This window comes from Physella acuta, unplaced genomic scaffold (assembly GCF_028476545.2).
Source record: "Physella acuta isolate Inbredline_101_S28 unplaced genomic scaffold, ASM2847654v3 ptg000693l, whole genome shotgun sequence".
In the NCBI taxonomy this organism is placed as follows: Eukaryota; Metazoa; Mollusca; class Gastropoda; family Physidae; genus Physella; species Physella acuta.
Window position 1 is genome coordinate 109,259 of NW_026732212.1, and position 72,089 is coordinate 181,347.

The 72,089-nt window shown below is 38.8% G+C and overlaps 4 protein-coding genes and 3 long non-coding RNA genes across 12 annotated transcripts in view; 3 read left to right on the forward strand and 4 right to left on the reverse strand.

Moving 5' to 3' along the window:
* Nucleotides 1-17,582: 17,582 nt before the first annotated feature.
* Nucleotides 17,583-27,013, reverse strand: LOC131949400 (putative serine carboxypeptidase CPVL). Its single transcript, XM_059311280.1, has 3 exons — nucleotides 26,951-27,013; nucleotides 22,281-23,650; nucleotides 17,583-17,808 (listed from the first exon to the last, which is right to left on the reverse strand). The coding sequence occupies exons 2-3, from the start codon at nucleotides 23,636-23,638 to the stop codon at nucleotides 17,733-17,735; spliced, it is 1,434 nt and encodes a 477-aa protein (XP_059167263.1). The 5' UTR covers nucleotides 23,639-23,650; nucleotides 26,951-27,013; the 3' UTR covers nucleotides 17,583-17,732.
* Nucleotides 27,014-33,078: 6,065 nt separating this feature from the next.
* LOC131949386 (uncharacterized) lies at nucleotides 33,079-38,004 on the reverse strand. Of its 3 annotated transcripts, none has more exons than XM_059311252.1 (8): nucleotides 37,810-38,004; nucleotides 36,405-36,686; nucleotides 35,903-36,072; nucleotides 35,684-35,804; nucleotides 34,382-34,510; nucleotides 34,111-34,304; nucleotides 33,907-34,032; nucleotides 33,079-33,749 (listed from the first exon to the last, which is right to left on the reverse strand). In XM_059311252.1, the coding sequence occupies exons 1-6, from the start codon at nucleotides 37,883-37,885 to the stop codon at nucleotides 34,120-34,122; spliced, it is 963 nt and encodes a 320-aa protein (XP_059167235.1). In that variant the 5' UTR covers nucleotides 37,886-38,004; the 3' UTR covers nucleotides 33,079-33,749; nucleotides 33,907-34,032; nucleotides 34,111-34,119. The 3 variants fall into 3 exon arrangements, with proteins under 3 accessions (XP_059167235.1, XP_059167236.1, XP_059167237.1); XM_059311253.1 differs by having other exon boundaries at nucleotides 36,381-36,686; XM_059311254.1 differs by lacking the exons at nucleotides 36,405-36,686; nucleotides 37,810-38,004 and adding an exon at nucleotides 36,334-36,357.
* On the forward strand, nucleotides 37,249-45,217 carry LOC131949390 (uncharacterized). Of its 2 annotated transcripts, none has more exons than XR_009388156.1 (3): nucleotides 37,249-37,388; nucleotides 42,925-43,036; nucleotides 44,836-45,217. It is a non-coding gene; the product is annotated as an uncharacterized LOC131949390 (long non-coding RNA). The 2 variants fall into 2 exon arrangements; XR_009388157.1 differs by lacking the exon at nucleotides 37,249-37,388 and adding an exon at nucleotides 39,376-39,613.
* Nucleotides 45,218-45,385: 168 nt separating this feature from the next.
* LOC131949387 (uncharacterized) lies at nucleotides 45,386-52,782 on the forward strand. 2 transcript variants are annotated; one of them, XM_059311256.1, is made up of 7 exons: nucleotides 45,386-45,579; nucleotides 45,678-45,798; nucleotides 47,393-47,521; nucleotides 50,496-50,690; nucleotides 50,769-50,894; nucleotides 51,130-51,200; nucleotides 51,491-52,782. In XM_059311256.1, the coding sequence occupies exons 1-7, from the start codon at nucleotides 45,400-45,402 to the stop codon at nucleotides 51,605-51,607; spliced, it is 939 nt and encodes a 312-aa protein (XP_059167239.1). In that variant the 5' UTR covers nucleotides 45,386-45,399; the 3' UTR covers nucleotides 51,608-52,782. The 2 variants fall into 2 exon arrangements, with proteins under 2 accessions (XP_059167239.1, XP_059167240.1); XM_059311257.1 differs by having other exon boundaries at nucleotides 51,130-51,189.
* Nucleotides 50,558-51,396, reverse strand: LOC131949391 (uncharacterized). The gene is made up of 3 exons (XR_009388158.1): nucleotides 51,138-51,396; nucleotides 50,767-50,852; nucleotides 50,558-50,677 (listed from the first exon to the last, which is right to left on the reverse strand). It is a non-coding gene; the product is annotated as an uncharacterized LOC131949391 (long non-coding RNA).
* Nucleotides 52,783-61,553: 8,771 nt separating the features above from the next.
* LOC131949392 (uncharacterized) lies at nucleotides 61,554-62,654 on the forward strand. Its single transcript, XM_059311262.1, has one exon. The coding sequence runs from the start codon at nucleotides 61,554-61,556 to the stop codon at nucleotides 62,652-62,654; it is 1,101 nt and encodes a 366-aa protein (XP_059167245.1).
* Nucleotides 62,655-69,609: 6,955 nt separating this feature from the next.
* LOC131949389 (uncharacterized) overlaps nucleotides 69,610-72,089 on the reverse strand; it is a 3,301-nt gene continuing 821 nt past the window's right edge. For both annotated transcript variants that reach the window (XR_009388155.1, XR_009388154.1), the window contains 4 exons: nucleotides 71,980-72,089; nucleotides 71,288-71,400; nucleotides 70,950-71,007; nucleotides 69,610-70,711 (listed from right to left, as the gene is read on the reverse strand). The exon at nucleotides 71,980-72,089 is cut by the window's right edge. This is a non-coding gene — a long non-coding RNA (uncharacterized LOC131949389). The remainder of the gene's footprint in view (nucleotides 70,712-70,949; nucleotides 71,008-71,287; nucleotides 71,401-71,979) is intronic.

Genomic DNA, 72,089 nt, shown 5'->3' on the forward strand with positions numbered 1-72,089 from the left:
TGGTTGGTGGATTGGTGTGGTTGGTGGATTAGTGTGGTTTGTGGATTGGTGTGGTTGGTTGATTGGTGTGATTGGTGGATTGGTGTGGTTGGTGGATTAGTGTGGTTGGTGGATTGGTGTGGTTGGTGGATTGTTGTGGATGGTGGATTGGTGTGGTTGGTGGATTGGTGTGGTTTGTGGATTGGTGTGGTAAGTGGATTGGTGTGGTTGGTGGATTGGTGTGGTTGGTGGATTGGTGTGGTTGGTGGATTGGTGTTGGTTGTGGATTAGTGTGGTTGGTGGATTGGTGTGGTTGGTGGATAGGTGTGTGGTTGGTGGATTGGTGTGGTTGGTGTGGTTGGTGTGGTTGGTAAATTGGTGTGGTTGGTGGATTGGTGTTGGTTCGTGGATTAGTGTGGTTGGTGGATTGGTGTGGTCGGTGGATTGGTGTGTTTGGTGGATTGGTGCGGTTGGTGGATTGGTGTGGTTGGTGGATTGGCGTGGTTGGTTAATTGGTGTGGTTGGGGGATAGGTGTGGTTGGTGGATTGGTGTGGTTGGTGGATTGGTGTGGTTGGTGGATTAGTGTGGTTGGTGGATTGTTGTGGTTGGTGGATTGGTGTGGTTGGTGGATTGGTGTGGTTGGTGGATTGGTGTGGTTGGTGTTGTTGGTGGATTATTGCGGTTGGTGGATTGGTGTGGTTGGTGGATTGTTGTGGATGGTGGATTGGTGTGGTTGGTGGATTGGTGTGGTTTGTGGATTGGTGTGGTAAGTGGATTGGTGTGGATGGTGGATTGGTGTAGTTGGTGGATTGGTGTGGTTGGTGGATTGGTGTTGGTTGTGGATTAGTGTGGTTGGTGGATTGGTGTGGTTGGTGGATCGGTTTGGTTGGTGTGGTTGGTGTGGTTGGTGGATTGGTGTGGTTGGTGGATTGGTGTTGGTTGTGGATTCGTGTGGTTGGTGGATTGCTGTTGTTGGTGGATTGGTGTGGTTGGTGTCGTTGGTGTGGTTGGTGTGGTTGGTGTGATTGGTGGATTGGTGTGGTTGGTGGATTGGTGTGTACGGTGGATTGGTGTGGTTGGTGTGGTTGATGGATTAGTGTGGTTGGTGGATTGGTGTGGTTGGTGGATTGGTGTGGTTGGTGGATTGGTGTGATTGGTAGATTGGTGTGGATGGTGGATTGGTGTGGGTTGTGGATTAGTGTGGTTGGTAGATTGGAGTGGTTGGTGTGATTGGTGGATTAGTGTGGTTGGTGGATTGGTGTGGATGGTGGATTGGTGTGGTTGGTGGATTGGTGTGGTTGGTGAATTGGTGTGGTGGGTGGATTGATGTGATTGGTGCATTGGTGTGGTTGGTGGATTGGTGTGGTTGGTGGATTGGTGTGGTTGGTGGATTGGTGTAGTTGGTGTGGTTGGTGGATTGGTGTGGTTGGTGGATTGGTGTGATTGGTGGATTGGTGTGGTTGGTGGATTAGTGTGGTTGGTGGATTGGTGTGGTTGGTGGATTGTTGTGATTGGTGGATTGGTGTGGTTGGTGGATTGGTGTGATTGGTAGATTGTTGTGGTTGGTGGATTTGCGTGGTTGGTGGATTGGTGTGGTTGGTGGATTGGTATGGTTGGTGGATTGGTGTGGTTGGTGGATTGGCGTGGTTGGTGGATTGGTGTGGTTGGTGGATTGGTGTTGGTTGTGGATTAGTGTGGTTGGTGGATTGCTGTTGTTGGTGGATTGGTGTGGTTGGTGTGGTTGGTGTGATTGGTGGATTGGTGTGATTGGTGGATTGGTGTTGGTTGTGGATTAGTGTGGTTGGTGGATTGGTGTGGTCGGTGGATTGGTGTGGTTGGTGTGGTTGGTGGATTAGTGTGGTTGGTGGATTAGTGTGGTTGGTGGATTGGTATGGTTAGTGGATTGGTGTGATTGGTGGATTGGTAAGGTTGGTGGATGGGTGTGGTTGGTGGATTGGTGTGGTTGGTGGATTGGTGTTGGTTGTGGATTAGTGTGGTTGGTGGATTGGTGTGGTCGGTGGATTGGTGTGGTTGGTGTGATTGGTGGATTAGTGTGGTTGGTGGATTATTGTGGATGGTGGATTGGTGTGGTTGGTTGATTGGTGTGTTGGTGGATTGGTGTGGTGGGTTGATTGATGTGTTTGGTGGATTGGCGTGGTTGGTGGATTGGTGTGGTTGGTGGATTGGTATGGTTGGTGGATTGGTGTGGTTGGTGGATTGGCGTGGTTTGTGGATTGGTGTGGTTGGTGGATTGGTGTTGGTTGTGGATTAGTGTGGTTGGTGGATTGCTGTTGTTGGTGGATTGGTGTGGTTGGTGTGGTTGGTGTGATTGGTGGATTGGTGTGATTGGTGGATTGGTGTTGGTTGTGGATTAGTGTGGTTGGTGGATTGGTGTGGTCGGTGGATTGGTGTGGTTGGTGTGGTTGGTGGATTAGTGTGGTTGGTGGATTAGTGTGGTTGGTGGATTGGTATGGTTAGTGGATTGGTGTGATTGGTGGATTGGTAAGGTTGGTCGATGGGTGTGGTTGGTGGATTGGTGTGGTTGGTGGATTGGTGTTGGTTGTGGATTAGTGTGGTTGGTGGATTGGTGTGGTCGGTGGATTGGTGTGGTTGGTGTGATTGGTGGATTAGTGTGGTTTGTGGATTATTGTAGATGGTGGATTGGTGTGGTTGGTTGATTGGTGTGGTTGGTGGATTGGTGTGGTGGGTTGATTGATGTGTTTGGTGGATTGGTGTGGTTGGTGGATTGGTGTGGTTGGTGGATTGGTGTAGTTGGTGTGGTTGGTGGATTGGTGTGGTTGGTGGATTGGTGTGGTTGGTGGATTAGTGTGGTTTGTGGATTGGTGTGGTTGGTTGATTGGTGTGATTGGTGGATTGGTGTGGTTGGTGGATTAGTGTGGTTGGTGGATGGTGTGGTTGGTGGATTGTTGTGGATGGTGGATTGGTGTGGTTGGTGGATTGGTGTGGTTTGTGGATTGGTGTGGTAAGTGGATTGGTGTGGTTGGTGGATTGGTGTGGTTGGTGGATTGTTGTGGTTGGTGGATTGGTGTTGGTTGTGGATAGGTGTGGTTGGTGGATTGGTGTGGTTGGTGTGGTTGGTAAATTGGTGTGGTTGGTGGATTGGTGTTGGTTCGTGGATTAGTGTGGTTGGTTGATTGGTGTGGTCGGTGGATTGGTGTGGTTGGTGTGGTTGGTGCATTAGTGTGGCTGGTGGATTGGTGTGGTTGGTGGATTGGTGTGGTTGGTGGATTAGTGTGGTTGGTGTGGTTGGTGTGGTTGGTGGATTGGTGTGGTTGGTGGATTGGTGTTGGTTGTGGATTAGTGTGGTTGGTGGATTGGTGTGGTCGGTGGATTGGTGTGGTTGGTGGATTAGTGTGGCTGGTGGATTGGTGTGGTTGGTGGATTGGTGTGGTTGGTGGATTGGTGAGGTTGGTGCATTGGTGAGATTGGTGGATTGGTGTGGTTGGTGGATAATTGTTGTTTGTGGATTGGTGTGGTTGGTAGATTGTTGTGGTTGGTGGATTGCCGTGGTTGGTGGATTGGTGTGGTTGGTGGATTGGTGTGGTTGGTGGATTGGTGTGGTTGGTGGATTGGCGTGGTTGGTTAATTGGTGTGGTTGGGGGATAGGTGTGGTTGGTGGATTGGTGTGGTTGGTGGATTGGTGTGGTTGGTGGATTGGTGTGGTTGGTGTTGTTGGTGGATTATTGCGGTTGGTGGATTGGTGTGGTTGGTGGATTGTTGTGGATGGTGGATTGGTGTGGTTGGTGGATTGGTGTGATTTGTGGATTGGTGTGGTAAGTGGATTGGTGTGGATGGTGGATTGGTGTAGTTGGTGGATTGGTGTAGTTGGTGGATTGGTGTGGTTGGTGGATTGGTGTTGGTTGTGGATTAGTGTGGTTGGTGGATTGGTGTGGTTGGTGGATCGGTTTGGTTGGTGTGGTTGGTGTGGTTGGTGGATTGGTGTGGTTGGTGGATTGGTGTTGGTTGTGGATTCGTGTGGTTGGTGGATTGCTGTTGTTGGTGGATTGGTGTGGTTGGTGTCGTTGGTGTGGTTGGTGTGGTTGGTGTGATTGGTGGATTGGTGTGGTTGGTGGATTGGTGTTGGTTGTGGATTAGTGTGGTTGGTGGATTGGTGTGTACGGTGGATTGGTGTGGTTGGTGTGGTTGATGGATTAGTGTGGTTGGTGGATTGGTGTGGTTGGTGGATTGGTGTGGTTGGTGGATTGGTGTGATTGGTAGATTGGTGTGGATGGTGGATTGGTGTGGGTTGTGGATTAGTGTGGTTGGTAGATTGGAGTGGTTGGTGTGATTGGTGGATTGGTGTGGTAAGTGGATTGGTGTGGATGGTGGATTGGTGTAGTTGGTGGATTGGTGTGGTTGGTGGATTGGTGTTGGTTGTGGATTAGTGTGGTTGGTGGATTGGTGTGGTTGGTGGATCGGTTTGGTTGGTGTGTTTGGTGTGGTTGGTGGATTGGTGTGGTTGGTGGATTGGTGTTGGTTGTAGATTCGTGTGGTTGGTGGATTGCTGTTGTTGGTGGATTGGTGTGGTTGGTGTCGTTGGTGTGGTTGGTGTGGTTGGTGTGATTGGTGGATTGGTGTGGTTGGTGGATTGGTGTTGGTTGTGGATTAGTGTGGTTGGTGGATGGGTGTGTACGGTGGATTGGTGTGGTTGGTGTGGTTGATGGATTAGTGTGGTTGGTGGATTGGTGTGGTTGGTGGATTGGTGTGGTTGGTGGATTGGTGTGATTGGTAGATTGGTGTGGATGGTGGATTGGTGTGGGTTGTGGATTAGTGTGGTTGGTAGATTGGAGTGGTTGGTGTGATTGGTGGATTAGTGTGGTTGGTGGATTGGTGTGGATGGTGGATTGGTGTGGTTGGTGGATTGGTGTGGTTGGTGAATTGGTGTGGTGGGTGGATTGATGTGATTGGTGCATTGGTGTCGTTGGTGGATTGGTGTGGTTGGTGGATTGGTGTGGTTGGTGGATTGGTGTAGTTGGTGTGGTTGGTGGATTGGTGTGGTTGGTGGATTGGTGTGATTGGTGGATTGGTGTGGTTGGTGGATTAGTGTGGTTGGTGGATTGGTGTGGTTGGTGGATTGTTGTGATTGGTGGATTGGTGTGGTTGGTGGATTGGTGTGATTGGTGGATTGGTGTGGTTGGTGGATAAGTGTGGTTGGTGGATTGGTGTGGTTGGTAGATTGTTGTGGTTGGTGGATTGGCGTGGTTGGTGGATTGGTGTGGTTGGTGGATTGGTATGGTTGGTGGATTGGTGTGGTTGGTGGATTGGCGTGGTTGGTGGATTGGTGTGTTTGGTGGATTGGTGTTGGTTGTGGATTAGTGTGGTTGGTGGATTGCTGTTGTTGGTGGATTGGTGTGGTTGGTGTGGTTGGTGTGATTGGTGGATTGGTGTGATTGGTGGATTGGTGTTGGTTGTGGATTAGTGTGGTTGGTGGATTGGTGTGGTTGGTGGATTAGTGTGGTTTGTGGATTGGTGTGGTTGGTTGATTGGTGTGATTGGTGGATTGGTGTGGTTGGTGGATTAGTGTGGTTGGTGGATTGGTGTGGTTGGTGGATTGTTGTGGATGGTGGATTGGTGTGGTTGGTGGATTGGTGTGGTTTGTGGATTGGTGTGGTAAGTGGATTGGTGTGGTTGGTGGATTGGTGTGGTTGGTGGATTGGTGTGGTTGGTAGATTGGTGTTGGTTGTGGATTAGTGTGGTTGGTGGATTGGTGTGGTTGGTGGATAGGTGTGGTTGGTGGATTGGTGTGGTTGGTGTGGTTGGTGTGGTTGGTAAATTGGTGTGGTTGGTGGATTGGTGTTGGTTCGTGGATTAGTGTGGTTGGTGGATTGGTGTGGTCGGTGGATTGGTGTGGTTGGTGTGGTTGGTGGATTAGTGTGGCTGGTGGATTGGTGTGGTTGGTGGATTGGTGTGGTTGGTGGATTAGTGTGGTTGGTGTGGTTGGTGTGGTTGGTGTGGTTGGTGTGGTTGGTGTGGTTGGTGGATTGTTGTGGTTGGTGGATTGGTGTTGGTTGTGGATTAGTGTGGTTGGTGGATTGGTGTGGTCGGTGGATTGGTGTGGTTGGTGGATTAGTGTGGCTGGTGGATTGGTGTGGTTGGTGGATTTGTGTGGTTGGTGGATTGGTGTGGTTGGTGCATTGGTGAGATTGGTGGATTGGTGTGGTTGGTGGATTATTGTTGTTTGTGGATTGGTGTGGTTGGTAGATTGTTGTGGTTGGTGGATTGCCGTGGTTGGTGGATTGGTGTGGTTGGTGGATTGGTGTGGTTGGTGGATTGGTGTGGTTGGTGGATTGGCGTGGTTGGTTAATTGGTGTGGTTGGGGGATAGGTGTGGTTGGTGGATTGGTGTGGTTGGTGGATTGGTGTGGTTGGTGGATTGGTGTGGTTGGTGGATTAGTGTGGTTGGTGGATTGGTGTGGTTGGTGGATTGTTGTGGTTGGTGGATTGCCGTGGTTGGTAGATTGGTGTGTTTGGTGGATTGGTGCGGTTGGTGGATTGGTGTGGTTGGTGGATTGGCGTGGTTGGTTAATTGGTGTGGTTGGGGGATAGGTGTGGTTGGTGGATTGGTGTGGTTGGTGGATTGGTGTGGTTGGTGGATTGGTGTGGTTGGTGGATTGGTGTGGTTGGTGGATAAGTGTGGTTGGTGGATTGGTGTGGTTGGTGGATTGTTGTGGTTGGTGGATTGGTGTGGTTGGTGGATTGGTGTGGTTGGTGGATTGGTGTGGTTGGTGTTGTTGGTGGATTATTGCGGTTGGTGGATTGGTGTGGTTGGTGGATTGTTGTGGATGGTGGATTGGTGTGGTTGGTGGATTGGTGTGGTTTGTGGAATGGTGTGGTAAGTGGATTGGTGTGGATGGTGGATTGGTGTGGTTGGTGGATTGGTGTGGTTGGTGGATTGGTGTTGGTTTTGGATTAGTGTGGTTGGTGGATTGGTGTGGTTGGTGGATCGGTGTGGTTGGTGTGGTTGGTGGATTGGTGTGATTGGTGGATTAGTGTGGTTGGTGGATTGGTGTGGATGGTGGATTGGTGTGGTTTGTGGATTGGTGTGGTTGGTGTGGTTGGTGAATTGGTGTGGTGGGTGGATTGATGTGATTGGTGCATTGGTGTGGTTGGTGGATTGGTGTGGTTGGTGGATTGGTGTGGTTGGTGGATTGGTGTAGTTGGTGTGGTTGGTGGATTGGTGTGGTTGGTGGATTGGTGTGATTGGTGGATTGGTGTGGTTGATGGATTAGTGTGGTTGGTGGATTGGTGTGGTTGGTGGATTGTTGTGATTGGTGGATTGGTGTGGTTGGTGGATTGGTGTGATTGGTGGATTGGTGTGGTTGGTGGATAAGTGTGGTTGGTGGATTGGTGTGGTTGGTAGATTGTTGTGGTTGGTGGATTGGCGTGGTTGGTGGATTGGTGTGGTTGGTGGATTGGTATGGTTGGTGGATTGGTGTGGTTGGTGGATTGGCGTGGTTGGTGGATTGGTGTGGTTGGTAGATTGGTGTTGGTTGTGGATTAGTGTGGTTGGTGGATTGCTGTTATTGGTGGATTGGTGTGGTTGGTGTGGTTGGTGTGATTGGTGGATTAGTGTGATTGGTGGATTGGTGTTGGTTGTGGATTAGTGTGGTTGGTGGATTGGTGTGGTCGGTGGATTGGTGTGGTTGGTGTGGTTGGTGGATTAGTGTGGTTGGTGGATAAGTGTGGTTGGTGGATTGGTATGGTTAGTGGATTGGTGTGATTGGTGGATTGGTAAGGTTGGTGGATGGGTGTGGTTGGTGGATTGGTGTGGTTGGTGGATTGGTGTTGGTTGTGGATTAGTGTGGTTGGTGGATTGGTGTGGTCGGTGGATTGGTGTGGTTGGTGTGATTGGTGGATTAGTGTGGTTTGTGGATTATTGTGGATGGTGGATTGGTGTGGTTGGTTGATTGGTGTGGTTGGTGGATTGGTGTGGTGGGTTGATTGATGTGATTGGTGGATTGGTGTGGTTGGTGGATTGGTGTGGTTGGTGGATTGGTGTAGTTGGTGTGGTTGGTGGATTGGTGTGGTTGGTGGATTGGTGTGGTTGGTGGATTGGTGTGGTTTGTGGATTGGTGTGGTTGGTTGATTGGTGTGATTGGTGGATTGGTGTGGTTGGTGGATTAGTGTGGTTGGTGGATTGGTGTGGTTGGTGGATTGTTGTGGATGGTGGATTGGTGTGGTTGGTGGATTGGTGTGGTTTGTGGATTGGTGTGGTAAGTGGATTGGTGTGGTTGGTGGATTGGTGTGGTTGGTGGATTGGTGTGGTTGGTGGATTGGTGTTGGTTGTGGATTAGTGTGGTTGGTGGATTGGTGTGGTTGGTGGATAGGTGTGGTTGGTGGATTGGTGTGGTTGGTGTGGTTGGTGTGGTTGGTAAATTGGTGTGGTTGGTGGATTGGTGTTGGTTCGTGGATTAGTGTGGTTGGTGGATTGGTGTGGTCGGTGGATTGGTGTGGTTGGTGTGGTTGGTGGATTAGTGTGGCTGGTGGATTGGTGTGGTTGGTGGATTTGTGTGGTTGGTGGATTGGTGTGGTTGGTGCATTGGTGAGATTGGTGGATTGGTGTGGTTGGTGGATTATTGTTGTTTGTGGATTGGTGTGGTTGGTAGATTGTTGTGGTTGGTGGATTGCCGTGGTTGGTGGATTGGTGTGGTTGGTGGATTGGTGTGGTTGGTGGATTGGTGTGGTTGGTGGATTGGCGTGGTTGGTTAATTGGTGTGGTTGGGGGATAGGTGTGGTTGGTGGATTGGTGTGGTTGGTGGATTGGTGTGGTTGGTGGATTGGTGTGGTTGGTGGATTAGTGTGGTTGGTGGATTGGTGTGGTTGGTGGATTGTTGTGGTTGGTGGATTGCCGTGGTTGGTAGATTGGTGTGTTTGGTGGATTGGTGCGGTTGGTGGATTGGTGTGGTTGGTGGATTGGCGTGGTTGGTTAATTGGTGTGGTTGGGGGATAGGTGTGGTTGGTGGATTGGTGTGGTTGGTGGATTGGTGTGGTTGGTGGATTGGTGTGGTTGGTGGATTGGTGTGGTTGGTGGATAAGTGTGGTTGGTGGATTGGTGTGGTTGGTGGATTGTTGTGGTTGGTGGATTGGTGTGGTTGGTGGATTGGTGTGGTTGGTGGATTGGTGTGGTTGGTGTTGTTGGTGGATTATTGCGGTTGGTGGATTGGTGTGGTTGGTGGATTGTTGTGGATGGTGGATTGGTGTGGTTGGTGGATTGGTGTGGTTTGTGGAATGGTGTGGTAAGTGGATTGGTGTGGATGGTGGATTGGTGTGGTTGGTGGATTGGTGTGGTTGGTGGATTGGTGTTGGTTTTGGATTAGTGTGGTTGGTGGATTGGTGTGGTTGGTGGATCGGTGTGGTTGGTGTGGTTGGTGGATTGGTGTGATTGGTGGATTAGTGTGGATGGTGGATTGGTGTGGTTTGTGGATTGGTGTGGTTGGTGTGGTTGGTGAATTGGTGTGGTGGGTGGATTGATGTGATTGGTGCATTGGTGTGGTTGGTGGATTGGTGTGGTTGGTGGATTGGTGTGGTTGGTGGATTGGTGTAGTTGGTGTGGTTGGTGGATTGGTGTGGTTGGTGGATTGGTGTGATTGGTGGATTGGTGTGGTTGATGGATTAGTGTGGTTGGTGGATTGGTGTGGTTGGTGGATTGTTGTGATTGGTGGATTGGTGTGGTTGGTGGATTGGTGTGATTGGTGGATTGGTGTGGTTGGTGGATAAGTGTGGTTGGTGGATTGGTGTGGTTGGTAGATTGTTGTGGTTGGTGGATTGGCGTGGTTGGTGGATTGGTGTGGTTGGTGGATTGGTATGGTTGGTGGATTGGTGTGGTTGGTGGATTGGCGTGGTTGGTGGATTGGTGTGGTTGGTAGATTGGTGTTGGTTGTGGATTAGTGTGGTTGGTGGATTGCTGTTATTGGTGGATTGGTGTGGTTGGTGTGGTTGGTGTGATTGGTGGATTAGTGTGATTGGTGGATTGGTGTTGGTTGTGGATTAGTGTGGTTGGTGGATTGGTGTGGTCGGTGGATTGGTGTGGTTGGTGTGGTTGGTGGATTAGTGTGGTTGGTGGATAAGTGTGGTTGGTGGATTGGTATGGTTAGTGGATTGGTGTGATTGGTGGATTGGTAAGGTTGGTGGATGGGTGTGGTTGGTGGATTGGTGTGGTTGGTGGATTGGTGTTGGTTGTGGATTAGTGTGGTTGGTGGATTGGTGTGGTCGGTGGATTGGTGTGGTTGGTGTGATTGGTGGATTAGTGTGGTTTGTGGATTATTGTGGATGGTGGATTGGTGTGGTTGGTTGATTGGTGTGGTTGGTGGATTGGTGTGGTGGGTTGATTGATGTGATTGGTGGATTGGTGTGGTTGGTGGATTGGTGTGGTTGGTGGATTGGTGTAGTTGGTGTGGTTGGTGGATTGGTGTGGTTGGTGGATTGGTGTGGTTGGTGGATTGGTGTGGTTTGTGGATTGGTGTGGTTGGTTGATTGGTGTGATTGGTGGATTGGTGTGGTTGGTGGATTAGTGTGGTTGGTGGATTGGTGTGGTTGGTGGATTGTTGTGGATGGTGGATTGGTGTGGTTGGTGGATTGGTGTGGTTTGTGGATTGGTGTGGTAAGTGGATTGGTGTGGTTGGTGGATTGGTGTGGTTGGTGGATTGGTGTGGTTGGTGGATTGGTGTTGGTTGTGGATTAGTGTGGTTGGTGGATTGGTGTGGTTGGTGGATAGGTGTGGTTGGTGGATTGGTGTGGTTGGTGTGGTTGGTGTGGTTGGTAAATTGGTGTGGTTGGTGGATTGGTGTTGGTTCGTGGATTAGTGTGGTTGGTGGATTGGTGTGGTCGGTGGATTGGTGTGGTTGGTGTGGTTGGTGGATTAGTGTGGCTGGTGGATTGGTGTGGTTGGTGGATTGGTGTGGTTGGTGGATTGGTGTGGTTGGTGTGGTTGGTGTGGTTGGTGTGGTTGGTGGATTGGTGTGGTTGGTGGATTGGTGTTGGTTGTGGATTAGTGTGGTTGGTGGATTGGTGTGGTCGGTGGATTGGTGTGGTTGGTGGATTAGTGTGGCTGGTGGATTGGTGTGGTTGGTGGATTGGTGTGGTTGGTGGATTGGTGTGGTTGGTGCATTGGTGAGATTGGTGGATTGGTGTGGTTGGTGGATAATTGTTGTTTGTGGATTGGTGTTGTTGGTAGATTGTTGTGGTTGGTGGATTGCCGTGGTTGGTGGATTGGTGTGGTTGGTGGATTGGTGTGGTTGGTGGATTGGTGTGGTTGGTGGATTGGCGTGGTTGGTTAATTGGTGTGGTTGGGGGATAGGTGTGGTTGGTGGATTGGTGTGGTTGGTGGATTGGTGTGGTTGGTGGATTGGTGTGGTTGGTGGATTGGTGTGGTTGGTGGATTGGTGTGGTTGGTGGATTGGTGTGGTTGGTGGATTGGTGTGGTTGGTGTTGTTTGTGGATTGGTGCGGTTGGTGGATTTGTGTGGTTGGTGTGGTTGGTGGATTAGAGTGGTTGGTGGATTGGTGTGGTTGGTGGATTAGTGTGGTTGGTGGATTGGTGTGGTTGGTAGATTAGTGTGGTTGGTGGATTGGTGTGGTTGGTGGATTAGTGTTGTTGGTGGATTGGTGTGGTTGGTGGATAAGTGTGGTTGGTGGATTGGTGTGGTTGGTGGATTGGTGTGGTTGGTGGATTGGTGTGATTGGTGGATTGGTGTGGTTGGTGGATTGGTGTGGTTGGTGTGGTTGGTGTGGTTGGTGGATTGGTGTGGTTGGTGGATTGGTGTGGATTGGTGTGGTTGGTGGATTGGTGTGGTTGGTGGATTGTTGTGGTTGGTGGATTGGTGTGGTTGGTGGATTGGTGTGGTTGGTTGATCGGTGTGGTTGGTTGATTGGTGTGGTTGGTTGATTGGTGTGGTTGGTGTGGTTGGTGTGGTTGGTGTGGTTGGTGGATTGGTGTGGTTGGTGGAATGGTGTGGTTGGTGGATTGGTGTTTTTGGTGTGGTTGGTGGATTAGTGTGGTTGGTGGATTGGTGTGGTTGGTGGATTAGTGTGGTTGGTGGAATGGTGTGGTAAGTGGATTCTTGTGGTTGGTGGATTGGTGTGTTTGGTGGATTGGTGTGGTTGGTGGATTGGTGTGGTTGGTGGATTAGTGTGGTTGGTGGATTGGTGTGGTAAGTGGATTGGTGTGGTTGGTGGATTGGTGTGGTTGGTGGATTGGTGTGGTTGGTGGATTGGTGTTGGTTGTGGATTAGTGTGGTTGGTGGATTGGTGTGGTTGGTGGATTGGTGTGGTTGGTGTGGTTGGTGGATTTGTGTGGTTGGTGGATTGGTGTGGTTGGTGTGGTTGGTGTGGTTGGTGGATTGGTGTGGTTGGTGGATTGGTGGATTGTAGGGTTTGTGGGTATGGTGGGTTAAGTAAATTGGTTGTCTAATTCAAAAGTAGTCATACGTTTTCCTTTTTGTCGTGAGCTAATATTTCGGATCTAATCTGTTTGTCAAAATGAAGTATTGATTTTTGGGTGGGAGTACTAGAAGTTTCTCAAGTTGAGGTCAGTGACCTATGTATATACTCGAAGTTTTTCAAGTTTAGGTTAGTGACCTATGTATATAGTTTTCTCTGGAGAGGGAACGTCTGTGAGAAAACGCACATCACACATTAACACACACTTATCTCCCAATCATTATATATATATATATATATATATATATATATATATATATATATATATATATATATATATATATATATATATATATATATATATATATATATGTAAAAGAAAGAAAGAGAGAGAGAGAGAGAGAGAGAGAGAAGACGAATAAAGTATCAAGTAATGTAAGCGAAAAAATGGCGTAGGGGTTGGGATAAAGTGGAATTAAAAAAAAATGGCTTTATGAGATAAAAGTTAAGATTAGCCGACGTTAAATTAGTTCACCATGACTTTTGCTACAAATAGGAGAAGATGAATGATCGCCATCTGTCCCAGGTTCATCCAATTTTATTTGGACCATGACGAAATACACACAACCTTAAAACCACCATTCTGTCTAGACAACAGCCACACCATTCTGTCTAGACAACAGACACACCATTCTGTCTAGACAACAGCCACACCATTCTGTCTAGACAACAGCCATACCATTCTGTCTAGACAACAGCCACACCATTCTGTCTAGACAACAGCCACACCATTCTGTCTAGACAACAGCCACACCATTCTGTCTAGACAACAGCCACACCATTATATCTAGACAAAAGCCATACCATTATTTCTAGACAACAGCCACACCATTCTGTCTAGACAACAGCCACACCATTCTGTCTAGACAACAGCCACACCATTATATCTAGACAAAAGCCATACCATTATTTCTAGACAACAGCCACACCATTCTGTCTAGACAACAGACACACCATTCTGTCTAGACAACAGCCACACCATTCTGTCTAGACAACAGACACACCATTCTGTCTAGACAACAGCCACACCATTCTGTCTAGACAACAGCCACACCATTCTGTCTAGACAACAGCCACACCATTCTGTCTAGACAACAGCCACACCATAATATCTAGACAAAAGCCATACCATTATATCTAGACAAAAGCCATACCATTCCGACAACAGAAAAGATAGCGAGTAACACAACAACAATCCGCCTAGGCCTAAAAAAAGACCAGCTATAGCACGAAGAAAACAACTCGCCTGAGTATGTTACCTTCCATGTTGCAGACACAGATAGGTGCTGCAAATGGTTCATGAAACTTTTACCAATCCATTCACATTGTAGCTGACACCTTTATTCCGTGGACACCATAGAAGGGAAGTAAACAAAGTCTTAACTTGAAATCACGTGATGTAACAAGTACAAACACTCGATAACAAAATAAGAACAAGAAAAAAAAACAGCAGTGATTTGAAATGGTTATTTTTAAAAATCGTATATTAAACTGATTCGTTTACACATACAAAGTAATTATATGTTCAAAAATAGTTCAACAGTGATAAAAAGCATTTGATTGTAAAATTAAAAAAAAATGAAAAAAAAAACCCCTGTTATTTGAAAGCATCTAAAACAACGTAAAAACGACTCGAATTATTCAAATGGTTAGGTTATTATTTAACATAAAAACAATTATAAATTAGATGAATGAGCAAGGATAATTAAAGCATCTTATACTTATATTTTGGCAAATCAGATTAATAAGATAATTGAAGAACCTCCATGAATTATATCCTTCACAACTTATCACCCGCACGATTTATAACCCGCACAATTTATAACCCGCACAATTTATAACCCACACAATCTATAAGCTGTGCACCTATCAGGATTGTAGGAAAAAAGTCACAGAAAAAAAGTCACAAATAAGTATTTGTATGGAATGTAATATTTTTATGTATTAAAGATTTAGAAAGTGCAAATCAAATTACGATTCGAATGTAATGTAAAGATTTTAGATATATGTACTTATGTTTTATATGTATGTATGACACACGTACATATATTTAGTAAAAAGTATGTAGGTTTTAATTCCGTTACACTTATTATTATTTAATAGAATGTTCCAACCTTTTCGGTTTTCATCGTGTTTTTTAAATACTGAATGAGCGTGCAATGGCGTAGAGCGTAGTTAATGTGACTTGCTGACCTCAACTCATAGCAACAATAGCTCTATCACCTTTCTTTATCATGCTCATTACATACATACCATGGGATCAAAACAGAAAGCCGACAACCCGACAAGGTTCAAAAGCTGTCATTGACGCGAAACTTCAACAAAACACAATATGGACGGTCAATGCCGACTGACAAGAAGCCAAACAAGGAAAGGCCTAAGGCATAAAAATGCAAAACACAACGATGTGCCGACATTTTTCTACCGCGTATTCAACTAAATAAGTAACAAAAGTGGAGATTGCTGTGCAAAATATTTTATAGTATTTTTACTTATTGTTATAAACCATAATGCTTTTAAAGTTTATGATTATGCTACCAAAAAAAAAAACCACCCACGGTAATAAGTAGCAAAAATTTTACAATCCTCTACAATTAAATCAAAATATTTCTTATAAGATTTTTGTGACTTTATTTTGGTGACTTTTTTTTCCGATAAAATTTTTCCTTTGTGACTTTTTTCTCATAAAAGTTGTTTAGCTTCGGCTTTAATTTTTAAATTAAATTTTTTATTTAATCTCGTGTCGTCATGTTCGCCCGTTTTTTTTTGTCATCAAAAAGTTGTTTGTGGTTACATATCAAATATTGTCAGTCTGACAAAAAATTATCTGATGGATCTGACACAATGCCTCACATCTATTTACCAATTCCCTACCAATTCGCTACCGATTCGCTACATATCTATTTATATAATTCTCTTCTTGGAGACGTTAGAAAACAAGTTGTAAGCGCGCCTAGCAGTCTTCTCTCTTCCTCTGTAGGCATATCACATGGTCTGGTGAGCTGTGGTCCACGCTAAATGTTTACAATCATAGTGCCGGGATTAGTGACAGCTATGAGGGGCAGATAATTTGGTTTGAAACGATTTTAAACTTAGGGGAGGTAACTAAGAGGAGGCTAAATACGTAACAAAAGTTGAGATTGTTGTGTAAATTATGTTAGAGTATTTTTACTTACCATTGTTATAAACCATAATGCTTTTAACGTCTCTAAATAATTTATGCTATCAAAAAATACAACCCACAACACTAAACATACAAAATTTTACAATTTTTAACAAATAAATCAAAATTTTCTAAAAAGATTTTTGTGACTTTTTTTCTGTGACTTTATTTGTGACTTTTTTCGGATAAAATGTTTCCATTGTGACTTTTTTTCTGTGACTTTTTTCCTAGCAAAAACTGTGGCTTTTTTTCTGTTTTTTTTTCCTGTGACTTTTTTCCGCTCACCGGTAGGGGTTGGTGGAAAGGAGGGTGTGGGTGGGAGGGGGGGGGGGGGGTTATTGTCCTTAACGAGCTACTGATAGTTTTTTAAAGCAAATATTTTCAGTAACAGCAGTGGTACCGTCGAATTCACAAATTATGAATTACTGAAAAGTAGAAAATAAAACAACTAAATAGCGGCGTATGATATGCCGCGGGTCGGCTCGTATATTTTAATCTTTTAAAATTTAATTTTTGTGTATTTTTGCCTTGATGTTTCTTTTGTAAAAAAATTACTACAATTAATGTTGGATTATCTTTATTCTACAGTCACTATACCATGCTCTTCTCAAATACTAAAAACACTACACAAATACTAAAAACACTACACAAATACAAAAAACACTACACAAACTGTAGTGTAAGAGATAGATAAAATCTGACGTCATTTATGGATGACCCCCTAAGTTTCCCGACCTGTCAGCTAGCCACGTACAGTTGCACATGTGAAAAACATGTCTGTTATTTTCTGCACTTCTATCCCATTCATCCGATCGCCATGAAAATTTGGGACGTTTTTGATCACATTTCCGCCAACCTTTCTGACATAGGCCTTATATTTATTTAGATATTATAATGGTGGCGCCCCACAGAGATGTGTGGTTTAGCGCCCCGAGATCTCTAGTTGTACCTGAAGTCTGCTTGTGTCTTTCAGATGGGGGGGGGGGGGGGGGTCGGTTTTTATTTGAATTATTAGACAAGCTGTCATTTAGGCTTCCACCAGTGGTCGTGTTATCCGGAGCGACGTGGGCACTATGGCCCCTTTATTAGATTTAAAGATGACGCTACAATAGGACTACATCGAATTACTACATTTGATGGCTAAATGTAGCCAGGGGTTGTGCCCGTCACCCGTGCTGTGATGTAACCGGTGCCCCCCCCCCCAAGACCCCCAAGACCCCCAAGACACCCACGACTCCACTGACACCTATACCAACGCCGAGGGTCGATCAGCGTAAACTGAAGGTTTGCTTAGAGCCCACCATGAGATGTGTGGACAAACTAAACCCCTGGGAGGTAGTGCCGATATTGTTTACATTTAATTAACTTTGTTCTGGAAAACAAGGTCACAAGATTGGTGTGATGGACTAGATTGAAAGGGTCAGTGCTTCTGGTAAACTTATACAACGTTTGGTGTGATGGACTAGATTTAAAGGGTCAGTGCTTCTCACACGGACAACTGTATAGTGCCGGCGTCAGTTGGAAAATCTCTGAGTTTTTTTTTACCATGAATCCACAAGTACTCAAATAAATAATTAAAGTAGAGCGACACTTAGACATGTTTTCTATATCACAACTTTCATTCTTCCATAATTGTAGCGACGGATACGCTATATATATATATATATATATATATATATATATATATATATATATATATATATATATATATATATATATATTTATATACATATATACATATATATATATATATATATATATATATATATATATATATATATATATATATATATATATATATATATTTATATACATATATACATATATATATATATACATATATATATATATATATATATATATATATATATATATATATATATATATATATATATATATATATATATATATATATATATATATATATATATATATATATATATATATATATATATATATATATATATGTATATATACAGGTAGGGGCCGACATATTTGTTCAGGGAGGCCCTTTATTACTAGTTCCGCCAATGCTATATACAGTGCCATTCATCTTTACACAATGACCTACATCTATACAATGGCCTTCAGTTGTTACAGAATTCCCGCAGCATGTATGTGATGGCACCCAGCTACACGCTGCTGTGCCCGATGTTGTTCAATATCCAGCTGCCTGGCCGTGCACTCTTGAAGACAGACTTTGTTAGCCTGCACGGACATAAGACAATAATGTAACATCCGTCATCAGACATAAGACAATAATGTTACATCCGTCATCAGACATACGACAATAATGTTACATCCGTCATCAGACATACGACAATAATGTTACATCCGTCATCAGACATAAGACAATAATGTTACATCCGTCATCAGACAAAAGACAATAATGTTACATCCGTCATCAGACATAAGACAATAATGTTACATCCGTCATCAGTCAAAAGACAATAATGTTACATCCGATGCAACTTTTGGGTTACTCACTGAAAACGTCAGTCGTAAATTCAAAACGTCAGTCAAACATTAGACTTGCTGCAAGCAGGGACAACCAGATGACAGGACAACCAAATGACAGGAAAACAAGATGACAGGACAAGATGACAGGACAACAAGATGAGAGGGCAACAAGATGACAGGACAACAAGATGACAGGACAACCAGATGACAGGACAACCAGATGACAGGACAACCAGATGACAGGACAACCAAATGACAGGAAAACCAGACGACAGGACAACCAGAGGACAGGACAACAAGATGAGAGGGCAACAAGATGACAGGACAACAAGATGACAGGACAACCAAATGACAGGAAAACCAGATGACAGGACAACCAGAGGACAGGACAACAAGATGACAGGACAACCAGATGACAGGACAAGATGACAGGACAACCAAATGACAGGACAAGATGACAGGACAACGAGATGACAGGACAACCAGATGACAGGACAACCAGATGACAGGACAAGATGACAGGACAACCAAATGACAGGACAACCAGATGACAGGACAACCAGATGACAGGAAAACCAGATGACAGGACAACCAAATGACAGGACAACAAGATGACAGGACAACCAGATGACAGGACAAGATGACAGGACAAGATGACAGGACAACCAGATGACAGGACAACCAGATGACAGGACAACCAGATGACATGACAACCAAATGACAGGAAAAGATGACAGGACAACCAGATGACAGGACAACCAAATGACAGGAAAAGATGACAGGACAAGATGACAGGAAAACCAGATGACAGGACAACCAGATGACAGGACAACCAGATGACAGGAAAACCAGATGACAGGACAACCAGATGATAGGAAAAGATGACAGGACAACCAAATGACAGGACAACCAGATGACAGGACAACCAGATGACAGGACAACCAAATGACAGGACAAGTTGACAGGACAACCAAATGACAGGACAACCGGATGACAGGACAACCAGATGACAGGACAACCAGATGACAGGACAACCAGATGACAGGACAACCAGATGACAGGACAACCAGATGACAGGACAACCAGATGACAGAACAACCAGATGACAGGAAAAGATGACAGAAAAGATGACAGGAAAAGATGACAGGACAACCAGATGACAGGACAACCAAATGACAGGAAAAGATGACAGGAAAAGATGACAGGACGACAAGATGACAGGACAACAAGATGACAGGACAAGATGACAGGACAATCAGATAACAGGACAACAAGATGACAGGGAAACCAGATGACAGGACAAGATGACAGGACAACCAGATGACAGGACAAGATGACAGGACAACCAAATGACAGGACAAGATGAAAGGACAACCAGATGACAGGACAACCAAATGACAGGACAAGATGACAGGACAACAAGATGACAGGACAACTAGATGACAGGACAACCAGATGACAGGACAACCAGATGACAGGAAAAGATGACAGGACAACAAGATGACAGGACAACAAGATGACCAGTAATCAGATGACAGGACAACAAGATGACAGGACAACAAGATGACAGGACAACCAGATGACAGGAAAACCAGATGACAGGACAACAAGATGACAGGACAACCAGATGACAGGACAACAAGATGACAGGACAAGATGACAGGACAACCAGATGACAGGACAACCAGATGACAGGACAAGATGTCAGGACAACCAGATGACAGGACAACCAGATGACAGGACAACTAGATGACAGGACAACCAAATGACAGGAAAAGATGACAGGACAACCAGATGACAGGACAAGATGACAGGACAACAAGATGACAGGAAAACCAGATGACAGGAAAACCAGATGTCAGGACAACAAGATGACAGGACAACAACATGACAGGACAACAAGATGACAGGACAACCAGATGACAGGACAACATTATGACAGGAAAAGATGACAGGACAACAAGATGACAGGACAACCAGTTGACAGGACAACCAGATGACAGGACAACCAGATGACAGGACAACCAGATGACAGGACAACAAGATGACAGGACAAGATGACAGGACAACCAGATGACAGGACAACCAGATGACAGGACAAGATGACAGGACAACCAGATGACAGGACAACCAGATGACAGGACAACTAGATGACAGGACAACCAAATAACAGGACAACCAAATGACAGGAAAAGATGACAGGACAACAAAATGACAGGACATGATGACAGGACAACAAGATGACAGGAAAACCAGATGACAGGAAAACCAGATGTCAGGACAACAAGATGACAGGACAACAACATGACAGGACAACAAGATGACAGGACAACCAGATGACAGGACAAAATTATCACAGGAAAAGATGACAGGACAACAAGATGACAGGACAACCAGTTGACAGGACAACCAGATGACAGGAAAAGATGACAGGACAACAAGATGACAGGACAACAAGATGACCGGACAATCAGATGACAGGACAACCAGATGACAGGACAACCAAATGACAGGACAAGTTGACAGGACAACCAAATGACAGGACAACCGGATGAAAGGACAACCAGATGACAGGACAACCAGATGACAGGACAACCAGATGACAGGAAAAGATGACAGGACAACCAGATGACAGGACAACCAAATGACAGGAAAAGATGACAGGACAAGATGACAGGAAAACCAGATGACAGGACAACCAGATGACAGGACAACCAGATGACAGGAAAACCAGATGACAGGACAACCAGATGATAGGAAAAGATGACAGGACAACCAAATGACAGGACAACCAGATGACAGGACAACCAGATGACAGGACAACCAAATGACAGGACAAGTTGACAGGACAACCAAATGACAGGACAACCGGATGACAGGACAACCAGATGACAGGACAACCAGATGACAGGACAACCAGATGACAGGACAACCAGATGACAGAACAACCAGATGACAGGAAAAGATGACAGAAAAGATGACAGGAAAAGATGACAGGACAACCAGATGACAGGACAACCAAATGACAGGAAAAGATGACAGGAAAAGATGACAGGACGACAAGATGACAGGACAACAAGATGACAGGACAAGATGACAGGACAATCAGATAACAGGACAACAAGATGACAGGGAAACCAGATGACAGGACAAGATGACAGGACAACCAGATGACAGGACAAGATGACAGGACAACCAAATGACAGGACAAGATGAAAGGACAACCAGATGACAGGACAACCAAATGACAGGACAAGATGACAGGACAACAAGATGACAGGACAACTAGATGACAGGACAACTAGATGACAGGACAACCAAATGACAGGAAAAGATGACAGGACAACCAGATGACAGGACAAGATGACAGGACAACAAGATGACAGGAAAACCAGATGACAGGAAAACCAGATGTCAGGACAACAAGATGACAGGACAACAACATGACAGGACAACAAGATGACAGGACAACCAGATGACAGGACAACATTATGACAGGAAAAGATGACAGGACAACAAGATGACAGGACAACCAGTTGACAGGACAACCAGTTGACAGGACAACCAGATGACAGGACAACCAGATGACAGGACAACAAGATGACAGGACAAGATGACAGGACAACCAGATGACAGGACAACCAGATGACAGGACAAGATGACAGGACAACCAGATGACAGGACAACCAGATGACAGGACAACTAGATGACAGGACAACAAGATAACAGGACAACCAAATGACAGGAAAAGATGACAGGACAACAAAATGACAGGACATGATGACAGGACAACAAGATGACAGGAAAACCAGATGACAGGAAAACCAGATGTCAGGACAACAAGATGACAGGACAACAACATGACAGGACAACAAGATGACAGGACAACCAGATGACAGGACAACATTATCACAGGAAAAGATGACAGGACAACAAGATGACAGGACAACCAGTTGACAGGACAACCAGATGACAGGAAAAGATGACAGGACAACAAGATGACAGGACAACAAGATGACCGGACAATCAGATGACAGGACAACAAGATGACAGGACAACCAGATGACAGGACAACCAGATGAAAGGACAACCAAATGTCTAGACAAACAGATGACAGGACAACAAGATGACAGGACAAACAGATGACAGGACAACCAGATGACAGGACAACCAGATGACAGGACAGCCAAATGTCTAGACAAACAGATGACAAAACTTACGTGTCGTTTAGTTTGTTCGACGTGTTTATGCAGCCATGCCGGACGAACTGGACCATCATGTCGTATGCAGCATGCGGCACGTCATGCGGCGTCTGATGACCTGATCCTTTGACCACCACGCGACAGAAGCGGCCGGTCCTGGAGTAGAACCCCCACAGCGTGTCGTCCTGCCCCAGCCAGACCTCCCTGCGACTCGTGTTGTACTCACGCTGCCCAGCCCAGGGCGTGCTGTGGAGTGCTGCCTCCACCATGATGGAGCTCACAATGACGTCATAGTCACCTGTATAGATTAACACCTTGTAGTTGTCCATTAAAACCGCCATCTGTTTTTTGGCGCTGGATAGAAGGTCTGGGCCGAACTTGCAGTAGATGTCTGTGTTGACGACGTTGTACTTCATGTTGCCGACATGCACGCCCGCCCGCGTGTTTCTGGCGCTCATGAAGTTGGCCACAAGGCTGTAGCCCGCCGGCCGCCCCGTGACGTAATTGTCGTTACTGTCCAGCCCCCACCGGGGCACGATCTCCTTGAAGATGTAGGTCATGCTGTCGTTCTTCAGCTCCAGGCTCTGGTACTTCCTGACCACCTCGGACACCGCCCTCTGGCGCTCGGTCTTCTGGGCGTGGCTGAGGGCGCCCAGGGCGTACAGGTACTCGACGTACGACAGACTTTGGACGGGTGGGTCGTAGAACGGTCCGCCCAGGTAGATGCCGGTTAGCGGCATGTCCGTCTTCTTCGCCCGTTTTTGTTTGTGGATGAAATAAGCGAGGTGCGGCACGTACTTCCCGGCGTAAGATTGTCCCCCGATGTAAAGTTCCCTGGCTTTGTATTCAGGGAACATGACGTAGAACTGTTCCATGAACGAGAACAGGTCTTTAGCGATGCCGTCTTGTGAGACACGCAGCCCTGCCAGGCCGCTCTCGGTGAAGCTGTAGCCGGTCTCGACAGGGCTGTCGATGTACAGCATAGAGAACGGCCCCACCCACGAGTATTTCCTCGCCCTGTAGTGCGTGGTCTGCTCGCCAAATACTTCCAGTGGGCCGTGCTCCCACAGCAGGCCCACCATCGACGAGACGGTGGGCCCGCCGTTCAGCCAGACACACAGGGGGGCGCTGGCGTTGCTGGGGGAGGGGAAGAACCAGAAGAACAGATGGTTGCCCAGCATCTCGTCGGCCGTGATGTAGCCAGCATAGCTCGGCGGCACCTCGGCCAGCGGGAAGAACTTTGGCTCAACAAAACTGGCGTTAAGGGCGGACTTGATGTCGCCTCTGTCTAGATACGGCGACAGGAACACCGGCTTTTGGCAGGATATGTCAGGGGTCAAGGCCAACACAGTCAGTAGAAATAGATGCCACACCATTTTTGTTGGACCCTGTGGAGAAGAAAGTGACTTTATACAGGTCAACTGTAGAGAGATGACTTTATACATGTCAACTGTAGAGAGATGACTTTATACATGTCAACTCTGCCTCGGCTAAGCAAAAATATTTAAATAACTTTCAGCGGAAATATTTCCAAATTCTGTTGGCAAATTTGTCTCAAGTTGTTTCAACCCAAACTGTAGCAGACGTCTTGCTGTCACCAAACTGTCTGATGATTATTTGAAGTATATTTTGTGACAATTATTACTGACTGACGTGTGTATGTGTGTGTGTGGGGGGGGGGGAATGGGGAAGGATGACCGGTATTGTGTGGCCTGTAAATATTTATATTGGCGGTACAACAATAAAGTTTAATTAATTAATCGCTTAATTAAACGTGTTTGACAAGTAGAGAAGAAAAATAATTTGACAATGTTTGAAATTAATTTATCGAGCGTGGATCTCAAACACGTGAAGCGTCTCTCAGCCAACACGGGATTTTGTCTTTGTAAGATTTTTGTTTAGACCACGCTGTCTGTCTGTCTGTCTGTCCTTCTGTCTGTACAGTTTCTAACAAATCATGTAACTCACTTTTGACCCACTTCTAATGCAACGATTTTGTTCAACTTTCCAGAAACTTTGGTCTCCGGTGACAACACAAATTACTTGAATTAATGACACATTAAATTAGCTGCTAAAAGTTAAATTATAGCAATTATTTGAATTAATGACACATTAAATTAGCTGCTAAAAGTTAAATTATAGCAATTACTTGAAATAATGACACATAAAATTAGCTGCTAAAAGTTAAATTATAGCAATTACTTGAATTAATGACACATTAAATTAGCTGCTAAAAGTTAAATTATAGCAATTACTTGAATTAATGACACATAAAATTAGCTGCTAAAAGTTAAATTATAGCAATTACTTGAATTAATGACACATTAAATTAGCTGCTAAAAGTTAAATTATAGCAATTACTTGAATTAATGACACATAAAATTAGCTGCTAAAAGTTAAATTATAGCAATTACTTGAATTAATGACACATTAAATTAGCTGCTAAAAGTTAAATTATAGCAATTACTTGAATTAATGACACATTAAATTAGCTGCTAAAAGTTAAATTATAGCAATTATTTGAATTAATGACACATAAAATTAGCTGCTAAAAGTTAAATTATAGCAATTACTTGAATTAATGACACATTAAATTAGCTGCTAAAAGTTAAATTATAGCAATTACTTGAATTAATGACACATTAAATTAGCTGCTAAAAGTTAAATTATAGCAATTACTTGAATTAATGACACATTAAATTAGCTGCTAAAAGTTAAATTATAGCAATTATTTGAATTAATGACACATTAAATTAGCTGCTAAAAGTTAAATTATAGCAATTACTTGAATTAATGACACATAAAATTAGCTGCTAAAAGTTAAATTATAGCAATTACTTGAATTAATGACACATTAAATTAGCTGCTAAAAGTTAAATTATAGCAATTACTTGAATTAATGACACATTAAATTAGCTGCTAAAAGTTAAATTATAGCAATTATTTGAATTAATGACACATAAAATTAGCTGCTAAAAGTTAAATTATAGCAATTACTTGAATTAATGACACATTTAATTAGCTGCTAAAAGTTAAATTATAGCAATTATTTGAATTAATGACACATAAAATTAGCTGCTAAAAGTTAAATTATAGCAATTACTTGAATTAATGACACATTAAATTAGCTGCTAAAAGTTAAATTATAGCAATTACTTGAATTAATGACACATTAAATTAGCTGCTAAAAGTTAAATTATAGCAATTATTTGAATTAATGACACATAAAATTAGCTGCTAAAAGTTAAATTATAGCAATTACTTGAATTAATGACACATTAAATTAGCTGCTAAAAGTTAAATTATAGCAATTATTTGAATTAATGACACATTAAATTAGCTGCTAAAAGTTAAATTATAGCAATTACTTGAATTAATGACACATTAAATTAGCTGCTAAAAGTTAAATTATAGCAATTATTTGAATTAATGATACATAAAATTAGGTGCTAAAAGTTAATTTAATTCCGAAATTATTCCACTAAAAAGGGGAGATAACAAGATGAATTTTTCAAATATGATATACTTTTGAATATATTAGCTCTCAGTACGAGAGGGAGGGGTGATTCAACATTCCCACTGTCCGGTTACTTTATCTCTATTACCTAACCCAGCATATACAAGAAAACTTTACCTACCGATGAAACAAACAAGAAAACTTTACCTACCGATGAAACAAACAAGAAAACTTTACCTACCGATGAAACAAAGAAGAAAACTTTACCTACCGATGAAACAAACAAGAAAACTTTACCTGCCGATGAAACAAAGAAGAAAACTTTACCTACCGATGAAACAAACAAGAAAACTTTACCTACCGATGAAACAAACAAGAAAACTTTACCTACCGATGCAACAAACAAGAAAACTTTACTTACCGATGAAACAAACAAGAAAACTTTACCTACCGATGAAACAAGCAAGAAAACTTTACCTACCGATGAAACAAACAAGAAAACTTTACCTACCGATGAAACAAACAAGAAAACTTTACCTACCGATGAAACAAACAAGAAAACTTTACTTACCGATGAAACAAACAAGAAAACTTTACCTACCGATGAAACAAACAAGAAAACTTTACCTACCGATGAAACAAACAAGAAAACTTTACCTACCGATGAAACAAACAAGAAAACTTTACTTACCGATGAAACAAACAAGAAAACTTTACCTACCGATGAAACAAACAAGAAAACTTTACCTACCGATGAAACAAACAAGAAAACTTTACCTACCGATGAAACAAACAAGAAAACTTTACCTACCGATGAAACAAACAAGAAAACTTTACCTACCGATGCAACAAACAAGAAAACTTTACTTACCGATGAAACAAACAAGAAAACTTTACCTACCGATGAAACAAGCAAGAAAACTTTACCTACCGATGAAACAAACAAGAAAACTTTACCTACCGATGAAACAAACAAGAAAACTTTACCTACCGATGAAACAAACAAGAAAACTTTACTTACCGATGAAACAAACAAGAAAACTTTACCTACCGATGAAACAAACAAGAAAACTTTACCTACCGATGAAACAAACAAGAAAACTTTACCTACCGATGAAACAAACAAGAAAACTTTACCTACCGATGAAACAAACAAGAAAACTTTACCTACCGATGAAACAAACAAGAAAACTTTACCTACCGATGAAACAAACAAGAAAACTTTACCTACCGTTCAAGTGCGCTGCCAATCCGCGCAGCGAATGAAAACAATTTTAAAACCCGAGAATGCTCACTTCAAGATACGGACGTCCCACCTCACCCCCCCCCCCCACCCTACCCGATCAGCGTGCCGTGAGTTATGTAACCCTCGCCAAGATGAAGGAGGGCATTTGTGTGTGTGTGCTGTCTGCGTGCAGTAGAGATGAACTAGCGACCAGTCGACACGTGAGTGTATCTGCTGGATATCTTTCTCGCTGGTAGATCTAACTGTAAGCGTGCTCAAATGATAAGTCAGTGGGGGTTATGTGGGGGTTATGTGGGGGTTATGTGGGGGTTATGTGGGGGTTATGTGGGGGTTATGTGGGGGTTATGTGGGGGTTATGTGGGGGTTATGTGGGGGTTATGTGGGGGTTATGTGGGGGTTATGTGGGGGTTATGTGGGGGTTATGTGGGGGTTATGTGGGGGTTATGTGGGGGTTATGTGGGGGTTATGTGGGGGTTATGTGGGGGTTATGTTGCCTGTTCCACGGTTGTTTTAGACACACAGTCAGACAACATATACACACATATAAATGAAACTACACACACACACACTACTAACTCTCTCATACACGCATAGTTGCTTCTTTTTTCTCTGATAAATCAACAGCTGCCATCAACGGCTCGCAACTACCATCGACAACGGCTCCCATCGGGATGGCATGAGGGTAGAGAGAGGGTAGAGAGAGAGGGAAGGGTTGAGGGGGTGGGGGGGATAGAGTGTTTCGGTTGGTCTGGTTAGTACTAGCGGGTGTTTATGGTTAGTGTTAGGGTTAGGGTTAGGGTAAGGGTTAGGGTTAGGGTTAGGGTTAGTGTTAGGGTAAGGGCTAGCGTTAGGGCTGATTGTTGTAGTTACACATTAGTGTTGAATAGCTTTCTTGTTGACTTAGCTCACACGTTTGTCTGATTGGTCCTCTTGTAATTGTAAAGAAAAAAATATTTTAAAAATTAAAATAAAAAACACTATAAATAAAAATAGATATCACAAAATTGCTTTCTTTAATCAATGCTAATGTCGCAATAATTTCTGAGAGGTTTCTAATCAAATAAAGCAAGTTATATATGTTGTTTTTATTTTGCAGTGCTTTGATTTTAATGTTTTAAATTTGTCTTTTTTTATGTGGCTAAATTTTAGTAATTTGATGTTAATGAAAAAAAAAATTGGATCCATAGCTCTCAAAACGACGGTCACATGAAACCAGCCGTACGGGACAAACACTTCACAATCATAAACAAACGGATCCAGCTCGCGCTTGATTTCAATTCGGTTATCTCCCTTTCTATTATCGAAATTAGTAATCTTTTTCATTACTAATTTAATAAATTTGAGTTTTAATATTTCCCACAAATCCAGAAACAAGAAAACAGACATTTAGGACACACACAAAATCTCGTAATAATAAAAATCATAGCAAACAAGGTAATTAAATTGTTGATTACTACGAAAGATAAATAAATGTAAAAAAGACAACTCCTCATTGAAACGAGCTACATGAATTTTGAGTTATTTCCCCTAGTTAAGCTCTGGATCAAAAGCCCAAAATCTCTTGGTGTACTCCGTGTACACTACAGACCAAGAAAGGGCAGACACTTGTCTTTTAGAGATCCAAAGCTAATATTGGTAGTCTTGCTTTTAATAAAAAAACATTAGTCGCTAAAATATGTTAAACAATCGATGAGAGACCAATTCTTTTACTAAAGAAAGCAACTTTTAAAATTTATTTTCTGATTGAAGCTTATTATAAAGTTGTATATTATTTTGGCACTCTTAAGAGCTCACTTTGTGTTAAACAGCTGTGTCTCTGGGTTTTTTTTTCTTCTTTCATCATGTTTTTTTTTCTCGTATACGAAGTATAAAGAAAGTATTGTAATCGTGCAAAAAAAAACAAACAACAAAAACCCCGATATTTTCGCAAAACTCGACGTTTTACACCCCTCTGAGTCGAAAAGCATAGTTTTGCAATCTTGTCCGTATGTCTGCGTGTGTATGTGTGTATGTGTGTGTGTATGTGTGTCTGTGAATACGATGACTTGAGCACTGCTACAGCTAGGTAGATGAAATTTCATAAATAAGTATTATATACAATTTTTAGATCCGTATCAACTTTCCAGCTATTTCCGATAACCGGAAGTGAAACTTTTTCTAGTTCTAATTTTTCAAAAGCCAATAACAGTAGTACTATTTCAGATAGATAAATGAAATTTCACATGTAAGTACAAAATCTGTCTGTCTGCTTGCGTACCTGCCTGCCTGCCTGCCTGCCTGCCTGCCTGCCTGCCTGCCTGCCTGTCTGTCTGTCTGTCTGTCTGTCTGTCTGTCTGTCTGTCTGTCTGTCTGTCTGTCTGTCTGTCTGTCTGTCTGTCTGTCTGTCTGTCTGTCTGTCTGTCTGTCTGTCTGTCTGTCTGTCTGTCTGTCTGTCTGTCTGTCTGTCTGTCTGTCTGTCTGTCTGTCTGTCTGTCTGTCTGTCTGTCTGTCTGTCTGTCTGTCTGTCTGTCTGTCTGTCTGTCTGTCTGTCTGTCTGTCTGTCTGTCTGTCTGTCTGTCTGTCTGTCTGTCTGTCTGTCTGTCTGTCTGTCTGTCTGTCTGTCTGTCTTTGGTGTTTTTGTGTGATGCGGCAAATCCTGTAACTCAATTTTGAATGCAGTGATTCCTTTCTAACAAAAAACCTTCGTCACAACAAGCTTTTAAATGCATTGGAAATAAAAGAAAAATAACAAACTTCCTTTCTTTATCAATAGGTTTGGTCGCTCAGGAGGTATCGCTAACATATTTTAACGACACAGAGGCCGATAGAGAGAGTGGTGTTTGTGTGAGACCTGGACACAGAGGCTGAAAGAGTGAATTATATTTATTGGTTAATCAAGCCTGATCTGATCTGACTGCTGGGATATTTGTGGGGACTACTAGACATATCGGGCCATTTTATCGATTGCTTTGTTCTTCACAAGCCAATATGGTCGAGATGAAAGAACGCCTCCCCTGTCCTGTACATCCAGGGATTGATTCCTGCTCACGTCCAATGTTGGAATAAAACCAACAATTTATTCACGTCCAATGTTGGAATAAAACCATCAATTTATCCACATCCAATGTTGGAATAAAACCCTCAATTTATCCACGTCCAATGTTGGAATAAAACCATCAATTTATCCACGTCAAATGTTGGAATAAAACCAACAATTTATCCACGTCAAATGTTGGAATAAAACCATCAATTTATCCATATCTAATGTTGGAATAAAACCATCAATTTATCCACGTCTAATGTTGGAATAAAACCCTCAATTTATCCAAGTCTAATGTTGGAATAAAACCCTCGATTAATCCACGTCTAATGTTGGAATAAAACCCTCAATTTATCCACGTCTAATGTTGGAATAAAACCCTCAATTTATCCACGTCTAATGTTGGAATAAAACCCTCAATTTATCCACGTCTAATGTTGGAATAAAACCCTAAATTTATCCAAGTCTAATGTTGGAATAAAACCCTCGATTAATCCACGTCTAATGTTGGAATAAAACCCTCAATTTATCCACGTCTAATGTTGGAATAAAACCCTCAATTTATCCACGTCTAATGTTGGAATAAAACCCTCAATTTATCCACGTCTAATGTTGGAATAAAACCCTCAATTTATCCACGTCTAATGTTGGAATAAAACCCTCAATTTATCCACGTCTAATGTTGGAATAAAACCCTCAATTTATCCACGTCTAATGTTGGAATAAAACCCTCAATTTATTCACGTCTAATGTTGGAATAAAACCATCAATTTATCCATATCTAATGTTGGAATAAAACCATCAATTTATCCACATCCAATGTTGGAATAAAACCCTCAATTTATCCACGACTAATGTTGGAATAAAACCCTCAATTTATCCACGTCTAATGTTGGAATAAAACCCTCAATTTATCCGCGTCTAATGTTGGAATAAAACCCTCAATTTATCCACGTCTAATGTTGGAATAAAACCCTCAATTTATCCACGTCTAATGTTGGAATAAAACCCTCAATTTATCCACGTCTAATGTTGGAATAAAACCCTCAATTTATCCAACAAACTGAGTACATGGCTCATAGAAATTTAAATCTTATTAAAATTGTAATTCAAAAGACATTTTACAGTTTAATTGTTGGAAATTTTTTTTGTTTAAGGATATTATCTTGTGACTTGAGACAACTTGATTTCATTACTCTCTTGATCTCAATTTATTTGATTTACAATTGTTTTTTTAGGCAGAGTCTAACCACAATACTAATAACTCAACAAAATAAATTAAGTAAAAAACATCCACAATTATCATTATCACCGTCAATAAGCATGATTTATTAAAACAATAATTTAACCTATATAAACAGTTTACTAAACACAGATTATTATTTGAAGAGAAACTGTAAGTTGTTGCTTGTGATCACTATAATGGGAAAACTCAAAGTTTGGCTGTTTGAGTGGGAGAAGAGTTTCTGATACACTTTAACCTTTCGACCTTCGTCACGACAGAGGTCAACCTAGATCAGTGTACTTTTGGCCGTCTAGATCAGTGTACTTTTGGCCGTCTAGATCAGTGTACTTTTGGCCCGTCTAGATCAGTGTACTTTTGGCCCGTCTAGATCAGTGTAATTTTGGCCCGTCTAGATCAGTGTACTTTTGGCCCGTCTAGATCAGTGTACTTTTGGCCCGTCTAGATCAGTGTACTTTTGGCCCGTCTAGATCAGTGTACTTTTGGCCCGTCTAGATCAGTGTACTTTTGGCCCGTCTAGATCAGTGTAATTTTGGCCCGTCTAGATCAGTGTAATTTTGGCCCGTCTAGATCAGTGTAATTTTGGCCCGTCTAGATCAGTGTACTTTTGGCCCGTCTAGATCAGTGTACTTTTGGCCCACCTAGATCAGTGTACTTTTGGCCCGTCTAGATCAGTGTACTTTTGGCCGTTTAGTTCAATGTACTTTTTTCCGCCACAAAAAAAAAAGGAAATCATAGTCAGATCTTGGCTGGTTGTAAGTTTACGCCACTATGCTACTTAAACTAGGCTAATTGAATCTTCTTCTTCTTCTTCGTTTTTAATTTTTAGTGTTGGGAGGGATCGAGCCTTATCTGCCAGTGGGTTTGAACTCGAGACTTTTTTTTCGAATTTATCAACCATGAGCTTTACCGATTCGACCATGCTTCCATCACAATAATATATTGAATAATTATTGAATAATAATAACTAATTAAGTGAAATTATTTTTATTATTGTTTTATTTCTGTTGTTGTAGTTATTTGTTATTACTGGATTCAACACAACGTACAAGTAAAAACATAGGATTTAAAAACCCAATCAGTTAATTGAGATCTCTAATACATCTTGTTCGAGACCGAATCTAACTCAAGAAACCAATATTTAACCAATCAATATTTAGCTGGCAGTTAATTTGTCTGTTGCCATAATACCTCATTTCTGATGGTTTTAGGCCAATGAATTCGCAGGATCATTCTGAGGCATGAGTTTATAAATGATTGTATTTTCTTCTTATTTGTGGTAGTTATTCTCTATGTCTCAGCTCCATAGAGTAAAACAGGTTTTACTAGTGTGTTGAAGATCCGGATTTTTATTCCAAGGGTTAAATCTCCAGAACCCCAAAAATTTTTTAGTTGGTTGAAGATTGCTCTTGCCTTGCCTGTCCTTATTTTTATGTCTGCTTCTGTCCCACCCTGCTTATCAACAATACTCCCAAGGTAGGTGAATCTATCCACTTCTTCTAGGGCTTCTTCTGCCAATGTTACAGGGGTGCTGCATGATGCATTGACATTGAGAACTTTAATTTTCAATCTGTGGATGTTCAGGCCCAGTCATGTAAAAAAATTAGCAACAATGTTGCTTTTGTCCTGCATTTGCTATTGTGTGTGAGAAAGAAGGGCCAGGTCGTCAGCAAAGTTCAGGTCATCCAGCTGGCTCCACAGTGTCCACTATATACCGTTTCACGTTTTCTCTGTTGACATCTTTATAATCCAGTCTAGGGCCAGCAGGAACAGGAATGGTGAAAGTAGGCAACCCTGCCTTACTCCAGTCCGTACTGGGAAGGCCTCCGAAGTCTGTTGGCCATGCACTACTCTACATTTGAGACCTTCATATGAAGATATAATAATGTTGACTATTTTCTGTGGCACCCAATGGTGTATGAACTAAATAAAAGATTATAAAAAAGTGAACTTGACATTGACATCAACAATTTTGTTCATCTCCAAACAACCAAACCATATTTCAATCCATGGTCACGATTATATTGGAACAAAGTAAGCATTGTCACTACTGGCGTATGGTCTATCATCAATATTTGTGGTATGACACAGATTTGTGTAGTGATTTGTGGTACAGCAAGCTTGTGCGTCACGTCTGTCATCCAACATCAGACACCGTGATACAGCATCTGATGATTCTATTGTACGATCTGCAGCGCTATGTTGAGGAGAGGAAACTCCAGCATTAACGTAATCGTCGTGTGTATCATCTATTGTGCTGTAGACGTTCTCATCCAGTCTCGTCTCTAGCTTGCTGTGGTCACCTGTGTCCAGCTGGTCAGTGGGTGACTGGTCCAGCTGGTCAGTGGGTGACTGGTCCAGCTGGTCAGTGGGTGACTGGTCCAGCTGGTCAGTGGGTGGCTGGCCCAGGCTCTGTGTGTCTGGTACACAATCACGTGACATCAGATAGCCATCACCATCCACAGCAAACCTCTGGATCACGTGACATTGCTGGAGCAGGACTTCAGGTTTCACAATGCCGGCTAGACGCGGGTGGACAAATATTTTATTTAAACATGTAGCTCGTTAAATTTATGTTAGGGCATAAACTCAAGTTCTTAAGGTGAGAAACATAATGATAAGAGTGACAGTAACAGAGCTTGTAACGTTAGTTTTGTCTGATTCATAATGGGCCATTACCTTTGTCATCAGATGTTTCTCTTTTTCTCCACACCATGACAGAAAGCACGAGAATAATCAACAACAAAACCAGGACGATGGGGCAGACGATGGCAGCAATAGTCATCGATCCAAGCTTGCTCCCTTCTGTAAGGTTTTGTATTTGAAATTATTCTAAGTGTCTAAGTACATTTATTATGGCAATCTAAACTCTAGTTTTATTACCTGGTTTGATCAGCTTGAAGTACATGCTGGAGAACCTTCCCACGTGTACTCAATGGTCAAGTTGACCTCCCCGAGCTGGTGATCTGGTCCAGAAAATATGGTCAGGTTTACAATCGTCTGCCTCATGTCTCGGGATACGACGGTCACGTGGTGATCTAGTCGTCTGCTCTCCACACTGGAGTTGTCGGCTGAAACTTCGGGTTGAAAGAAATGTTTTGCTTCCAACATCACATGTTAAATACTGAGCAATATTTAAGAGACACCAACAAACCTTGGCGTAGCTCCGACCCCAGGGGATGTCTGGGCCAGTATAGGACACACAGGCTGGTGGAGAAGTTTTGATTGACAGGAACCTGGTAGACTGGTCTAGACGTCTGACCACTGCAGAGCTCTGGAGGACCTAAAGTGGTGGCCAACAGGAAAATTTTATTCTAACTATTTTAAATGTAAATTACAGTTTACACACGATTCCTTTTTAATTAAAACGAGCCGACCCGCGGCGTATCATATGTCGCTATTTAGTTGTTTTATTTTCTACTTTTCAGTAATTCATAATTTGTGAATTCGACAGTACCAACGCTGCCACTGAAAATATTCGCTTTAAAACACTATCAGTAGCTTGTTAAGGACGATAATCCCCCCTCCATTCCCCAACCCCTACCCCCCCCCCCCCCCCGTGAAAGTAAACTCCTCTTAGTTACCTCCCCTAAGTTTAAAATCGTTTCAAACTAAATTATCTTCCCCTAATAGCCGTCACTAAACCCAGCTCTACGATTGTAAACATTTAGCGTGAACCACTGCTCACCAGACCATGTAGGGGTGGGGTGGTAGGGAGCGCGCTTACAGTTTGGTGTTTTCTATCGTCTCCAAAAAGAGAATTATATATATAGATGTTTGAAATTTGGTGGATGAGATTTATGATTTTCTAATTTCCTAATGACCTTTCATGATTAATTATAAGCTCTAATTTATGTAAATAACCGTACTAAAATATTTCAAACCAAAAACTTTTCGAATATCAAAGTTCTGGAAGTTCAGTGATGTTATCTACATGGTACGTCGAGTGTGGTAGGGAGAGGGTAGGTTGCTGGGTGGGGAGAGGGTAGGTTGCAATGTTTCTTCCAGGCATCTCTGGAAGATAGTCTACAGCCACCCCAACGAAATGGAGTTTATATAGAAAATATATACGTTTAATATATTTTAGTCCCCCCCCCCCGTAAATTTCAAGTCCCCTCTCCCACCCACAGGAGAAAAACGTCTGGAAGAAACACTGATTGGTTGATGGGTGGAGAGGGGTAAGGTTAATGGGAGAGGGTAGGTTGATGGATATGGGGGAGGTTTGATTGACTCCAAAACTAGATGCCGAGTTGAAAATAACAAAACAGACACACACGGTTTTAAAAAAATGTCAAGTTCTTTTATTCTTATCTCAGATCCGCAAATGTAAGGATAAAAATGTCATTGTATTATCATCACAACACAGAACTCCTCACAAAGTTCTAGTGACTTTCTATACCAACACAACTCATCACAAAGTTCTAGTGACTTTCTATACCGACTCATCAGAACTCACATTTGATCCACAGGTCCGTGTGCTTGCTATCTTTAGAGAAATTGTTTTCAGCCTCACAGACGTACCTGCCGGCCCTGTAACATTGTGCAGGGGTCTGGTATTCCAACTGTCTGGTTGTACTCTGGGATTAAGTTAAAATTAAGGTTAGTCTCATTTGTTCTAAGAATGATTTGGTGCTACAGAATGTACATCTTTAAAGCACATAGAACAGCAAACTACCTGATATACTAAAGTTTTCTCTTTTTCTGTAACAAAATAAAGTCTTGCAGTTGGTGCGGGATTTCCCGATGTTTTACACACGATGACAACTATCACATCCTCTGGTACTTCATTGACGTCATTTGTTTTTACGTTGTTCAGAATGTTTAGTGACGCGACTTTTGTAAAATCTAAAGACATACAGACATACATCTTGATTGACGTTAGTTTATACTTACATAAATTTGAATACTATACGAAAATTATCAGTAATCACAATCATGCGTTATTTAAATGGTTTTATTTACAAGATATAAACATTCGTCTTAAAAGATTTTAAAATTATTTATTTGTCATTGATGCTCAAGTAAAAATAATGAATTCCTTTTTATTACACAATATATAAACCAATAAAGATTTTGATATTTTTAAATAATTCTACTCCAACGTACAAGTGATGTGAAATGTAATGTTACTGTATAATTCTACTCCAACGTACAAGTGATGTGAAATGTAAAGTTACTCTGTACAGTTGTATGTGTGTCCAGTAACGTTGCGGCACACGTACAATGTTGTTCATCCATCTTCCTATCAGCTCTAAACTCAACTCGTATAGCCGTACCACGTCCAATTTGTGTAGAGTTGATGATGCTATGAGGACAATCAAGAGTTATCTTCCCTTTGTTGAGTGCTGTCCAGTTAGACGAGGTGCACACAATGTTTATAGGATCGCCTTCACTGGCCACAACGTTTGTGTTGTTGGACCCATTCGTTTCTAGAACTATCGGCTCGCTGGACATGGCCACTGTGACAAAGAAAATAACAACACATAGCATTATAAATGTTCACTGATACTTTACACAACGTTCAAAGTCAAATACACAACGGTTACATGTTTCTCTATGGCAAACTGTTTCTCTATGGCAAACTGTTTCTCTATGGTAAACTGTTTCTCTTTGGCAAACTGTTTCTTAATGCTAAACTGGATGCCAGATATTATTTTGTTTCATTAAACATTTCACTAATCAACTTGTTTTCACTGCAGTCTAGAATCATTTCTAAGTGTGTTTTTTTTTATATATATATTTTATTTTACGAAGACCTTACGTAGAAACGGCTATTATGGTTATAATTGTTTTTTAGTTTTTAGTTGTGCGAATATTAACAGTAGCCGTTCTTATCATTACTTATTGCATATGACATCATATCTACTACCAAGTTTATGTCTTCGTAAATGTGCAGTTGAGTGTGTCTTTCGTTAAGTGATGTCACGAGTAGTCACAGATAGACGGGTACACAGCTAATGTAGCACACTGAGTGTGTTGTTGGTGTGTTACTGTGTTACGGTGTTATTAATAGCTGCAATTAATTACCAGAAACACTGCCGCACTCAATAAGCTGACAAATATGTAGTCATAGTACAAACTAACGAAACACAACACAATCGCCGAAAAACCAACAGATATTTTAACAGATAAGATCCGATCCAAGCGAACAAAACATTAAGGTACTTCTTTCTTTGTATAAAAATACTGACAAATAAATAAATCTTGTGTATATATATATATATATATATATATATATATATATATATATATATATATATATATATATATATATATATATACATATATATATATAGGCTATATATGTGTGTATGTGTATATAAAACATATTTTCGTGTTATGCAATACTTTAGACCAAACATTTGAACACGTTGTATATGGCAGTGTTTCAAATACTGATGTATAAAAACATGCCGTTGTATGTTAAATGAGATGATTGATTTAGTTAACACGAATGTTGATAGAAAATCATAACAGTAATTGCTTTTAAATTCAGTCACGCTTAATGCAGAACTGAAACTTTAATAGATCTAGAATAAATACATTATAATTGTACACATCAATGCGGAAATTGATACCTACCAATGGCTTGAAATAGTAAAAGAAACATCGTAAGAAAATACCCCTGGTATTCATTACCCCCCGATATTCCGTACATTTTCTGACAGCAGAAGATATTTTCTAAAGTTTACACCACACAATGTGTGGAGAGAAATAAAATCAACACGCCCACAAGACTATTGGCTCATTAGCTTGACTAAGCTGATCTTTAGTCTAAAAACTGATCCCAATGGCGAGTATTTTAAGTGTGTTGCACACAGATTTATCCATGTTTCCCATTGGGTAAATCGTTATTTCCTATCAAAATATTTGAACGAAAATGCCATGAAATCATAAAGAAAACGACGTTGTTCTACCAGTTAACGACTCCCTACACGTAAATCAAACTGGACAATCAGATTTTGATGCAGTGAAGCTAAGGGTATTAGTCGCTCTTGTTGTCAAGGGGTCGTCCATAAATGACGTCACACTCATTGGGAGGAGGGGGGTCCGTAATTTTGTGACGGTGTGTGATGAGGGGGAGTGGGGGGAGGGTTCAGATGGTGTAATTTCACACTTTTGCATTATAAAAAAGCAAGGTTAGAAAACGAATTTTAGCTGTTATTTCGTTTTAGAAAACTGTTTTAATAAATTGTAATGAGAATTGATTAAAATACTCTATGTTGACAGAGTTCAGACAAGATTTTGGAAACATATCAATGTTTTAAGAAACATTCAACTACAATTTTAAGGGGAAGGGGTTGTAGGCTGAGGCGTGACGTCATTGGGGGGGGGCTCTGACTTTTTGTGACGATGTGTGATGGAGGGGAGGGGGGAGGTAAAAATCATCCAAAAAGCGTGACGTCCTTTATGAATGACCCCCAATAAGATCACGTGACATAAACATGATTGACGTCTAATTAGACCTGATTGATGTAATGAGAAAGTGACGGCTGTTTTAGTTTATCGGTTGGTCACTGTGATGGTTTGGGGGGGGGGGGGGGGAATTAGATACACTCTCACAAATAAAACTAGGCTACAAAAATAGTTTATAGCAAAATATTACATTCTGAATACTTAATAAAAATGAAACTCTAATTAAATATTAATCTTGAATTACCACGTAATGCAACTTTGAGCTTATACTCTTGAACTTTGATCTTTCAAGCTGTGAAAAAAAAACACTTGACAGATATAAGTGGCGAAACGAAACAAAGGAATGAAGTTAAAATTAGACTGAAATACAGGAAGGTATATCTTTTGGGTCGCCATGTCAGATTGGAGTTATTTGACTCGGGAAAATACTTTTGTAATATCATCCCGGGTAGGCCTCTATGTGTATGACTTCACATTGTAACGCGTCAAGCAATATTTGCGTCGTGTTTTCACGCATTGCTATACAATCTGAGCTCGAGAAAAAATGTGAGAGTTTGTCCTGTCAATTAGCAATGTCCTCATCATCCGGGGACTAAGATGCTGCTGTCACATGAAAAACACGGTGACGTCAATACAACTGTCAGCACACCACCCCCACCATATCTCTCTCTCCCCAACGCCTCAATGAACGATGATAATTCATTTCATACTTGGAGTTTGTAGTGTCTAGATTTTGTATAGACAACTTTAGCATTCAGTAGGAGTTAAAACGAGAGTTTTGTGTCTAGATCACTGAACGTTACAGTTTTAAAAAATGTGTTTAACATTTCCGGCATGAAGCAACTTTATGACAAATCAAAGACATAAATTATGGTTGTCAGCTGCTGACAGCACTTGTATTCTGTGACCTCATCTGTATACGAGGATTCGTGTCTGTTAATTTCTTTGATTTTATCAGTATTTTTATAAGGTAAATCAAAAGAATTCTATAGAAAGGAGGAAGCGATTGAATATTTTTCTACTGTTTCTTCTAATCATCGTGTGACGAGCATGACTCGGTGAAAAATGTTTTTTTAGCGTTACGATTGGATGTAGACATACTCTAATATTTGTGACAGCACATATTGTTGTACCATAACGATTGGATGTAGACATACTCTAATATTTGTGACAGCACATATTGTTGTACCATAACGATTGGATGTAGACATACTCTAATATTTGTGACAGCACATATTGTTGTACCATAACGATTGGATGTAGACATACTCTAATATTTGTGACAGCACATATTGTTGTACCATAACGATTGGATGTAGACATACTCTAATATTTGTGACAGCACATATTGTTGTACCATAACGATTGGATGTAGACATACTCTAATATTTGTGACAGCACATATTGTTGTACCATAACGATTGGATGTAGACATACTCTAATATTTGTGACAGCACATATTGTTGTACCATAACGATTGGATGTAGACATACTCTAATATTTGTGACAGCACATATTGTTGTACCATAACGATTGGATGTAGACATACTCTAATATTTGTGACAGCACATATTGTTGTACCATAACGATTGGATGTAAACATATTCTCATATTTGTGACAGCACATATTGTTGTACCATAACGATTGGATGTAGACATACTCTAATATTTGTGACAGCACATATTGTTGTACCATAACGATTGGATGTAGACATACTCTAATATTTGTGACAGCACATATTGTTGTACCATAACGATTGGATGTAGACATACTCTAATATTTGTGACAGCACATATTGTTGTACCATAACGATTGGATGTAGACATACTCTAATATTTGTGACAGCACATATTGTTGTACCATAACGATTGGATGTAGACATACTCTAATATTTGTGACAGCACATATTGTTGTACCATAACGATTGGATGTAGACATACTCTAATATTTGTGACAGCACATATTGTTGTACCATAACGATTGGATGTAGACATACTCTAATATTTGTGACAGCACATATTGTTGTACCATAACGATTGGATGTAGACATACTCTAATATTTGTGACAGCACATATTGTTGTACCATAACGATTGGATGTAGACATACTCTAATATTTGTGACAGCACATATTGTTGTACCATAACGATTGGATGTAGACATACTCTAATATTTGTGACAGCACATATTGTTGTACCATAACGATTGGATGTAGACATACTCTAATATTTGTGACAGCACATATTGTTGTACCATAACGATTGGATGTAGACATCAGGGGCAGAACTACAGTGACGCCAGACCCCGCGGGGGGGGGGGGGGTACATACCGTTTAGGGGGCCCACAGCCGACTATAATTTATATTTTTAAAAAAATTGAATTTAATTTTCGTGCATTTTTGTCTTGATATTTGGATTGTAAAAAAACAATTGCCAGTACTTTTCCATCACGTTATTTGATGAAATTTTCCAATAATTTTAATTGGTTATTTCGAACTTCGGCGATTTCCCAACCAATGGTCTTATGACTTTGAGAGTGACCTCCCCTGATTCTGAGGTCAGATATATACCCGAACCACGGTCTCTCGAGGAAGTTTTTTTACCAGACATCCCGGGAGAGAGTACCGTGCGTGATGCCTTATTGTATTCTATTGTTTAAAGCAGCATTTTCCCCCTATCAGTTGTGATTTTAGTATCATTCTGTGCTTTAAGTTAATTTTCTATAAGCTGTGTAGAATTCCTAGTGCCATATCTGTGATATTTGAAACCTAGTGAGTTTTCATCAAATCGTAAGTTGGGTTTTGGTTTATTTTGTATATTTATACTCCTTTGTATAAAACTAGAGTCACATTGTATACTTGTACACATTTAAAAAAAGTTATTAATGGATTAAAGTTGTTATTAGTCACAGAGTTTATCGTGTCTTTCCCCTAGAACTTATTTACGAGTCCACGTTGAGTTTTTGTGTCTGATACTCTTTAATTGTTGTCATCTGTTATTAACCCTTCCAAAAGAACCCGGTACGTTCGCTAGCTCTGCGACTGTTAGAGTACCGCTCGTAATACATGTAACTGTTCGACCGATCCTCCAAAGTGTACTGTGGCGGATGGGGCAGGGTAGGGGGACCAAGTCGTCAAATAATTTACATATTTAAAAATGTTTTTTATTATTGTATTGTTTAACCATCGGCAAGGCCGAGTTCTATTCCCCTACAATCAAACACATTATGTGGCCGGCGAAATTCTACTTTAAAAAACTGAAGTCCATAGCTCGAGAAGCCGCTAAATATAATGTAGTGGGCGTTCGTGATGTGCGGTTCTTTTTTGCAGCATTGATTAGGGGCCCGAAATCCATTGTACAATTTCAATGTTAATGTGTGCTTGTGATATTGGTAGAACTTCTATCCTGTGCTATCCTGTATATATATCCTGTATAATATGATACTAGAAACTTCGGTTTTGTATACGTTTACTTGTTTTTTATTTTACAAGAAATGTAAACTTTTAAGGCCTATACTTGGAATTATCTCTCCTGAGTAAGTTTTATAATGGGCGAAGCTGACGTACATAGGCGCTTTGATGTCTCTTTTAAGTTTTTTTCCCGAGTCGACCCCAACCCACCCCTCTTTCTTAGACTTGCAAGTATCTAATAGATAAATATATCGTTTATGAACTACTTCTAAACCGTACATTTACAACTTCAGCACATTTTGTCAGACACTAGACAGCACTAGTCAGCAGATATTAATTTACTTGCATAGTATTAGGCGCATCTAATTCACAAAACAGGGAAGGAAAGATTATTTTTGATATAATTAATTAGAAATTAATTAAAGCTTTTAGAATAAATTGAACATCGTGTACCAGATGTAAAAAAACCTCGAGTAAATAAAACATTTTAGAGCGACTTTCTTTTCCAAATATATATATATATATATATATATATATATATATATATATATATATATATATATATATATATATATATATATATATATATATAATAAATTCTGGGGGGGGGGGGGGGGCGGGGTGGGGCTTTTTTCTAGTTACGCCACTGTACTATTTGTGACAGAAAATGTTAATGTTATACTATGATAGGATGTAGACTTATTCTACTATTTTATACGAAAAACAAAAGTCACATTGTAATATGTCATTGTTCTAAATTTAAAAAGTCATATTTTAGAAATATTTCACATTTTTAGATTTTTATTTTGTTTGATTTCTAATTTACTTCCCTCAGCTCGGCGGCTGTAGTTCTATCCCTTTGTCTTCATCAGCTACAGATGGAAACACGTGACACAACAGACGACTGACGCACAAGTATGGCAGACGACAAACGTATCTGGTCCATCGTGTGCTGGATGTTCTCAACCCAGCTGATGTGCCCGGGTGAGTCAAACTTTTATTAAAGCAAGTTTAAAGGTTGTAGCTGCTGAGATACAGCTGCAGAACAATGATCTGTACCTAAAAAAGGTTCAAACTCATTGAGTTAGGACGGAAATAAAATGTGTTGTTTTTGTCTTGGTTAAACAACGTCAGTTTGTCTTGCCATGTTTGATTTAGTGTTACAGTTTGCATCATCGGGTTGTTAGGATTGCTACAAATTTACAGTAGTCAATACCAGTGGCGAAACTAACCCCCCCCCCCCACATATTTATATATATATATATATATATATATATATATATATATATATATATATATATATATATATATATATATATAAATATATATATATATATATATATATATATATATATATATATATATATATATATATATATATATAATTTACTTTATTTTTTTTCCAGCTGTTACACTAATAAATCAGAGGTTTTTCAACACGCAAGCTGGCCCCATTCAGTTATCGTAGTGAGAAGCACGCTGTTTCCGATTTCTATAAAAATGCATTTGAATTTATAAAGTACTAATATTCCACACTATTATACACACATTGCTGTTCACTTGGTGCGCAATTACCTTTTTTACGAGGTTCTATTCTATTTCTAAAAAGTTCAAGTAATTAAAAATAGATTAAAAAGCATGTCTATATCTCGAGTTTTTATTCCCCGAAGTGTAATATAAGAATATTCTAGAAAGTATAGGTTGAGTATAGGTTGAGATCACTCCCGCTTTATTTAACTGTATTATTAATTATGAAAGAATTAATTCAATTTATGGCTCCGTTATCAATTTTGTGTGCTTTACTTAAATAAACATTTAAGAGAAGAAATTGTTTTTAATGTGCTTAATACAAACGTATCATGGTAAAAATAACAATCACAACGATAACATCGGCAGATAAAAAATATAATTTTTTAAAGCGTAAGTTGTCTTAAAACTGGGTAATTTAGTTTTAAAAATGATCAAAATGGAGCCAACACTTTACGTGAAGACATTCCTCCAGAATATTTTTATTTTAATACAAAACTCTCGAAATATGCCGCTCTGAATATTTAAATGAATTTTATTGACCCCAATTTGTTTCCTCCCGTCCTCCCGTCCGTCCGTCCGTCCGTCCGTCCGTCCGTCCGTCCGTCCGTCCGTCCGTCCGTCCGTCCGTCCGTCCGTCCGTCCGTCCGTCCGTCCGTCCGTCCGTCCGTCCGTCCGTCTGTCCGTCTGTCCGTCTGTCCGTCTGTCTGTCTGTCTGTCTGTCTGTCTGTCTGTCTGTCTGTCTGTCATATAGGACACTCAATACTTTAACTCTATTTAACTTATTAACTTCAGCTGAACTCCTACTCAATTTCAACCTCCAAACTCGAATGTCTGATACACGCTGGACTTACCATCTGACCTTGACCTCTTGACCTTGACCTCTCACTTCTCATTGGTTCCTACCTATAGCTACTTACTCCTAACTAATTTCATTTGCTTGACCAATGGGTATTTAACCTGCACTATTTTATGTCGCTAGTTTGCTAACCGATCTAAATATATCTATTTATGTGAGCAATGTTTCACTATTCCATCTATAATTTCGTCTTTATTCCCTGTGTTTATTCCCTTTTTTTTAATTCCACATGAGATATGGGGCCCTAAGCTACATGAGAAATGACGCCATGTTAAGGGGAAGAAATTATTTATCAGTGCCAAATATGATATATGTGTTCAATTAACCATTGTGTCTGTATCATTAAAGTATCAGTGAACATTTAAAATGCTATGTGTTGTTATTTTCTTTGTGACAGTGGCCATGTCCAGCGAGCCGATAGTTCTAGAAACGAACGGGTCCAACAACACAAACGTTGTGGCCAGTGAAGGCGATCCTATAAACATTGTGTGCACCTCGTCTAACTGGACAGCACTCAACAAAGGGAAGATAACTCTTGATTGTCCTCATAGCATCATCAACTCTACACAAATTGGACGTGGTGCGGCTATACGAGTTGAGTTTAGAGCTGATAGGAAGATGGATGGACAACATTGTACGTGTGCCGCAACGTTGCTGGACACACAGACAACTGTACAGAGTAACTTTACATTTCATATCACTTGTACGTTGGAGTAGAATTATTTTAAAATATCAAAATCTTTATTGGTTTATATATGGTGTAATAAAACGTAATTCATTATTTTTACTTGAGCATCAATGACAAATAAATAATTTTAAAATCTTTTTTAGACGAATGTTAATATCTTGTAAATATAAATAAAACAATTAAAATAACACATGATTGTGATTACTGGTAATTTTCGTACAGTATACACATTTATGTAAGTATAAACTAACGTCAATCAAGATTTAGGTCTGTATGTCTTTAGATTCAACAAAAGTCGCGTCACTAAACATTCTGAACAACGTAAAAACAAATGACGTCAATGAAGTACCAGAGGATGTGATAGTTGTCATCGTGTGTAAAACATCGGGAAATCCCGCACCAACTGCAAGACTTTATTTTGTTACAGAAAAAGAGAAAACTTTAGTATATCAGGTAGTTTGCTGTTCTATATGCTTTAAAGATGTACATTCTGTAGCACCAAATCATTCTTAGAACAAATGAGACTAAACTTAATTTTAACTTAATCCCAGAGTACAACCAGACAGTTGGAATACCAGATACCTGCACAATGTAACAGGATCGGCAGGTACGTCTGTGAGGCTGAAAACAATTTCTCTAAAGATAGCAAGCACACGGACCTTTGGATCAAATGTGAGTTATGATGAGTCGGTATAGAAAGTCACTAGAACTTTGTGATGAGTTGTGTCGGTATAGAAAGTCACTAGAACTTTGTGATGAGTTGTGTCGGTATAGAAAGTCACTAGAACTTTGTGATGAGTTGTGGGTCGGTATAGAAAGTCACTAGAACTTTGTGATGAGTTGTGGGTCGGTATAGAAAGTCACTAGAACTTTGTGATGAGTTGTGGGTCGGTATAGAAAGTCACTAGAACTTTGTGATGAGTTGTGGGTCGGTATAGAAAGTCACTAGAACTTTGTGATGAGTTCATTCCACATCGTTTTTTTTACTATCTAAAAATATTTATGACTAGCAAGCGAACAGATTTCTGACCGTCGTACTCTGAATTTGTTCTTATTGTCCTAGCTGGGGGTTCGGCGTGGTCGAGTCGGTAAAGCTCATGGTTGCTAAACCGAAAAGTCTCGAGTTCGAACCCTCGGGCAGATGAGGCTCGTTAGCTGGGGACAGCCACTCTTCTAGGATAGACAACTCCAAAATTAAACAACTGCTGCCTTGTAGTTTGTTCTTGGTCGGACAAAGGCTATGGAAGCAAATCCAAAAAGAAAAGCAGGCTGAAATCGGAGTCAATGGCCTCAATGGCGCATAACCAGTTGACACGTAACGCTTAATTGTGTTGGAGGCGTGGTCGAGTCGGCAAAAAGCTCATGGTTGATAAATTCGAACAAAGTCTCGAGTTCAAACCCACTGGCAGATAAATCTCGATCCCCTTCAACACTAATAATTAAGAACGAAGAAGAAGGAGAGAAGAAGAGTCCTAGCTTGGATTATGCTAAAATAAAATGTAGTTCTTCAAGATGAGTTTAAATTTGATTATTTCCGTTGCTTACCCCCCCCCACCCCCGACCCCCCCCCCCCCTCACATTGACTTGCTCTAATCGTTACACTTCACAAGCTTGAAGTTTTACATGTAAATGCATAAAAACATTTAAAACACCAAGTTGTACAAACTATTGAAATTATTAGTAAATATAAGTAAACAAGGTATTATTGGACATGTAGTTTAAAAGAAGTATTATTTTGTTTAAAAGATTTATCGGCAATTCATTTTTAGAAAATCGGTCTTTTAATTTCTATACAGCCAATCAATGTGTGTCTTACGAAAGTGAAAATTCAGGTTATAATTTAAGCTTGATAAAAAACAATTTAGCCTAAAAGCAAACATTTAAGTTCTCTGCTTTTGCAACTTTTAGATCATATATTTTAAAATATTAAATTATACAATTTTTTAGGCTTAGATTTTATTTACCACCGCTTTGAAGATAATATTTTTTTTAAATTCATGTCAACAATAATGATGGAAGCCATTGTTAAACAACTCGTTGTGATATATTTTAAATTGTTCTAATTTTTTTCCTCAACATGTCTTTAGTGAAATACATGAACGCATGTTGTTTCACTTAGTATTAGGCAAAATCTGGGATAGTCATGTTTGAGATTAGAGGTAAATTTAGTGCTAACTCCGCAATAAAGGTTAGGGTACCGATACAAAAATATATCTAAAATCGGATACCACCTAGCAGGAGCTTGAGCAAGTACTGTCCATTCTAGGTCCTCCAGAGCTCTGCAGTGGTCAGACGTCTAGACCAGTCTACCAGGTTCCTGTCAATCAAAACTTCTCCACCAGCCTGTGTGTCCTGTACTGGCCCAGACATCCCCTGGGGTCGGAGCTACGCCGAGGTCTTTTATTGCTTTTTATTTGACTTTTTTAACTGAAATGATGAATTGCAACTGTCATCTCACATCTGTCATCTCACATCTGTCATCTCACATCTGTCATCTCACATCTCTCATCTTACATCTGTCATCTCACACCTGTCATCTCACATCTGTCATCTCACATCTCTCATCTCACATCTGTCATCTCACATCTGTCATCTCAGATCTGTCATCTCACATCTGTCATCTCACATCTGCCATCTCACATCTGTCATCTCACATCTGTCATCTCACATCTCTCATCTCACATCTGTCATCTCACATCTGTCATCTCACATCTGTCATCTCACATCTGTCATCTCACATCTGTCATCTCACATCTGTCATCTCACATCTGTCATCTCACATCTGTCATCTCACATCTGTCATCTCACATCTGTCATCTCCCATCTGTCATCTCACATCTGTCATCTCACATCTGTCATATCACATCTGTCATCTCACACCTGTCATCTCACATCTGTCATCTGTCTTCTCACATCTGTCATCTCACATCTGTCATCTCACATCTGTCATCTGTCTTCTCACATCTGTCATCTCACATCTGTCATCTCACATCTGCCATCTCACATCTGTCATCTCACATCTGTCATCTCACATCTGTCATCTCACATCTGTCATCTCACATCTGTCATCTCACATCTGTCATCTCACATCTGTCATCTCACATCTGTCATCTCACATCTGTCATCTCACATCTGTCATCTCACATCTGTCATCTCACATCTGTCATCTCACATCTGTCATCTCCCATCTGTCATCTCACATCTGTCATCTCACATCTGTCATCTCACATCTGTCATCTCACATCTGTCATCTCACATCTGTCATCTCACATCTGTCATCTCACATCTGTCATCTCACATCTGTCATCTGTCTTCTCACATCTGTCATCTCACATCTGTCACCTGTCTTCTCACATCTGTCATCTCACATCTGTCATCTCACATCTGTCATCTCACATCTGTCATCTCACATCTGTCATCTCACATCTGTCATCTCACATCTGTCATCTCACATCTGTCATCTCACATCTGTCATCTCACATCTGTCATCTCACATCTGTCATCTGTCTTCTCACATCTGTCATCTCACATCTGTCATCTCACATCTGTCATCTGTCTTCTCACATCTGTCATCTCACATCTGTCATCTCACATCTGTCATCTCACATCTGTCATCTCACATCTGTCATCTCACATCTGTCATCTCACATCTGTCATCTCACATCTGTCATCTCACATCTGTCATCTCACATCTGTCATCTCACATCTGTCATCTCACATCTGTCATCTCACATCTGTCATCTCTCATCTCACATCTGTCATCTCACATCTCTCATCTCACATCTGTCATCTCACATCTGTCATCTCACATCTGTCATCTCACATCTGTCATCTCACATCTGTCATCTCACATCTGTCATCTCACATCTGTCATCTCACATCTCTCATCTCACATCTGTCATCTCACATCTGTCATCTCACATCTGTCATCTCACATCTGTCATCTCACATCTGTCATCTCACATCTGTCATCTGTCTTCTCACATCTGTCATCTCACATCTGTCATCTCACATCTGTCATCTCACATCTGTCATCTCACATCTGTCATCTCACATCTGTCATCTCACATCTGTCATCTCACATCTGTCATCTCACATCTGTCATCTGTCTTCTCACATCTGTCATCTCACATCTGTCATCTCACATCTGTCATCTCACATCTGTCATCTCACATCTGTCATCTCACATCTGTCATCTCACATCTCTCATCTCACATCTGTCATCTCACATCTGTCATCTGTCTTCTCACATCTGTCATCTCACATCTGTCATCTCACATCTGTCATCTGTCTTCTCACATCTGTCATCTCACATCTGTCATCTCACATCTGCCATCTCACATCTGTCATCTCACATCTGTCATCTCACATCTGTCATCTCACATCTGTCATCTCACATCTGTCATCTCACATCTGTCATCTCACATCTGTCATCTCACATCTGTCATCTCACATCTGTCATCTCACATCTGTCATCTCACATCTGTCATCTCACATCTGTCATCTCACATCTGTCATCTCACATCTGTCATCTCCCATCTGTCATCTCACATCTGTCATCTCACATCTGTCATCTTACATCTGTCATCTCACATCTGTCATCTCACATCTGTCATCTCACATCTGTCATCTCACATCTGTCATCTCACATCTGTCATCTGTCTTCTCACATCTGTCATCTCACATCTGTCACCTGTCATCTCACATCTGTCATCTCACATCTGTCATCTCACATCTGTCATCTCACATCTGTCATCTCACATCTGTCATCTCACATCTGTCATCTCACATCTCTCATCTCACATCTGTCATCTCACATCTGTCATCTCACATCTGTCATTTCACATCTGTCATCTCACATCTCTCATCTCACATCTGTCATCTCACATCTATTATCTCACATCTGTCATCTCACATCTCTCATCTCACATCTGTCATCTCACATCTGTCATTTCACATCTCTCATCTCACATCTGTCATCTCACATCTGTCATCTCACATCTGTCATCTCACATCTGTCATCTCACATCTGTCATCTCACATCTGTCATCTCGCATGATTCCTTGTCATTTGAATCGCGTGGTGATTCATGCTATATAAACATTCTTCACCACCTTCTACACAACCCACTTATTTCTAATTTTAAAAGTAGGTCGGGGCATACAACATTATATGAAATTAACCATAATGAAATGTATAATTAACTTTCAAAAAGTGGTATCACATTTCATTATTTCAGTACATAGAATTGGCGCACAATTTTAGTCGTTAGAATTGGTTAATACTAAATTAACTGCGAAAGCATAAAAACCTATATAGCAACAAGATTAATTGATTAAGTTTGCAATAAACTGTCTTTCAACCTGAAGTTTCAGCCGACAACTCCTTTGTAGAGAGCAGACGACTAGATCACCACGTGACCGTCGTATCACGAGACATGAGGCAGACGATTGTAAACCTGACCATGTTTTCTGGACCAGATCACCAGCTCGGGGAGGTCAACTTGACCATTGAGTATGACGTGGGAAGGTTCTCCAGCATGTACTTCAAGCTGATCAAACCAGGTAATAAAACTAGAGTTTAGAGTGCCATAATAAATGTACTTAGACACTTAGAATAATCTCAATCACAAAACCTTACAGAAGGGAGCAAGCTTGGATCGATGACTATTGCTGCCATCGTCTGCCCCATCGTCCTGGTTTTGCTGTTGATTATTCTCGTGCTTTCTGTCATGGTGTGTAGAAAAAGAGAAACAGTTGATGACAAAGGTAATGGCCGTTAACATTCAGGTAGAGAGTGGAGATTGTAGTTCTATACCAAGTTCCGTATCTAGTAAGAAGCAATTCTTTAAACATCAGATCAATTATTTGTTTAAAAACTGTATCATATAGATTGTAGAAAATCTATCATAAAATCAATTAAATTTATTGCTTATAAAAATGAAACATCATGTTATATAAAGTCTAGAACTAAACGCCACTGGTTGTATCTGTTTGTTGCTAGATATTTACCAAAGCATCGACGAGGCTGTGGGAAAATCTTCTGTCAACAACAAGGAAATAGGTAACCAGAAGGTTTGTGACGTCAGCTAACTGCATTTCAAATAATTTGTGTTGGTCAGTTTATAAGCTCTATACTTCAATAAGCTTTTAAAACCATGATATGGTCATTTAATTGGTTTTACACCTCGGTAATTTTTAATACCTTTAAATGGTAAATTTATGACTTCCACACGTCAATACTTTTATAACCGTAGTTGGTCAATGTATAATCCCCACACTTCGGTAATTCTATAAGCTTAGGTGATCGTCTTAAAAGTTCTATAACACTAATCGTCTAATACATTTTATTCCTGCTTTACCAGCCAAACGTCCCACTTAAAAAACGAGACTCGCCTGCAGACACACAAGAACACATCTATTTCTGCTTGGAAAAAGTCACAGATCTTAAGGGAAATACAGTGGAGGCTGAACTCGTATAACTGCAGCAGACTATTACAACTTCAATAGTATAATATATTTTACAGTTATGTATATATTGAATATTTCAGGCCGTATATCATTCTAATTTAAAAACTACATTACTCCATCAGAAATGTATGACATGTTAAATCAATAGTGAACAGTTTTTATTTTTTTATATATTTTTCTTGATACTGCAGTTCAGTTTTTTTTAATGGAATGAAATGAAGCCTGAATTATTTTATTGAATTTGTTTATTTAAAAACTATCGATTTGTGTTCAGACATTGCGCTAATTAACTCTAAATATTTATACTTTTATGATGTAAATAAACGTATGTAAATATCAATCCCGTCACAGTGAAGAACTTTATAGATGTTCCCTATAGATATCTTTGACAAAGACAAATGAAAGATCGATTATTATTTAACTTGAATATTTCTTTTTTTCTAATGAAAGATCGTTTATTGTTTAACTTGAATATTTGTGTTTGCCTAATAAAAAAATCGATTATTATTTAACTTGAAAAATTGTATTTGCCTTATGAAAGATAAATTATTATTAAATTCGATATTTGTGTATGCCTTAAATATTTCAAAGTGAAATAGTTTGGTTGACGTTAGCTTGAATATTTTACCTTTAATGGCCATGTTGAGTTCAACTTGCATGCAAAGCTTACAAAAAAATCTCGCAAGTAGTATTTACGTTAGGATGTTCTAACCAGCACTACATTCATAAAACACGGCATTTTGAAAATAAAAGCAATGAGTGACGAAAACCAGACCAAATAAACTAATTTAAAACATCGCAGTTTTATCTGAAACTCTTATACAGTTAAGAGAACTGTTTTTGAAGCTTTATGTGAATTTTCTGGAGAAAAATTGTGTTCAATTAATTTGAAATAAGTCATTATTTTGATTCATTTAACAAGTGATTGATTTCTAATAAACAATACATAACGAAGCAAAACTACACACAATTATACAAAAATGTTCGGAATTTTATGTATTATTTTAAATAATATTTGTGATATTTAAAATGTTTTTAATGTTTTAAACGTTCTTAAAAACTTTAAAAGAGGGCGTGGTTGTAACCTGCCGTTCAGCAAAACAATTTTTGTTTTCGTGAAATGAAACGAGAAAGTTTACTATAAAAAATAAAAATACTGCAATTACAGGAAAATTAGTTGTTTGTGTTGGGGTTAAATGGAAATAGAATAATATAATATGCACAACTTCAAAAAATTACTTTTAGTCATTCATTTATTTAATTATTTTTTTTATATTAACTTAATTAAATTATTAATCTAGATATATTTATTATTGTATATATGAGATCTCTGATAAAAAAAAAACATTAACATATTTCAGATTTGAAAATTTAAAAAAAAAAAAAAAGAAAAGCATATGTCGTTTCATACATTTTTACTTTCTCGTATATACGAGAAAGTCTTGTAATCGTGCAAAAATAAAATCGAGATTTTGCAAACATAGTTTTGCAATCTTGTCCGTATGTCTGCGTGTGTATGTGTGTGTGTGTGTGTCTGTGTCTGTAAACACGATAACTTGAGTACCGTTACAGCTAGGTTGATAAAATTTCATATATAAGTATTATATCAAAATCGTAGATATATATCAACTTTTGAGCGATTTCCAATAATCGGAAGTGGAACTTTTTCTACTTTGAATTTTTCAAAAGCCTATAACTTGAGTACGATTTCAGATAGATAAATGAAATTTCACACGTAAGTAAAATATCTAACTTTCTACCTTCTATCAAATTTTGAGTAATTTCCGTACACCTAAGTAATAATATACGCTATTTCCGATTTTTCTAATAATACTCCGCACTATTATGCACATTTTATTTGGCGTTCACTTGGTGTGCAATTTTTTTTCTACGAGATTTTATTCTATTTTAAAAAGTTTAAGCATTTAAAATTGATTAAAAATCATGTCTATATCCCGAGTTCCCATTCCCTGTTGTTTTATATAAGAACTAGCTGCATCCCGTGCTCCGCCACGGTAAATCTTTTTTAAATGTACCAACTTGGGAACAGAACAAAACTCTACACATAACACAAAAGAAAGCAAAAAAAAAACACAAACGAAAAAACAAACACAACACTCATAACATAAGCACATCTTAAATGTAAACATAAAGGCATATTGCTCACAGTCTAGCCCGTAGCACCAAATCGCGCCCTTTCCGAGCGCCGGCGGACGCGTCTGACACAGTGAATGACTATAAAACAGAGGCGTAGCGACCCTTTCCGGCGCCCGTGGACAAACTTTCGATTTAACCCCCCCCCCCCTCATACTTACGATTTCCACCCCAACCCCCGCAAATTTTTTTCCAACCCACTTTGGCGCCCCCTAAGGTCGGCACCCGGGGACATATGCCCCCCCCCCCCCTCGCTACGCCTCTCCTATAAAACCCCCAGCTTGTCCGCAAACCGAAAGATGGAACAACAATAAATAATTTACAATAAATAATAGGCAGTATTTAAAATATCCGTGTTTTACCTACCATATAGATTCTATCACTTTATCAATTCACGCATTTTTTTCCCCAGTAGGCCTACTTAAAATTTTAAAAATTTACAATAGAATTTCATAACTAAAACCATTGCGCACCCAATGAACGTGATGACGCGTCTATAAAAATAGTGCGGAATAGTTGATTAAAAATAATAAGTAGTAAACAGTACATTCAGTGAATAAAATAAATAAAAGATTGCCTTTTATCAATCCATGCTAATTATAATTTTCTAACAATAATCTCCTCTTCCACATCCGCATAATTTGCATTCACATTTTGCTAATTATATTATTGCAACACTAATTCCTTCAAGGACGTCCGTAGATTTGCATTCGCATTTTTTATTATTAGCGTGAGCTTAATTTATTTTTAAATTACCTCCTTTGTTAAAATTAGAAAAAAATAGTTAAATGAATTTGATTTTTCTACCCTACTGTTATTATGTTATTAACATGTATCAACTTTTTCTGAGAATCTAAACGAAAAAGATATTTGACATTGATCTTTTTAATATGTTTTAGCAATGTGCGTGTATTTAATATTTTCTTTACTATAAAAAAGCTTGGGCCACTTTATTATCTATTGAATATCTTTACTAATATTTAAGAAGAGTCCCACGCTTTTCTTTATAGTAATTTAAATATTGACGTAACAAAGCCGGTGAAAGTTTTATTTTTTTTTCTGAAAATAAGGTCCGTTTTCTAAACTTTAATATTTAAAGGGGTGTATCAACAAATGAATAAATATATTAATTAATTAATTAACTTCTGTAAATAAATTTGTGTTTAACTGTTAGGAAAAAAAGGAAATTATTCTCTACATAAATACGTAACTAACAGTTCTACTCATAGTGCAGATGCTCTAATCCACCGGAACAGACAAATAAAAAAAAATAAATATATATAAACAAATTTCTCGCTTTTAGTAATATACTAGACGACCCGTTATTCTTGAATAACCGTGTGTTTCGGGGGTTATCCATAAATATCGTCAAGTTTCTTTGACGATTTTTATCTTTTCCCTTCCCATCTTTTAAAACATCAATTTCGCCTAACCACACTATCACTTCATATGCTGAGATCACAGAAACAGGTGAACTCTACTTCACCTTCCCAGTGTCCCGCCAAGTCCTGATCGGCAACTTTATCATTTATCTAAAAGAAATATTTAAAAATACAAAAATAAAATACATTGTCATGATGTGTCTCGAACCCGTACTACCCTAATGGTTACCGTTACACTATCATCTACTATCATTTACTTAGCATCGTATTAGATTAATAAAGTTAAAATTCTTCAAATATTATTTAATCTTTAATTATATTATATTTTAGCAAATTCCATTGCTATAAAATTGTATAAAATAATTAAGATCTGAAATGGTTTAGTATATAATCTTATTATTGACCTAGATCTAGATCTAGATAGAGCTAGATGTAGTTCTACAATCTACGGCTGGCTAAAAGTATAGTTTATCCGAGCTCTAGATATATTCCTTTTAGTTCTTTCAAATAAAATTTTTACAAAGCAATTGACGTGGAAAGAAGAGAAACTAATGAATCTGATTATCACAAAGCTAATAAACCTAACACCAAGTTTTTTGACAACTTGCTGGAGTGATTGGGCGTTGGTTAAACAATCACAGACACACGAACTATAGTGGAAATCACTACATCCAACTTGAGCAAATAATTACATCAGTGTATTAAAATTTGAAAATATGTGATAGCTTTTTTCGATGTTTTAAAAACTTAATGGAATTTATTTAAAAAGTCATCATTTCTAAGTTCTAATTTTGGTATAACTTTTTTTCCCTAGGAAGTAGTATTTAAAATATGAAACGGACAAGCACAATCCATGAAATATTTTTTCTGTGATTTCATGTATCTCCAGGAAAAGGCGGGAAGTTCCAGGAAAGAAATCAGCAAGAAGATCAACTTAAGAACCTGTCTTTGGTACCAGTGTCAGCCTAGCCTCTGAACTTCTATGTTTACAAATTTTACCTACAGGGGAACGGGGATGTGCATGAGGCACTGTCCCACCCCCTTGTTTATGCAAGCCCCTGACCTCCAAGCCCATGTGTTACAAGCCCCTAACCTCCAAGCCCATGTGTTACAAGCCCCAGCCCCAGGGAAACCTGTTATACTGGATGTTGATGATTCGAAAAAAGATGAGAGGTCGGCGTGGTCGAGTCGGCAAAAGCTCATTGTTGCTAAACTGAAAAGTCTAGAGTTTGAACCCTCGGGCAGATAATGCTCAACAGCTGGGGACACCAACTCTTCTAGAAGACACATCTTTAAAATCATACAACTGTTGCCTTGAAGTTTGTTCTTGAAAAAAAAAACAGGCTGAAATCGGAGTGAGTGGCTATTTATTAATACACGCTTTTGGTCAGTGTCTGAATAACGGTCCGAGAAAAAAGCGCAATCTCAAAAATTTGCAAAAAGAAAATGCCAAAAAAAAAAAAAACAACTAATTATACTTATACACTATAATTTTGCCAAAGTTCGTGGAAATGTTTTACTATTCTACAATGTAGATGTAGTTAATCTTTTTTGATATCTATAAATGCTCTATTTAAGAAAACAAAAATGCCTTTGCACACTTTATTGTACGCGGTTTTTCCGTTGCGCAATTTTCTGTTGCACAACTGTTCCAGTCATCGCAAATCATAAACACCAAACAGTTATTACCACCATTCAATGTTCACGTTTGTATTGTAGATATGTTAATTGTTTTTACAGCGTTTTTTCAATGTTATTTCTTATATTCGAACACAATTTGTTTCCAAGGCATGTCATGTGACCACATCCTTACAAATGGATGTTCTCTGGTGATACTTTCATGCTGGAAATATTTGATGGCTGAGTTCTGCTTGAGCCAGAAGTCAAAATGGGTTTAACTGCTGTATGTCTGTGAACACGATAACTTGAGTACAGTTAGAGCGAGGGTGATGAAATTTCATATATAAGTATTATATCAAAGTTGTAGCTCCTTATCAACTTTTGAGCGATTCCCGGTAACCGGAAGCGGAACTTATTCTACGCTTTGTTTTTTAAGATCCTATATCTTGATTACTGTTTCACATAGATATACAAAATTCGACATATAAGTAATAGATCTAATTTTCCGCCTTACATCAAATTATAAGTAATTTCTGTTGACCAGAAGTAGTAATTTACACTATTTCAAATTATTAAAAATACGCATATAAATTGATAAACTACTAACATTACTCCGCACTGTTATACACATGTTGTTTGTCGTTCGCTTGGTGCGCAATTCTTTTTTTCTACGAGATTCTATTCTATTTTTTTTTAAAGATCAAGTATATAGAGACTGATTAAAAATCGTGTCTATATCTCGAGTTGCCATCGACGTAGTGTTATCTAAGAATATTCGAGAAAGTTTAGGGGAGATCACTCCCGTTTAATTTTATTTTATTGGACGCAGCTTTAATTCATGATGCCATGTTTGGTCTACTGGTTATTTGAAATAAAGCTGTAGAGAAACTGCATGTTTCAATTTTCCCAAAAGTTTTCTCTTTATAATCTGCAGGGTAGGCTGGCAAGATCAAATTTTATTTCTTGTACCAGACTATTTTATTTCTTGTACCAGATCAATTTTTTTTTCTTGTACCAGATCATTTTATTTTTTGTACCAAACTATTTATTTCTTGTACCAGACTATTTTATTTCTTGTACCAGATCATTTTATTTCTTGTACCAGATCATTTTATTTTTGTTACCAGATCAATTTTTTTCCTTGTACCAGACTATTTATTTCTTGTACCATATCAATTTTTTTTCTTGTACCAGACTATTTTATTTCTTGTACCAGACTATTTATTTCTTGTACCAGATCAATTTTTTTTCTTGTACCAGACTATTTTATTTTTTGTACCAGACTATTTATTTCTTGTACCAGATCAAATTTTTTTTCTTGTACCAGATCATTTTTTTTCTTGTACCAGACTATTTTATTTCTTGTACCAGACTATTTATTTCTTGTACCAGATCAATTTTTTTTCTTGTACCAGATCGTTTCATTTTTGGTACCAGATCAATTTTTTTCTTGTACCAGACTATTTTATTTCTTGTACCAGATCATTTCATTTCTTGTACTAGACTATTTTTTTTCTTGTACCAGATCAATTTTTTTCTTGTACCAGACTATTTTATTTCTTGTACCAGATCAAATTTTTTTTCTTGTACCAGACTATTTTATTTCTTGTACCAGATCAATTTTTTTTCTTGTACCAGACTATTTTATTTCTTGGACCAGACTATTTATTTCTTGTACCAGATCAATTTTTTTTCTTGTACCAGACTATTTTATTTCTTGTACCAGACTATTTTTATTTCTTGTACCAGATCAATTTTTTTCTTGTACCAGACTATTTTATTTTTTGTACCAGACTATTTATTTCTTGTACCAGACTATTTTATTTTTTGTACCAGACTATTTATTTCTTGTACCAGATCAAATTTTTTTTCTTGTACCAGATCAATTTTTTTTCTTGTACCAGACTATTTTATTTCTTGTACCAGACTATTTATTTCTTGTACCAGATCAATTTTTTTCTTGTACCAGATCGTTTCATTTTTGGTACCAGATCAATTTTTTTCTTGTACCAGACTATTTTATTTCTTGTACCAGATCATTTCATTTCTTGTACTAGACTATTTTTTTTCTTGTACCAGATCAATTTTTTTCTTGTACCAGACTGCGGGGTATGCTGGCCAGAAGTAAAAAAAGATCCCATTTAATATCCCATTCTGATAAGTTGTTGTCACTTTCACTTCATGAAAATATCCTCCAGTCAGCTGAGTTCACCAATATATTTTAAAAGTAAATGAAGTAACTTTGCCCTTTATAACCTAGTTGCCCATGTGTCAGGTGAAGTAGAGTTCACCTATTTCTGTAACATTGGAATATAAAGCTATAGTGTTTTCAGCTTTAAAGATGCCTTTACTTTCCATATCACGAGTCAGAGATGGGTGTCTGTAAGACCACACCTTTCCATAACAAACTGTTATTATGTACCAGCCTTAACTAAATTTGGGCAGGTCTAGTTAATTGTTCCTTCAGTGTCTGATATTACATTAAAAATGTAAAACCTCTTATATTAGCGTGTTTAACAGTTCGTGGAAAATAAACATCAGCAAAAGTTGCAACTGATTGTGCTACGTAATGGTTTTTATGTTAATGTCACAACCTCTCCTAAGTATTATGTTAATGTTGGAATCATGAAGTTGTTGTGTGATAGAAATGTTTACATTACGACTTTGCCGGGGTCTTATGTTAATGTTCACACGAGACGTCAGTTGGTTTAAAGATTATATGACAGAAAAAAGGAAAAATTTAATTGACACAGTTTTTCGGCTGAATTCAGAGATAACATTTTTTGATAAAACAAACTAATCTATACATCGATGGAATTTTTTGTGTGGCGAGTGGGACAAAAGTTAAGTTACTGTTTTAATGTTGAAGTTTTTTCTGGTTAATCTATGGTGTTCTAATTGGGTATTCTAGTGTCAATTATTGATGACAGAAAAAAATACAGAAGATACATTTAGTTAGTAGATTTTACAGTGAGCTTACTCATGTATTGTTGCCTACTACAAAATAACATCAACACGTTAAAGAAAAATGCACAATCGCTTTTCTATTAATACTCTTTGCTATCTATTCACGATGGTTCCTACATTTACACACATTCAAGTAAAAACACGGTTTGACCCTTTAGAAAATGTGTCTATTTGATTTATCTGTAATATCTCCTAGTAGGGTGTGGTGGAAGGTTACAATGGTTGACTGCTACTGCACAGTCAAGTATCGTGAGCTAGAACACAGTCAAGTATCGTGAGCTAGAACACAGTCAAGTATCGTGAGCTAGAACACAGTCAAGTATCGTGAGCTAGAACACAGTCAAGTATCGTGAGCTAGAACACAGTCAAGTATCGCGAGCTAGAACACAGTCAAGTATCGTGAGCTAGAACACAGTCAAGTATCGTGATCTAGAACACAGTCAAGTAGCGTGAGCTAGAGCGTGTCCAATTGTTTTTCAATAACATTAACAGCTGAGATCTTCGCATATGAGACAACAGCAATATGAAGTAATTTGTTTGTGTAAGATGAGAAGATCTCTTTAGCTGTAGTCTCAGATGCGAGGTTCATTACGAACTACACGATATATAATTACTTACAGCTTACAAATGCTAAAAATTACACTAGATATCATTTATTAACGGCTTACAAATGCTCCTAAGTACACGATGCATCCCACAAGATTTTTCTGTAACTATCGCCAGCAAACTGCTTCTACAATATTTTATTTCTTGAAATATACCTCACAGTGGAAACACTTCCGATTGCCTGACAACTATTGTATACACTGATTGTGGTAATGGGCTGTATCTAAATAACTGGTATTTCGGTCACTGGTACTTCAGTCACTAGTACTTCAGTCACTTGTACTTCAGTCACTGGTACTTCAGTCAATGGTACTTAAGTCACTGGTACTTTAGTCAATGGTACTTCAGTCAATGGTACTTCAGTCACTGGTACTTAAGTCAATGGTATTCCAGTCACTAGTACTTCAGTCACTGGTACTTTAGTCACTGGTACTTAAGTCACTGGTACTTCAGTTACTGGTACTTCAGTCACTGGTATTTTTGTCATGGAAAGCTATCTGTAAAGCTATTGAACTCCTAGGCTCAGGAAACCAAGAAAATTCTTTAACAAACCAACCCAAATTACCGGCCTCGCATGATAGCAGGCAATTAACAAACGTTTACTCCCAGTATACGAGGGAATCAACAAATAACAGACCAGCACGACAACAAAGAGCGAACTGTAAACCACTAATCTCACCGTCGTAAAATTAAACGACTCTAGAAAATATAGATTGACTAAACGCTTTGATGATAATAAACGGGTTCCTTTCAATTTTGATGATCATATTGTTCTTAACATCACTTAGTAGACTTTTATTTTAAATAAATTTGTATTTAAAATCAATGTGTTACTTGTCAGGGAGCCGTAGAAATTTAGTCTTGAATTCTGTAACATTCCAGAAAAATTTTAACTGCTGGCGACTGTTTGATGGTTGTGTGGCATACGCTTTGGGTTCAAACAAGTTTATTATACACGTTTATCATATATTTTATAAGTTTATAATACTAGTTTATCTTATATGTTCATTAAACAAGTTCATCATACTAATGTATCATATTAGTGTATCATACTAGTTTATCATACTTGTTATTCATACTAATGTATTGTACAATTTTGTCATACATATCAAGATATTTTTAGAAGCTGAGACGAAACAAAAAAATGTAACAAGTAACAAAACAATGTCTCACAAATTAGGTGAAGGAGTTTGCTGGACGTAAATAGATTTTGTTTAATTTTGTCAGGATGGATGTCCGTTTAAGGAATGAGACGGTCAGGCCTGTGTGGCCATTCTCTTTAAATGGCTCGCCAGCAGCATACCCATCAGAACAACTGAAAGACATTATCGTCTGGGATTCTTTATTTGACACACTGACCTTCGCCCTGGACGTCTGGCTCTGTCTGTTCATCTGCCTGTTTGGTGTAGTGACCAACGTCCTCAGCATCCGGGTCTTTCTCAAGATGGGCTTCAAGGACACCGTCAACGTTACTATGACGACTATCGCTTTTTGGGATCTGGTCAGAGTTTTAGCCGGAGGACTAAACCGGATGTACGGCCCCATCGGTTTGTTTTCTCCGGCGTTAGGCAAGTCCTGGCAGAACATCGGCACGACAAGCCTGACATATCTTCAGATCATTTCCGGCAACGTCTCCTTCGTCCTGGGGGGGGGGGGGTATGTGGCGGTAGAGAGGTGTCTGTGTGTCATAGCGCCTTTTAAAGTCAAAAGTTTGGTGACTAAAGAGAGAGCAATCATGGCCTGTATCATCCTATCACTTGTTGTCTTTGGAACTTTATCAACATCTTTCTTTATTTTTGAGTGCAAATGGATTTATATTAAGGACTTGAACACGACAATAGCAGTCTACGATTACTCGGGCATATACAAAAGATACCTCGGCCCAAGCTATTGGAGTGCAGTCAAATCTTTGAACACGGCATATCCCATAATTGTTTTTTTCATTATAGTCATTAGCACCGTCATAATCGCCTACCAGCTTAACTCGTCCTACAGCTTTAAGAAACAAAATTTAACCGCTAAGTCCGGCTCACTGACAACCCCCCAAGAGGCCAAACAGACTTGTAAAGAGAAACAAGTGGTCAGGATGCTGTTGGTTGTCATAGCTGTTTACATCATCAATTTGGCCCCAAGAGTGGCCCAGTACCTGGCCATGATGATTCAACCAGAGTATAACGTGCTAAAATTTTACAATAATCTGTATTGGACAAATATTTACATTATTTCGACCATTGATTTCATCAACGCCTCGATACATTTATTTATATTTTATAATATGAGTTCAAAGTTTAAAGTAACTTTTCTGAAATTGTTGTCAAACAAAGCATAATATGTGAAACAATCTTGTTGGTTGGTACAATCTTGTTTCGGTTGATATTTAAACAATACGCTTTGGCAGGTTTGTTTAAAAAAAAATAATATAAAAAAACTTTATAGTAACAAGCTCTTAAATGCACAGAAGAAAAACAAACTTGGTTTCTTTCATAAAAGCTTTGGTCGCTATATAAGTAAGCAATCTCATTAACTACCAAAGCTATTTACAAGTTGTTTTTTTACAAACTTATATATTATATTTAATATATATTTAACTTGCTTCCTCTGCTAGTCGTCACTTATCAAAACGGGCGGGCTAAATTTCGGACACTTCTAACTGACAAATTCGGTTTAAAATTGGCACGTGGATCAAGACTTGATGACAGTGCAATATGACGTTAAAGCTGACGTAATTAGAAGCCAAAATTAATTTTGATGAATAAATTAAAATGTTCTGAAATTAGTAGGCAGACGTTCATTTGGTGCGCAATAGTTTTTACTCATGCAACTCTATTGTAAATTTAAAAAAAAAATGAAAGTACTGAAAAAAACTTGGATTAAAAGCGTTTTAATAACAAGGTTTTGTGTAGTAATGGACTAAAAAAAATTCATAAAAACCGTTTTTATAACAAGCTTTTATGCAATAAAATGTTGAAAATAAATAATTTAGTATACACTACTATTTAAATAATTATAAAGAAAAGCGTGGGTCACTTTAGTATCTATTGGATATGTTTACTAATATTTAGGAAGAGATCCACGCTTTTTTATAGTTATTTAAATAGTAGTGTATAATTTATTTTCTACTTGTTAGTGCATTATGTATAATATAAGCGGCTAGGTAGTGTGTCAGTCCGTCTTCGCTATAGATTTTGGAACCATAAAAGTAAACTCTTTACATGTCGTGCTTTTTACTTGCATAGCAGTGACTTATTATTAGTCATAGAGTAGGGTTTGTTTATATAACGACTTAAATTTATTTTATAGTTGCACACTGTTTTACTCGTTTGCATAACGTAAAGAAAATGTTAAATACACGCATATTGCTAATACATATTAAGCGGATCAATGTCAAATACCATTTTCGTTTAGATTCCTAGTAGAAGTGGATACATTTCAATAATAATAGGGTCGAAAAAACAAAATAATTGAACTGTTTTGTAATTTTCCAAGGGAGGTAATTTAAAAATAAATTCGACTCACGCTAGGCCTAATAAAAAAAATGTGAATACAAAATCTGCGGACCTCGAAGAAGGAATTATTGTTGCAATAATATAATTAGCAAAATGTGAATGCAAATTACACGGATGTGTAAGAGGACATTATTGTTAGAATATTATTATTAGCATGGATTGATAAAAGGCAATCTTTTATTTATTTTACTTACAGAACATACTATTTACTAATTATAATTGTTAATGAACTATTCCGCACTATTATAGACGCGTAATCGCGTTCATTAGGTGCGCAATGGTTTTAGGCATGAAACCCCGGCAGGATGTGATTTGAGGGCTCCAGGCAATACTATGAGCACTATGCGTTTATATTTGTGTTTAAGTTTGTGTTTATGTTGGCGTTTAATATCGCATTATTTTCTGGGTTATTGTTTACGCTTGGGTACACATTTCGTTTGTGTTTGTATTTGTGTTTGTGTTTGCGTTTGTGTTTATGTTTGAGTTTGCAAATGGTTTTGTATTTGCGTTTTTGTTTGTGTTTTCTTTGATTTTGGGTTTGAATTTGCTTTTGTGTTTGCTTTTAATCTCATTTTCCCTTAGTTTCCAAACCGTTTAATTAATTTTCACTGACTAATTAAGCATCTAATTAAATTAAAAATTAAATAGTCTTGTATCTTCATCGAAGTTAAACGCATCAGGAAAGTTTGAATGAAGTAGCTCCATTAAAAATGAGTCAAAAATGGTTCAAAATTGAATAACAAGATTGGCCTTAAGTTAACAAACGGACGTTGTAAAGTAAGTAAAAACTGTAATAAACAAGTCAAGAATTCACCGTGGCTGTTATCGACTCCTTTTTTAAATGTCAGCCTTGAGCACACTATAGAGTCTGGAGGCTTTTTCCTATAGTTGAGTATATAACAGAGGTACAACAGCTAAGTATACTATGTATAAACTTGAAACTCTATCGCTGAGAAAGTACGGCCTCTACGTACATTCAGAGGCGTCTCGAGGTGGGGCGGGGGATGCGGATCGCACAGGGTGACGCCATTTAGGGGGGTGACACAGAGACAAAAAAAATTCCTGGATATATAGAATACATAATGTTTTTTGGACAATTCAAAGAATCGTTAACTACAACCTCACCTTTGCTTAGGTTTTTGAAAAAAATATGCCTATAATCTAACCCTTTATATTACCCACATAATAATCAAACCAATGATAGATTTTTACACTATTGCTAATTTAATACCAACATTTTTAACGTAAAATTAATATGTAATCATTAATAACCAAGAGATTTCTATCTTTTTCACTTATTTTAACAAAAGTCAGTGGGATGGCGTAGTCAGCCGATCAAACACTATCTTCTATGAAAGACTCAATGAAATTATCAATGACAGAGTCAATGATAACTACCGCTCTCCTGTATTTTTCTCTCGAGAAACTCAATGATAAAGCGTTAGTAGTTATAAAGAGAGAGAGAGTTTATTAGAACGGAAATAATTCAACTCGTTTAATTAATAAAGCGTTAAACGTAATTATTAATTCTTAATTTCTCAGCGATTGATACAATTGTTTAGGGACAGTTAAACTATTTTTTTAAAAATATAGATCCTCGATCTTCATTTATAATTTATTAATTAAAATAAGATTTTTAAAAAATAATTAAAACAGGTCTTTGTACTATATTATTAAAAAAAACAACTAATGAATATAATAAATAATTTTGACTATTTCTCATTCTAAACCTATCGAATATCTTTTTTTTTAAATGCAAGGTAATCTTATATAGAACCTACATGATTAACTTTTCTTCTAATAATAAAAAAAAACTCTAAATAAAAACTATTATTCCTACAAATATTAGAGTAGTCTCCCTTGACAGTTTCTATTCGAATGTATTTTGTGTTAATTTTCGTTATGAAATACAGTTTTAAAATACAGTTTTAAATTAATTATATAAGAAAGCAATCTATCTCTGTGTATATTTATTTAAAAAAATATTATTACAATAATTAGAATGGGTGTTTCTGGTTAAATAGCAATTATTCTCATTCTAAATCTTTGGCTATCGAGTTTCATGGGTTTTTAAATTTAAGATTATGAACATATTGGCTTGACAAAAATGATTATATACACTTAAATACATACTAAAATTTACTTTTGTTAATAAACGTACACTATTTTATGCACACATACAAAAAAGAATATTTTAGCGGCAGTTACAACGTCAAAAAAAAAAGGAAACTCCTTTATACTGAATAGTTCTACGTAACAACACAAATGTAAAAATACATAGTCCTAGAGCACACTAACACATACATATATATATACGAAGATATGGGTGTGTGTAAGTAGGATGTGTGGTGGGTAGACAGGCGGGGTGGAAGGAAAGCAGTTTGGCAGGAATAACGGTAGGTAGGAAAGTAGGTAGGCAGGCAGCAGCGCAGGCAGGTTAGTAGATAGGTAGGTACATAGGCAGGGAGTTAGGTATGTAGGTAGGTGGGCCTAGGTAGGAAGGCGCCTCACTCGGTATAGTGAGCGATTATAGTAGCCCATCATATTCATAGCGTTTCGCAATTATTAAAACGAACAAAGGTACCATAGTACTCACGGGAAAACACGGGGAGCTAAATGGAACCCTGCCAGGGCGCCACCAAATCGATTTTTTTTTCGCAGAAACCACTACAGGGGTATTAGCATTAGCTTCTCAAATTTGAATGAAAACGAATGAAATCTTTGGTAATGCTTAAACAAACAAACCCACATATTCGTTTTTGGGGCGCGGGTTTGTCCTGGACGCACCGAGGCTCACTGTATGAAAGCCTTGAGTGTACGTTAATCAACCTCTGTAATAGGAAGGTAGAACACACATTGGCGACCGCCCATGTGTTAGAGACGCGTCCCTTGGCGCTCCAGGGAGCCACTGGTTATATTTTCGCAGGGGCGCCCCTAATTCGGTTTAATTATAAAATGTCGTTTGCCACCGTGTCCCTATTGTAGGGTGCTCTTTAAGGAGGCACTCTCTGTAGATCCCGGGGCGCTCGCTGTCGCCAACTGCCAGGGCACCGGCGGGCGCTCATTATTCTACTTATTGAACATTTATAGTAGCCCATCTAAACCGTAGTGTCGCCCGAGATGGGTCTTGGCCGCTCTGGGCCACTCAACCGCCGGGGAGCTGGCGGATGAACCTGGTGTAGTTTTATCACTGAATCTCAGAGGCGTAGCACCATTCCTGGCGCCTGGGGACAAATTTTCAATTTGGCGCCCCCCCCCCCCTCCCGCCGGAGACAAACTTTCAATTTGGCGTCCCCCCCCCCACCCCCCCCCCCGTATTTTTTTAAATATTTATAATGCAAAACTATAGCTAAAATGAGCTTTTAAATTTTTCCAACCATTTAGGCGCCCCTAGGGTTGGCGCCCGGAACATATGTACCCCCGCCCCCCTCGCTACGCCTCTGCTGAATCTAGTATTACCTATGACCGCAATTGATGAGATAGCCCCTCTGGATTCCCCTATGTATTCTGAGCTCATAATCGTATAATTAGAAAAATCGAACCCTCCCAGGGTGCCACGCTTAAGAATTTTTTTCTTTCTCGAAACCCTTTTCACCAACTACCCAAAATTTTATGACTCTCGTACGAACAGTGTCAAATTGCATCTGGCTTTTATTTTTATGGAGAAAAATTGCATTGCTTCCTGTCAGAGACCCCAGATCGAATGGGGCGCCAAAAGGGGTAGACAATTTTTAAAAAATCCTTATTCTTCAGTAAAATTTAAGAATACAGTTTTATACATGACTGATATCCTCAATTATTTTATATAGGGGAGTGTATGTAGAGATGGGCGCCTTTTTGCCAGCGTTTGAATAGGGTTGGCACATAATTGATAGTTCGCCCCGGGCGCCGGAATAGGTTGCTACGCTTCTACTTCCTGCTAGGGCGCCGCCCTGGCGAAATCTTTCCGGGGGGTGGGGCGTGCGGACACTGTTAAAAGTTTTTTTTCTATATAAATTCCGTTTCGTTCGGGGGGGGGGGGGGGGTCGATAGACTTTCTTCGGGGGCTGGGTGGGCTCTGCTTTCCCCCCTCCCCCCTCCGAATAGATTCCTGGAAAAAACTCTGTTCACAAAGTTTTATGGCGATCCGATGAAAAAGATGTAGTAATTCATATAGGACAAACAGATAAACATACTTTCATTTCTATAAATATAAATAGATATATAGGGCCTACTTTAACTAGTGTCCGCATACCCGCACCCGGAAACTTAGTCACAATTTTCTTTGTTACATTTGAACCCTTTAGGCTAATCAATATTAACAAAATTGAACAAGATGCAACAAATACAGTTAACCAAGAAATTTAACAAGTAAAATTCACGTTATCTTTTTATTGTTTTTAGATATAGAGTAGTAACAGACTACCTACAGGTCCTAACTCGCGACACATTTGTATTAAAACACACATCTAAGACATTTTCCATTTAGGTGGGTTTTGCAGTACAGTGGTTTCTTAAGTCGTGGACAATTGATTTCTCTTATCTCTGTTGAGTAGCTATGTATTCTGTCCTATATTAGACACATTTGTAAATATCTGTCACAATATGGGCATAGAGATGATATAACGATAGCTTATCTTTGCGGACGACGCTAAACTTTGGCATCGACACCACGGCCTACAAGTTCAAATTCGGTCCTTCAGAAATGTTTGAAGTCTCTAGATTAAAACTACTTTTCTCTTTTATGTGCCTACTGACCACATCACATGTATTTGTTCTGAAAGTCTAAAAACAGAGGCACAAATCTATCGTCAAGACTTGTGAGGTCTACAGATATGGTATTTTGGCAGTTATCTAAGCCCTTGCCTGTTCTGACTCAAAGCCTTATTCTTTCTCTATCGACGCCTTGCGTAACATGGGATTGGGTTTTTAAGGCGGCATAAAGCTTTATGTTCTTCCTTTTTGAGTACACTAGATTAAAAACTAACGTTTTCAGATGCCTAAAGATGTTTAACCACTAATTAATCAGAATAATGGGTCAAGATTTCAATTCTTGGTTTTGGGACACGTTAGTTGCCGGGATTGAGCTAATGTCGATAGCATAAGGACTGTACCTTGATGCGGGCGTTTTATTTGTTGCCCATCGTAATAATTGAATGGTTGATGGGGCTTCTTCAAGGGTTTGATTTGCCGTAATGTTAATGATATCATGCATGTGAGGCTTTTCTAAGAAGAAAATGCGTTAAAACACTTTTTAGTTATGCTTTTTTAAAATAGGCCTATATTTTACGACAACATAATCGTAATGAACAATAAAATGAATTTAAACAACTTTAGAATACACCTGTTTCGGCTAACATGAATGTTATTCTTCAAACTAGTAATGTTAAACGTGTCTTTTTCGCATTTTCGACTTATAAGCAATACAGTAAATTCCGATAACTTCCATATGCGTACAAGCAATGGCGTAGGCGAGGAGGGGTTTAATAGTGATTTAATAATGATACTTTCTTAACCCTCTACTGGACATCATGTTTGGTACCTTGCCCCCGGCAACTGGGTGGATTTGGATTACACCCAAGTTTTACTTCATAGTAAATGACTTCAGTTTTAATTATTGGAGTTGGTAGCAACATTGACACAGTTGAAGGTATTCAGAACAAGGTGGCCAGGAGAAATCACATTAATTAGTATAAAATTTACCATTACTAACAATAGGCCTTACTTAATTGTTTAATGTTGCTGGATATTAAGCCTGGTAGGTATTTATATTTATTAATTTGTACAGAAACAAAAAAAGGATTCCCAAACAAAGTTTTATTTTTCAGAAATAAAGAAAATGATACAAATCAATAAAGAACAGTTTTCAAAAGAATTTGTATAAAAGTAATTATTATAAAATAGGAATATAGCATTGCATAGATAAAAATAAAATACTTGACACAAACAATATGAGGAATATTTTTTATCAGAGAGGAGAAAAATATATGATGTAGTTTGAAAATAATAATGTACAGAATGTAGCTTTTGCAGATTAAAATGAAAATTCTCATGCCTATATAATTTATTGAGTAAATGAAGCAAGGCCCAAAACACTAAGCTAAATACTATGCATGGGACAGGCATTGAAAACTACAAATTGCATAAAGTGAAGGTTACCCTATTTATTGGCTATATCCACAGTAAAGATTTATGGCTTTATTACCTGCTTGTAAAATTGTTAAGGAAAAAGTGAAGTATTGTTAACGGCACATGTTGTCATTTTTTGTGTTCTCGGCACATGTTGCCATTTTGTGTGTTCTGGGAACATGTTGCCATTTTGTGTATTCTGGGCACATAATGACATTTTGTGTGTTCTGGGAACATGTTGCCATTTTGTGAGTTCATGGAACATGTTGACATTGTTTGGCTGTGTTCTGGGAACATGTTGCCATTTTGTGTGTTCTGGGAACATGTTGACATTATGTGGCTGTGTTCTGGGAACATGTTGACATTATGTGGCTGTGTTCTGGGAACATGTTGACATTATGTGGCTGTGTTCTGGGAACATGTTGACATTATGTGGCTGTGTTCTGGGAACATGTTTGTTTCATTTTTAAATATTATAATAAAACATTTTTAGAAATTCTATATTAGGAATTGTGTATATATATAAATTTATATATTTAATAAGACAATTGGATGAATTATAATAAACAGCAAAAATGATTCAAATAAGTTTAGAAGTATTTGGCTTGATGTCCCAACAGTGAACTGTATTCCGAGCTTGTTTCCCTAGTGATAACCCATCTTTTTTGTGCCACCCTTCCAATCAAATATCCAGCTTTTTCTTGGCCTGTATCATATTGCTGGTTATAGACTTGCTTGATTTGTGTATCACAATATGATTTTGAATGTTCTTCTGTAAATGAAATAAAGACAAAATATTTTGAAATATTCTTTTGTGGAACTAGCAAGAGAAATACATTACAAATTTATATTACTATCTCTACTATTTCTTTACTATAACTAATTACTTTGAAAAGATAAAGCACTGAACATGATGAATAACAAGAAACAAACATTATCAGCAAATATTATAGATTTAAAATTGTGTTCATTCATATTGAAGATTAATGAAGTAGACTATCAATATTTACCCTCTTGATAGCTGATACTTTGATTTGATGTCTTTACTTTAAGCTTACACATCAGTCTCTGTGTGGTAAAATATGAAATAATATGCTTCAATAAAACTGTTTCAGTATATTAATTATATTAGATAAGTACATAGTTTTGAGCTCTATAACAATATGTGTTTCAATTATCATTCAAATATAATATATTGTACAACTCACTGATTTATTAGAATTTAAGAAAAGACAATAATTAATAAAATATTTTGGATTAAAATCCATTATATTTATTTTAACATATAATGCTATCTCTTGCTATAATAATTACTTTAAAAAATGGGTTATGCCTATAGTACAGTTACCTGAGGATGAAACTAGGCACAGTGTATAGTCCACGGAGACTGATTAATATCCCTTGTAATTGAACATCAGTTGTAGTTATGAAATCTGGATGACCAAACACACACTCATAGTCCTGAAAAGCAATTTCCACATAGATTAGCAAGAATATCTCACAAATTATTAAATTAAAGCTAACCCCTATTTAGTGCAATCCATCAAAGTAGTAGCATTTTTGTTAAGTTGTAGACAAAATACAAAGTAATGTTTGTTCTGTGATTTACATACTTTTATAAAATAGCAATATATATATATATATATATATATATATATATATATATATATATATATATATATATATATATATATATATATATATATATATATTCATTGTAAATTTTAGTTATGTCTTGCTATTAAATTTATTTACTCGACTGATCTAAACTCACTTTATTTAAACATAATATAGTGGATAAGTATAGTGATTTTATTATTCAGCAATAAATAGCAGGCCTAAAAAATTTTAAATAGTAACGTTTGCGAATGAACACATTAAATTCTATGTATTTCCATTTCTTTGTCTTTCCCAACTTGATGCATATTACTAACCAAGCATTAAACTATAGTCCTAAACCTGACTCTAATTATCATTTATCGGACAACCTGAACCTTTGCGATACCATGTTATAATATATTATTTTAAAAAAGAGCTTACCACTAATTACTAAAATCAATTGTTTTTAGTATTAACTGAGCCGCATACTATTTGCTCCTATTGTCATCACCAGAAATCCAGTATGTTGGCAAAGATTAGTCTCTAAGTTC

Coding starts and splice junctions, on each gene's coding strand:
- LOC131949400 (XM_059311280.1), bottom strand. CDS start 23,638: ATGGTGTGGCATCTATTTCTACTGACTGTGTTGGCCTTGACCCCTGAC. Junction 17,809..22,280: donor TCGAACAAACTAAACGACAC/GTAAGTTTTGTC, acceptor ATGTCCGTGCAG/GCTAACAAAGTCTGTCTTCA.
- LOC131949386 (XM_059311252.1), bottom strand. CDS start 37,885: ATGTACGGAATATCGGGGGGTAATGAATACCAGGGGTATTTTCTTACG. Junction 36,687..37,809: donor TTTACTATTTCAAGCCATTG/GTAGGTATCAAT, acceptor TCTTTGTCACAG/TGGCCATGTCCAGCGAGCCG. Junction 35,805..35,902: donor AGAAAACTTTAGTATATCAG/GTAGTTTGCTGT, acceptor ACTTAATCCCAG/AGTACAACCAGACAGTTGGA.
- LOC131949387 (XM_059311256.1), top strand. CDS start 45,400: ATGTCTTTAGATTCAACAAAAGTCGCGTCACTAAACATTCTGAACAAC. Junction 47,522..50,495: donor GGGGTCGGAGCTACGCCGAG/GTCTTTTATTGC, acceptor TTCAACCTGAAG/TTTCAGCCGACAACTCCTTT. Junction 51,201..51,490: donor AGGAAATAGGTAACCAGAAG/GTTTGTGACGTC, acceptor CTGCTTTACCAG/CCAAACGTCCCACTTAAAAA.
- LOC131949392 (XM_059311262.1), top strand. CDS start 61,554: ATGGATGTCCGTTTAAGGAATGAGACGGTCAGGCCTGTGTGGCCATTC.